We start from the raw sequence: 72,089 nt of genomic DNA, 5'->3' as shown, positions 1-72,089 counted from the left end.
CCAACAATGGATGCTAAAATACACATGCTCATAAATTTTATCCTAAAATTATTATTTACTCTATTTATACATTTTTAACATGTAAACAATAAAAAGTATTCTTTCTAAAAATTCTATATCGTTGGTTGATAATTGATCAACTATTTGTTTCTAACATTTTTAGGACATAGAACAAACATCTTTTTCTACATTTTTCATCTTGCATTGTGATAGTAAATTAGTTTTTCATCCTTTTGAGACACTTGTTTGGTTCCTTTCCAATTGAGTGCTTTAATGCTCTTATATACATATACATTTTTTTTTCTTCTTATTTTATAAATTATTTCATATATTGATAGACATGAGAAATACAAATCACACACCATTCACATACACATCAATTAAAAAAATTATAATCCACATGGATAATTTTAATAGATATCTATTCTTTATAATTTCTATACCTTTTTTCTCAAACTTTCCTCTTTTTATGAATGTCATCATTATAAAATAATTACTAATTAATAAGCCGATAGGCTACTGTTTCGTTAGAAATGTTGTAAGACCTCTTTTCGATTGATTTTTCGATTAGATATTGATAAAAAAAATATTTTCCATAATTTTCAAAAATAAAATTTTATTCTTCTCGATCTTAGTTTTAATGTTTTGACATGTTTCTATTTGATTTCTTATAGATCTTGTAGTTCATAGATTCACATCTACTTTCTATTACATATGTTTGTTCATTCAATTTCATTTATATTTTGAACATGTAAACAACATTGTAAACTACTATTAATTACTTCAATTTGATATTCATGTAATTTATAATAGGCAAGATAAAATATAAACACAATATATTTTTTCTTACAATAGACAATAGTGCACTAATATAATTTTTTTTTGAATTTTAATTAATTAAATTTAAAAAAATATTATTGTTTTTATATTGATACAAATTTAATATAAATATAAAATTATTCACATATTTTTAAAGAATTTTTAAAAAAAATTGTGTAACAAATGTTTTTTATTTTGTAATTATTTTTAATTAGATGATGTTTTTAATATCTATTCCAAGTAATTATGTATAAATCTTAGTATTCATAGTGCTATTATTTGTGACAATTAAAATTTTCTTATTTTTCTAGCTAAATTTTATATACATTCATATTAACAATTATAATTTCAACTTTATAGAAAAAGATCAATTCTATCAACCATACCCATGAAAAAATATTTGTATTATATCAACCTCTTTAAAAATAAATAAATATCAAATTTTATTTTATTATCTACAATTTAAAAAAAAAATATGTATTTACAAAAAGAAATATTCTAATTTTGAAAATTGAAATTATTTTCTTTGCCTTCTTCTATTACAAGAGCTTCATTTATGTATGGATTGTCATTATCAATAGTTAAACTATGTATATATATTTAAGCTATGAGTATGTTATAATTTGATTTTTATTTATTAGGGTTGATAGGTAATTTAAATTATGTTTCCAATGCAGGATTTGCTCATATATTTCTTATTAATAGAATTTGTAAACTATTATATAATCTTTTCATGATTTAACAATTAAAATATTAATGAAAGGCGCTAGCTTGTCTAGTTGAGAGCAAAAACCTAAGGCTGTAGGTTACCCCTATGGTCTTAGGTTCAAACCTCTCTCCACGATTAACCAGTGGGACAACCATATGAGCCTATTGCCCCACCCACAGAGGATTAGTCTTGCCTCAACTTGCCTCTTCTGAGCATTGAGTTGGGCCGCAGGGATACCTCTGTGTTAGAAAAAAAAAAAAAAAAACAATTAAAAATATTTTAAAATATTAATTATTGCTATATAAAATCTAAAAGGTCTTGGTAGAAATCTTCTTCTTTCACATTCATATGAACAAATGACTCCTATCGACTAATGCTGAACGTACATAAACACATAACTGTTAGTTAGAAATAATGATGAGTATAGAAATAGTTAGACTCTAAGATGTAAATGGGACAACAGTCCAAAACATAAACTTAGATGCTTGAATCTGAAAAAAAAAAAACGAAGGGGACATGAATTGGAGCATATTTATTCAATAATAACAAGTATCCATCCATTTCATGTGTATATATTGTAAAAAAAAAATGGTCATATTTCAAGATTGAATCCTTAAATGCTGAGGTGATAGATACACCTCTATTATTTTATTATAAACATTGCTCTGTGTTCTTTAAATAAGACAATTTGAAATAAAATACATTTCATGAATAGAAACATCTTGTTCTTCTCCCACATGGCATTATTTTGTGTGTGCATGGAAACAAGAAGGCAAAGAGGAACAGGTATCTGAATATGTGAAGGTATCCTTTTTCCACATGTCCCAAAGAGTTTGTTATCATTAACACATCAATCTCTCCCATTGTAGCTTTGAATTGGTTTTTGTTGATTATTGTTTGTGAAGAAGGGAGAATGGTAGATATGCGAGTATGGTAGAAATGTGAAGAAGCGAATGGTAGAAATGTGAATGGTAGGATGGAAACTACCACTCCATTATTCAGACCGCCATTTTCGGTAGGATTACGTTGCAGTGTACATGTATTGCTATTTAATTACGAGCTTCTTGTTGCATTGAATTTTAGCGAGTACAATATTTATATTATTTATTTGGGTTTCAGTGATTCATTTGGAATCATATGAATACGTGATTTCTATTAGAAAAGGTGATTAATTGGTTTTTAATAAATAAGTGGTTAAAATGAGGGCTGATTCAAATACAAACAAGATCTCACTCAATAGCATATTAACCAAGGAAAAAAAAAAAACGGTTGTAAATCTACTAAAACACTATTAAGAAACTTGTTTAAATATTAATGTGTTGTCTAGACTTATTTATATTAATTTTTTATAAGAATTGTTGAAAAAATGATAAATAAAATAAGATTTTCCTTTTATTTGAAGTATCAATAAGCATTATTACCTAGTTTCTGGCACTCAAAGATGCACCCCCCAAAAACTAGAGCTTTGCAAGGAGTTGGTAGTATATAGTGTGAGGAAGGAGAGAGAGAGGGAGGGAGTTGTGATAGGAAAGAAGACAAGGCTATGCGCGACTGGGAATATAATATAGAGATTATTGGTTCATAAGGCTTTGGAGAACATATTATATTTAAATCCGAGGCATACATAACTAAAAATGGATTTGAGGATGATTGTATGTATGCATCATAGTGTAATGTCATTTTGGAGAGCTTGTTTATTTTGTATGTCATAAAGGTGACTAAAGGGTAGTAGAAAGATCATTTTGAAGGAGGCATGAACAAAGTGAGATGTGAACAAATAAATCTAGGTTAAGAATGTAGATGTGTGCCTAACATTTTAAAAAGTGATTAGAGAGTAGTAGAACAATTATTTTTGGAGGAACAAGTGAAGAGAGATGTGTGAGAAATTTTTTTGGTGACAAGTGACTAGATAGTAGTAGAAAGATCATTTTTCTAAGCATGGACAAAAAGAGAAGTAATAAACTGAATCTAGGTGAAGAATATACATTCAGTTGAAGAATATACATGTTTGTGCACAAAGGAAACTAGAGAGTAGTAGAAAGATCGTATATGAAGGTTCAAACAAAGAAAAAGTGTACAAATGAGACTAGGTGAATAATACATGTGTACAACGCACAAAAGATGTAAGAAGTAGATGGACAGGGTTAAGTGTATGTTTATCAAAGTTAATCTAGAATGAAATTTTGAAGTAACAGTAGTTGTTATATTATTTTATCTAGTAAACATCCATTTAATTTTATAGATAAGAGATTTATGGAGATATTTTTTAGGAATTATTTTTTATTAAGTCATTCAAGAGCTTTTGATTGTGAGGTATAGGTTTGCATGCTCAGAGACAATAAATAAGATTGGAGAATAAGGAAATAAATTGTTTTTTGTTGATTATGGTGAAGATGTGAAATTGTAACAAGAAGTTCAAATATTGGAGCAATGAGTGCTTTGTATAATAGAGATGTTATTTATTAGGGAAGTTAAGTGTTCCTTAAATACAGTGAAACAAAAAAGGGACAAAAACAAAGAAAACATTCATTTGCCTCTAGACATAAAGAAATTTGATCTAGAAGTCAATGAAGGATGTAAAGAAAAGGATAATTTACATTGTTGAAAGATCCATGAAAAAAGAAGTATTAGGAGATTTTTTTGTAATTTCTTGAAATTTTCAAGTAAGAAGAGTAATTAGTCATGTCATGGTTAATTCTAAAGTAGTACAACCGGTCACAAATGTAATGCCTCACCTGGAGATCCTTGGAACACAAGGATAAAACATGCACTGCATAATTTTTTCTTAAGATAAGTTACTGAATCAACAACATGAAGTAACCAAGTGCAATAATGAAACATTAAAACAAGGTGATAAGAATAGGGAACATGACTAATCTCACATGTTCACCTACACCAGGGGAAGTCTTACAACTACTTCCAAAGATCTCCAAGCTCTAATTAAATTGCAACTCACAATCCAAAGATCACACGAATCATGAGAATATACTAATGGGATGTTCTCTTTCAAACCCAAAGTAAAAATCTCTTAGCATGGTTAGACATACAAGTCCATTTCCAATAATCATATCATAATCAAGAATCACAAGCAAAGACCAACAATGGTCATGCACAAGATGAGAGCTCAAAGTTACAACCACTCATTTACTGTACACCATGGTGAAAGATAAATGATGACTCCTAAAATTTGGCTTAAGTATGAATTTTTGAAGCCCTGAAATTTACTAGAATCTTTATCTTAACGCAGAGAGGTCTAGAACCTTTCTCAGATGAATTGTCACATATATTAAATTGTATCTTAATTATAAGTAATTAAATGATATATTTTAAACCCCATAGAAATTTTTTTTTGAACTAGAAATGTGTGCAACCCAATAGGGTTGTCCAAAATCAACTTCCTAACTTTCCTCGGCCAAGCCAAAAATGCTCACTGTTTATCACACAAGGAAACACTAGTCTATAGTCTCATGTGAGACTTTGTCTAACTACGTACGAGGATATGCATTGTTTCCCATGAGGCTTTGCATTACCATGCATGAGGATTTTCATCACGCCGCACAAGATTTTTCCTTACACCATGCAAGGAAGTATCCACGTAGTGTGAGGAAGTACACATGCCACACAAGGAAGTACATGCTCTGCATGAGACTTCATTTCTCCGCTCGAGGAAGTGCATTCTTGTGCGAGGGAGAATGTATGTCCGCACAAGACACTATATTATCATGCAAGAAATTGCCCTTCCCGTGCGAGGAATGCTAATAGCGCAAATTTGAGGCAAGAAGAAAATGCATAAAAACATGAAACCTCCACAACGGGGAGTACCAGATCCACGTAAATTTAGGAATGATCACTCAAGAGCATAAAAGAGATCAAATAACTCTAAAATATAATCCATCACATCTAATGTAATCACACGACAAGAAACATGGCAATGAACCTACGTGAGCATAAATCAAATATTACGAGAAGGAAACACTAACAATGAAGCCACCAAACTAAAAACAATTATGCTTGTTTCCTCCCATCCATAATAGCATCATGAGACCTCAAGGGCCCTATCCATCCCTTGAGCATGAATCTCAAATTTCCAACAATATAGTTGGAGTTGTATCATGAGATCATTCTTACAAATACTATCAATACCAACATAAGAGAAAAGTACACCCAAGCATGCTAATCTATCAATAGCAACACTATCCAAAGAAATGGTAAGCAATCTCATCTAAACCATAAGATACAACATCACAATAAGGAATACATCAAGTAAAAAAACTATCATCTAGACATGATATCAAATGCATCCAAACTAAAACATAAATCACAAGGAAACATACTCTAGATACACCGAAGTACCTAGTGAATATCTAGCATCAGCTTCAAACTAGAAATAGACAATCTTTGTACATCGGTCCCCAATAGTGGTATAAGTATCTACACCTCCCAACCATGTGGTACCTATAGGCTCACTCCCATCATATTGATAGAGACAATGATCCAATGAAAAATGCACAACACAATCATCTACCCATGGCTAACACTCATGCCAAACTATATAAAGAACTAGAACCAAGATTGAGACAATGCAATACAACAAGTCTTGGTCAAACTCTCTATGGGTCTACTATCTAGGGGCTCTAGTAGACAATAAGTTTCTTGGGATTCCCAATCTCAACATCGTTATGGACCATTCCCCTTAGGAGGCCAATGTGTTATGTCCTCAGATGAACTGTGCGAACAATGTGATATTTTCTTATCATATTTAATTGTACCCATGAATTTATTTAATTATTACTTAATTAGAAACCTTTTCACATACATCTCACTAGGAACATGATTCAGGATTACAAGAGAAGCCCCTCCACATCAACCTACCCTACATACCCATGCTCATCACATGATGAGTTCCCACAGGCAATATATTTTCCCAACCCAACCCCACTGAATATAACTTAAATGACAAGCAACCAAGAGCTTGGGCCTCACATGACTAATAAGTGCATGCTTACATGCTCATGTATGGGTACACCAACTACATGATGATCATAGTAAGAAGGGATGGATGAGAAAAATAAAAAAACAAAAATAAAACAAATTACTCAATCAACCTATATCTGGGAGTACGGATTCTACAAGAATCCTAATGAATAATAGATCAATAAGCATCATGAACTCACTCAACCATCCTAAATCTAGGAGTATGGGCTCTACATGAATTCCAATGATGCAACAAAATATCAAACATCATGAATTCACTCATCCAGCCCAAATTTGAGACTACAGATTCTTCACAAATCCTAGTGTCCATGAAATAATAAGAAGGGTTCGATCAGAAACAATAACACCAAGTACAAAACCACTCAATTGAGCACATAGTTGGGAGTTCAGATTTAGCATGAATCCCAATGCAAGAAGAATAAAAATATGGCTAGATTGGAATCCTCATGGATAATCTAAATCCACAACTGACATCAATGTTGAGAAACACCCAAGAAAACTGGGTGGCAAGCAAATCAAGACAAAAACCAAAAATGACAAAAAAAATCAAAATTAAAACCCATTATGTTATTGGGTGAAAAAGCCACAAATATCAAATAAAATTTGGGTTTAGAGCTTGTATGCAAAAATAACTAGCATAATCGTCTAAAACCCCAAAACCCCAAGTCAAAAAGAAATCAAATGCTCATACCTGCCCAACTGGGTAGAGCCAACATACAAAAATGGAGGGAAACACTAGTTCTCTACCTCCTAGAAAAATGTTATCCAAAACTGACTCTAAAACAAAGCCAAAATATAAAAATGGGAGAGCCCTACATGGTAGCTAAAAGGGGCAAAATAGGAACACACGATAAAATAATCACTCCACACAGGTCACCCAAAATCTCAACAAACCAAAGTCTCCTAGAGCTAGATCAAACGAGACCAACCTTGCCACAATCCCATGCCCATAGCTCTCACAATTAATCAGAAAGTAATTTCTCTTGAAGAGGATTTGAATTTTGCTCTCAAACTTTCTAATCCAAAAGTGAGAAGTGAGGGAATAATTCCCTTTTGGGATATATTCACTTTTTAAAAGTGGAATATCAAAGTAGGAAATTAACTAGCTCACTAGAATAACTCTTTTCAACCCAGACAAAATCGAGAAATTCCAATTAAATGGAATTCAACAAAAATAAAGTTATTGGGAATTAACATAAGTTAAATCAATATAAACTTCCCTTAAGACATTAAATTACAATAATTAGCTAACTTCCACAATCACTGCAGATTCCTAAATTGATAGACACACTCAAAGGTCTAATAACACAATGCATTATGAATTTGGATTTACCAATTACCAAAGGATTAAAATATCAATAAAGATGCATCATCCATATAGGGATGATATTGGCTCAACATGATAGGTCTGATCAATAACTCCATGTGTCACTACCAGGGATATAAGTCCTACACAATCAATGGACATAATCAAGTGTAGATGCACAATAATAATAGCCAAAATGATAATTACACCTAATCAGATAATTAAAGCATCTAATTGATTTTATTTAAATAGCCCATTTTTCATAAATTATCGAACTAAACAAAGTATATATCCATAGCACATAACTAATGAATCCAACATGGACAATTCATTTCTAATTATTTAAGCATTCAATAATGGTTGTTAAGCAACATAAAAATGTACTTAAAACACATAAGTAAACATGGTCAAATACATGACTAATACCTACCTAGTGAAATGCAACTAGATAATAATACACAGTGGAATCTTTGCACACATCTTAGGGTAATCATGGAACAACATCATGATACCACATCAATCTTGGTAACCACTGGCACAAACCTCAACAAAACCATCTAACACATCATAATCTCATAAATCAGCCATAAGAATAATCAAAGCAACTAATACAATAACATAAATCAAATCGCCTCAAGGGTGTAGACTATTGGAAATATGGTTAGTTCGATGTCTTGATGGTTGTCATTTATGGCAACATACATTCAAAATTTCATTTATGCATTTAGAGATAGAAAATTGTCTAAGTGTTGGATAGTTTACAACATTACAAAGTACAGATCTTAAGAGTACAAACAATGCAGAAAGAGTTAGCTTATGTGTAAATAAGGAAAGGTTTGTAACATTGACATGATGATGTGTACTAGTGCACATGTGTGTACGAATAGTATGGCGTAAGTTATACTAAGATTAACAATGAGGGTGTTTAATAGTGCAAAACAGAGTATAGCAGTAAATAGATTTGTATGACTTTACAAATTATTGTGGTTACAAAATGATTAGTAAGCTACGTTGAGCCAAATATGTGGATATTATTCCATAAATTATTTTATATTTTGTCAAGCGTGTCAAGACATGACAGCCAATAGTGCAAAATTTTTAGAATGTGTAAGGTATAAGTAAAGATCTTATCTTGTGCTGATATTGAGGAAGTTGCATGATTGGATGTGACATGTGAATTATTGTGAGAACTATTTGCGAGTCTTACATGATGTGCAATTTGATGTAAGATCAGAGAAAGTGTGAGTTACAATAGTAAAGCAAGTACTATATGTATACCTATCTTGTGAAGGAATTGAATTGTATAATTGCATGTTAGGGAAGTGAGATCTTCTTGCATACATTGTAATTTTTCTATCAACTCCTAATAGGGTTGAGGCTTCTAAAAATGAATTGAGACACTATATTTACTTCATAGAGTCCTAACAGGGTCAATATCCTTAACAAGATCCTATTGTTTAGTGAATCATATAGTGGGTATCATCCCCACTGGGCTTTTCCCTTGGCCAAGGTTTCCCTAGTTAACAAATAATGGTGTTATGAGTTCTCTATGTGCATGGTTATATTTATTGTTCAATATTATTGGTTTACTTTCATATGCAAGTTATAAAGTAATTAACAATATTCATCTGTGGGAAAAAGTTTATAAAATACCGATTCACACTCCCCCCCTCTCAATATTATCTATTTCTAACAATTAGTATAAGAGAACAGTTACTTTGAAGAGGTGTAACAGCTTAAGTAAGATCCTAGTGAATATGGAATAGTTGAAGAAGAATCTTGAAGAAGCCCTTGAATGGATTGACCTTCTTATTGAAGAGAGAGATAACTTGAAAGATAGATACAAAGATGCAAAAGTTTACATTAGCAAACTTAAAGATTAAATTGATGATCTTAAATCTAGAAAAGAAGCTTTTACATAGATTACTATTAATGATGATACAAAAAATATTAGGAAAGAGAATGTGATCTTGAAACATGAGTTGAAAATTGTTGAACTAAAGTTGAGTCTTAAGACTAGTGGCAATAAGAGTGAACCTGATTTGAAATATAAGAATGTAGACCTTAGATCCTAGTTAAGTCAACTAACATCTAAACTAGATTCTATTAAGATAGAGCATGTAGAGTTGGAAAAATACAACATCATTGTGAAAGGAGACTTGACACAAGCAAACTACTAGTTAGAGAAACTTTACACAAGTTTTGAGAAAGATGAACATATATTTCATCAAAGACCTTCTTATGAAAAGATAGGCCTTGGATATCTTCTTGGAGAGAAGTCAATAAAGAAATATCAAATTAGGAAAAAACCAAATCCTATAGTAGAAATCCCTACAGAAAATTTTAAACAGTCTGATGAAGTTGAGAGAATTTAATTGAGTGAGAAATATGTCGAACCTAGATTAATAGAAAAAGTTGAAGAACCTAAGCAAGATGATTCATCGAATGAGGTAAGACATGAATTCATAGATAGATGCTACACATGTAATGAAGTTGGACACATGAGTAGAGATTGCATAGGTAAGTCTTTTAAAACTATTACTAATTTCTATAATTATAATTTTCATGGTTATGGACGTAAGGCAATAGAATATAAGAAAGCTAAGTTTGTTGATAATAATGAGAATAGTAGAATGTTTAGGAATACTAACCTTGTGGGTAATAGAAAAGGTAGATCTCAAAGAAGATCTAATGATAGAAAGAAACATAATGGTGAGAGAGAGTAGTTTGTTTGTTACAAATGTAACAATCCTAAACACATTGCAAGAAATTGTAGAGCACTTGAAAGTCAGAGTGGAAGAAATTAGAGTAGTAACTCACCTGTATGTTAGTTATGCAATAACTTTGGAAACACAGAAAGATTCCTTTAGAATGGATAGAAGGAACTTCAATAGAAATCCTAATCATAGAAGTAACAACAATAGGAAAGATGGAAGGAATGAAAATGAAAGTAACAATGGTCAGAAAGAATCAGTCAAAGAACATGTTGAGGAATTCAAAGAAGCATTTTTGAAGGCTTGTAATCCAGAGAGTTCACACACAGTATTGGAAGAAAAATTCTATGATGCACCTAATGAAAATTTGAAGTCACAGATTCTTTGTGGCTCAACCTTTTTGAATTAAGCTATTACAAAAGTAGTAGAGCATTAGTGGTCACAACCAATGTTATAAAGTGAGTTAGAGATTGCACAGTTAACAAAAGGTAGAAGATAGAGAAAGAAAGCTATGGTTCGGTGTGCAAGTCTTGATATGATCGTAGTAAGTAGGAATTGTAAGAACAAGGTCATTGGTAAACAGAGATAGTATTATGAATTTGTGGTAGATACACATTTATTGCATAGTCCATTTTGAAATGATTTAAGGATCCCAAGCAAGATTTGATGTACCATTGTTCATGTGAAGTGTCTTGAGTGAATTGAAGTGTGATTTGACAACAATTGAAGTGCAAAGTAAAGTCCATGAAGCTGGATGTTGCAGAAGCCTTAAAATCTTGAATTTGAGGTATTTTATAGAGTATTGAATCCATTTTATTGTAGTATTTATAGTTATTGAGAAATTCCTAGTCAAAGAGTGCATGATGTTACTAATAGACCAGGGTATGATTTCAAGAAACACCCATTTGTTTCTTTATTAGATGATCTTGTAGGTGTATTTTTGCAAGTTTTGGAAAACCTGTTACATGTAGAAGATATAAGGAGTTATATACATTGCAAAATTGAGAGCATAGGAGATGAGAAGATTCACAAAGATTTAGGAAAGATGTGCAACAATGACTTATCCCTAAAGTATAAGTATGTGCATGCTGAAGATTTGAATTTGGTGAAGTCTATGTTCTACATGGAATTTGATAATCATGAGTGTACCCAAATTATTTTGAGTAGAATACATGATGATATGTTCTGGTTGGGTGATGTACAAATTGTTATTGACAATTACCTAATCCACAAAGTAATAGGATTAAGCAATGATGGTTGCAATCCTATCAATAAAGAGTGCAATATTTAGATTTGAGTCCCAATTGAATTATTTTTTCTTCTATGTTAAATGAAAGTTTTCAAGATTAATTAATTGGGATAGCAACAAGAATGAAGATAATAACACAATGCCATAGATCCAAGCTTGAGAATGTCAGAGACATTGATATTAATAGAATGATGAAGAAATTTCAATCTAAGATGAAACTGAGATATAGGATACCTCCCTCTATTGTGGAAAAATATAAGGATGATTTGAGCTTCGTGGTGGAAATTGATAACACTTACATGGAAGCAGTGATACCTAGAGTAAAGTTCATTGAGACTATGGGCTATGAGATGAGCACATGATTGATAGAAGGGTATGCACAAATCATACTTGAATTTGAGCAAGACACATAATGACCTAGATGGGGAACATATGATGAAAGACTAAGGATAGTAGAATATAAACTCCATAGAAAAGAGAGCAAGAAGAAAGTAGAAAAAGAGATAGATTCCATCCTTAAGGAATTTGGCATTTGAAGGAAAAAAATCAACAAGCTAAAGGGAATTACATTGGAAATGAAGGCCAATGGGCAGTCTAAATTATTAGTAGCAACACCTATTGTATTGGCAAAACCCTCAAAAGGAGTAATAGTAGCACAACCATGTGGGTAAGCTCCTATTGCACCATATGCAATAGTTGCATAGTTACAACTGGTAAGTGCTAGCTATGAACAATCAAGAAGGCAACTAGAGGTGGAAGCACCAACTATACAGAGGAAGTCAGGAAGACTAGTGAAGCTGAAACTAGAATCTACACCTCAAGCAAAGAAAAGTGTAAAGAAAACCACCAACAGAATAGGAAAGAGAAGAAGAACCATGCAAGTGAGAAGTTCTAAAAGCATAGAAGATGATACTGAAGATAGACTTGTTGAACAAGATGTGCAGGTAGCTAAGACAACTATAGGCAAAAAGACATGGAAACCAAAGGTAGAAAATTTGAACATGCAGATTATAAATGATGACAATTTTGTACAGTTAAATAAGATATATAGCATGTATAGTAGTATTAATAGGAGGAAATTAGAGAATTCTATAATAAGAAATACAATTATGAGGAATAAGAGATTTGATAGCATTTAGAATAAAATTTCTAAAGACCTATACAATAGGTTGATGAATAGGAAGAGAAGAGTAGTGGAAGAAGATTTGGATATGGGGATTACATCCATAAACAAGTCATGTGATGTTGGATCAAAAGAAGAATCTAAAAAAATTTTGAAAGGTATTGAGCCCTTGCTGAGGAACAAAAGAAGAACAATTTTTTTGATGGGAGGCAATTATGAAGAGGTTAGAAAAGAAATAGAGGAGGCAATGATAAAGTACATGTCCTCAGTACCTAAGAAGAGTGAGCAAGCTAAAGATGATAGTCCACTATATGTGGAAGTCCATACACCTTCTAGGGAAGAGGAAGAAGCAGAGGAAACACAACAAGCACTATCACCACCTCATATTTTTATGGGTACTAAATCCATGTAAGTGGACAATACACACATAACTATGGACGCCAAGGAGAACCCATTTGTAGGATATGGAACAAATATTATTGGCAATATCATCAATATCATTGATTATTCTAGTTATAATGATGAGGAAGAAGAGACAAAGAAGAAGGAAGAATAGGAAAAGAGGGAACATGAAGCAGAAGAAAAGAAAAGGAAAGAAGAGGAAAGAAGAAAAAGAGAAGAAGAAAGAAGAAGAGGTAAAGAAGAGAAAAGAAGAAGAGGAAAAGAGGAAGATGTTAGGATTAACCTCAGACACAAATAATAGTTACATGCAAATATAACCACTACTAGAAAAAAGTAGTTTGCATAAAAGAGAACACAAGACACTAATATTTAATGTGATTCACCCAATCCTTCGGCTACATCCACCAACAAAAAGTCCAATATTATTATTATCCAATGATTATAATCCAATTACAATCCATAATCCCTTACTGCTCAATACTGCCACAAGAAGCTACAATATCACCATTACATTATGAAACTACTAACCCTAAGCCTTTTTATACAAGCTTTTTCCACTTACAAAATTAGGGCTAGAATAATAGAAAAATAGTAGCCGACACCTTTTACAATATAAGGACATTTTTGGCTTCAGGGGTAGTGCACCTAGGGCATTGCCCTAGGACCCCATAGGGGCGCTGGCCCTTGACCTCATCTTGGGGGTGTTTCCCCCAAACCCCCATGGAAATAATCTGGAGGGAAATCATGCTAAATAAGCCTCTGAGTTTGATTAAGCTCCATATCACAACAATCTCCCACTTGAAGACTAATCAAAGTCGACATCAATAACCTCCTATTTGGAGATTGATCATAGCACTATTAAACCTATAGCTCCCACTAGAATATCAAACCACCCTAGACTTTTTGTTCTTTTATTATGTTTAGTTGAGAAGATCAATCAAAGTTGAAGAGGAATTCAACTTCTCCCTTGTCACTACCTTTGTAAACATATATTTTGGATTGTCATTTGTATGTATCTTCTCCAACATTAACTATGAATCATCCAAAACCGATCAAATAAAATGGTACCACAACTGTATGTGTTTTTTCTTTGAATACTCAGCTGAATTCTTTGCAAGATGAGTGACACTTTGATTGTCTATAAAAAAATAATTATCCTTCTAAGGGTGTCCCAATTCTTCCAAGAAGAAATGAAGCCATATAATCTCCTTAGTTGCCTCTGTAGTAGCAACATACTCTATCTCTGTAGTGGATAAAGTATTAACCTTCTGTAACCTAGAAACCTAGTTCACAGATGCCCCACCAATAGTAAATACATAACTTGTAGTACTCCACCTAGTATCAATATCCCCTACAAAATCTAAGTCAACATAGCCCTATAAATCAATAATAAAGCCCCCAAAGTGTAAACACTTACTAGATGTTCCTCTCAAATATCTGAGAATCCATTTAACTACATTCCAATGCTCAAGCCCTGGATGACTCATATACCTACTAACAACTCCCACTACATGTTCAATATCTAGCCTAGTACATACCATAAAATACATCAAGCTTCCTACAACTGAAGCATAAGGTACCTTAGACATCTTGTCCTCCTCTTCTTGTGTCATGGACACATCTCCTTAGTCAACTTCAAATGACCAAGTAAAGGTGTGCTAATAGCTTTAGCATTCTCCATATAGAAATGTTGCAACACCTTCTCAATATAATGAGCCTAAGATAAAGTCAATTTTTGGTTCTTCCTATCTCTACAAATCTTCATACCTGTTGGGCGTTCATTTTGCATGAGGTCAATGGCAGGAATCCATAGTGTAATTCCTCTCTTGAAAAGAAAATCTTTTTAAGGATCCACTCCAAGGTTCAGTGTTTGTCTTGCGACATACCAAAATCTGCTCAGTAGAAGATAAATGTGAATGTTCACGAGGAGGCCTTTGCTGGTTCCAAAAACTCTTTTACCTTAGAATCAAGTAAAATATGTTCATTGTCTCAAAATATCACACCACAAGAACAATATTTTTTGTTTTTCAATGAATGCAACTCTAACAATGCAGCTACTATGAGGTCCTATTCTAACAGGGGGGTTAGCAAAGAAAATAACATGAAATCAAATAACTTGAAATTGAAATTCCTAAATGAACATAAGCTACAGAACACAACACGCTGCGAGTTAAACCTTTGAAGAAATCGGTAGTAAACAAGTAAAAAAAGGAGCAGCGCTTCCTAGAATCCACTAATGCAATCGTCGATGAGAATCTGTAACAAATTGAATGATGTTTCACTCTTCATCAAATTGCAAGGCCATGAAAAGTGTGCTCATGTGAGACAAAAAGCTATGTAGACACAATCAGGTGATTTCTTCTCAAGCTCGTTACGTCAATAGAATTCATATATCTGTAGCAAACACCAGAGCTAAAAGATCACACAACCAGAAACAACACAATAAACCTTTGGATCAATCACAATCTCATGAATAAAATCCAAAAAAAAATGACACATTCAGGCAAGAATAACTACACTCCAAATGCTAGCACCAAAAGCATAATTTTATTGCATAATAATGGAGGCCCTTTTTACATTTTACAATGGGGTATTTATAAGAAATCATCTCGTCAATTTGTGTTGAGAGTGAGAGATATTTTAATGCAATAAAATGATTTTAAAAAAATAAAAAAAACTAAATGTATAGAAATTGGTAATCCAACTGGTGCTTAGAGGGACTCCATCCATATTTTATTCATTAATTGGATGCATGAGCCCTTTACATGTCAAAAATAATGAAATCATAAGAGAGAAAGTAGGAGGAAGCCATCAGTCAAAGTAGAAGTGCATGGAGACACCAAAAATAGAAGCTAGCCCTTCACTTGATGTGTGTCAGAGTTAACTTGCCATCAAAATGCATTTCCAATGCATGGAAAGTGCTATTTTTTGGAACTGGCAGTCAACTATCAATGCACCTTTGAATTGCGGAGCTGCAGAGCTATGGAGCTGTGGACCTGTGAAGCTATGGACCTCGACTGAGTCAAAAATCTCAAAAAATTTCTAAGTGTCAAAATTGAAATTCTGTCATCTAGGTTTTGCTCATCTTCATCCTAAAGATATATTTGGATGTTTTCCCTTGAATTTTTCTATAATCTCAGTAATCTTAGGGGCATCGAAAAGATCCAAAGCCTCATACTTATCTTTGACTTTCTGCCTGTAGTTGTCCACCTCAATTTGAGTTTCTAAAAAATCCCCAAGTTCGATATCCAACTCTAACAATGCTTCTTCTGTCCTAAAGGCTTGTCTGATGTCTTCATCACTAGATGCTTCCTCTAAAGTCTTTCTAAAGTTTTCTACAACTACCTCAATTGGTAAAAGCTTCTCTCGTTCTTCATCTTCAAAAATATCCAAGCATGCATCACTATATAACTTTTCTACTTCCAAAATTTGCTCTCAAGCTTGGTCCTTGAGCCTATGTATCTCATCATGCAATGTTTCCATCACTTTATTTCCCTCTGCAATCTTTTCTATCTAATCATCTATCATGTCTAGCTCTTCTCTGGTATATACATCAATCAGAATGTGGTACCTTTGTCCTTTTATGGCCTGTATAATTTCCAAATCCTTGCTCCAAACCCGTACCTCATCCGTAATGCTGAAGTCCTGCCTCAAAATTGCCACGATCTTATCAACATTGTCTTGTGTAGCATGTAATAATTTTAGACTTCCTGTAATTATAGTGACACCCCTATCCTCAAGGTTGTCTCACCAATCCTGACAAGCTCTCAAGAATGGATTTAGATGTACACCTTCCCCTTCTTTAACAATGGTAGTCAAAGTCTCCTCAGGGTGTTCAGAATCAAGAGGACCAATAACTTTAGCTAGATATCCTTTCAAGATCTCAACTAGCCTTCGAAGTGCTTTGATTTCAATCTCATCACGTTCCATATGGTTAAGAACCTCTTTGACTCCCATAGTCATCATTTGTCGAGAAGTATCCTGTGTAGGTTTCCCTAACATGATATCCTTTACTTCATAGTCCTGAAGGCTGATAGCTTCTTCATCTGTACCTTTCAGGGGATGAGCCACTTGTGCAAATAAGTCTTGATTCCAAGTAGTGGTAATGAATGAAAATGGTCTTGCATCCTATAATGGAGAGTTAGGCTTGTTCAAAATCTCTGCAATGTCACAAATATCATCCTCTGAAGCAAGGAATTGATGCTTAGCACTTCTCATTATTTCCTTCTAGAACCATTTTGAGATATGTCCTTCTATAACCTTGGCTCTAGATGATGAAGGGATGTGTTCAACTACCTCCTTCCCTCTATCACTTTTGCTTGGAGTTTCCTGTTGTGAGGGTTCTTCTTCTGTATTCTCAATTTTTGTAGATCCTGTAGTTTGATCCTCAACTTCTTGGGAAGGTTGTCATATACATTCCATTACCTGTGCCTCTTTTGATGGCTCATTAGTAGTCCTTGCTTCTGGTTCTCCTTGTAATGATGATTCTTTCTAAACATGTTCCTCTGAACTCGGAGGTGGAGGTGTCATTGAAACCTTATCTACCATCATAGCTTGACGTGAAGATGGGGGCATTGGATGAGGACCTTGTGTCTTGGGTGGCATCTGCATCCAATCTTGCTATTGAAATTCACCTATAGGAGTATCTCTAATCTTATCTCCAACCAATTCTGTACCCATTGGCATGAAATCAAAATTTGGAATGGGAAGAATATCATCACCTAGGTCTCTTTGCTCATTCACCCATCATTGTACTTCATCTTCTGAAGAAGAGAGCTCTACCATTTCAGCTTGGGTGGGTGGTGGGGTATTTGTGACATTCTTCTTTTTTTCCAATTCTGTGGCTTTGGCAAGTCGAGTTCTCCCTTGTAAAGGCACTTGTTCTTCCTCCCTATCTGACTCTGTCTCATCCTCATTTGATTCTTCCTTGGGAATGGTTTCAGGAACAAATGGATTAGGTACTAATCTTTTATGAACTCTCTGCCTCTTGTTTATTCTAACCTTAACCCTCCTTTGCTTCTGTGGAACCATAGGAGAGGTGGGTTCTTCATGCATCAGATGAATGGATGTCTCTAGAATCTCTCCTTCTTCTTGTTGGCTTGACAAAATAGGAAGCAATGGAAAATCAACCTGGATATGAGAAATTCTAGGGTCTCGGGGGTCTTGGGAAGTAGATTCATGTTGTTGCAAAGGGGCCTATTCTCCAACATGCTCTATCTGGATCCTCTAAGGAGAGGCTCTCTTCCTCTTTTCTTTCCTTTTCTCTAAAGGATGGTAGTATCCCACTAGACGATCAAGCTGGTAGACTGTTTTTGGCCTCATAGGAGACTAGAGCGCAAAGATAGGAACTGTGACCTTCCTCCCCTTTACCCTTTCTGGGTGAGCATGTGCATGGAATATCACTGTGTCCGAAATTGGATCAAGTGGAAAGGGTTTCTTGATCCAACTCTTTGTCATTCTAATGACATGTCTTGCTCGATGATTAATATCATCTCCTTCCTCCCTATCAAATTTTGCATTTAGAATGGGCCTCTCACCAACCTTATCTGTATTGAATAAGGGATCCAGTAGCTCTTGCGAATCTTGTAGCCTTATCTCATCCAGGATGGTCAAATGGAGAGCCTTCTCTGCTAAATACAAAGTCATTCTACAATAGTCCCTGATACGGACATCATAGTCATTTGTGGCATTCATCTAGTGATCTTCAATGGCGTCCTCATGGTAGAACTCTTTTCCTGCCAAATTTTCCACTTTACCAACATTGTTGAAGAATGGCCTGGGAGAGTTATATTCTTCGAGAGGATAGTTCTCCCATTTCCACGCGAAAGTCGGGATATCCTACTTTCTCTTTACCTGGTATGCTCCTATTACAAATGGCCAATCCCAACAAGGCCTTTGTTGTTTCTTGATCCTCTCATAAGCTGACTCAATCTGTCGAGAAATTTCCATTAGAACCAACTTATAACTTGGGTATCTTGGGAGCTTCTTTGGATGGATAGATGCACCACCAACCCGAATGTATGTGAATGTTCAAAATTGGATAAAATATGCACTGAGAGCTGTGATCTATGCCTTGGCCTCATCAGACAATCTCTTTCCATAATTTCCTTTGATGAATCAAATGATGGTAAAGATAAAGGCATCATTCACAATCCTATACTCTTTGATTTGCAGCGAGAGCTTCTTCTTAGCTAGCTGAGGATAAACTATATACGGCCATGCATTAGGGTCCTGCATACTACCCTTTTTGTACAACCCAGGATAGTCAGTGGCTCTTATTGCAAGTAGATATACCAAATAAGAAGTCATATAAAACTTCTTGTCCTTTACTGTCCGCAACTGATCACACACATTCTCACTAAGTGTAGTGGCCCAATCCAGTGGCATCTTTGCATGTCTGATGGTTTCAATGAAGTTAACCATGAATGGAGCAAGATGACCTGATGCAGGCAATCCCATAACTCTACTCAAGAGAATGATTGAATATCCAATGTCATCCTTCATGTATCCTCGAGGCATATCTACTTTATTGATTGTCTTTCCCCGAGATGGCTTCTCAATGTAGTATGAGGAATATATGATGTCGATGGCCTCCTAATGATGATCCTTATGCCATCTCTCAACTGCTTCATATGAAAGCCTGATAAACTAATCAGCTCTAGGTAAGTGAAAAACTCTCTCAATATTATTAGGTCATAGATCTAAAACCACTTCCCTAGTGACGCTCTTTACCACCCTTTCCTCAGGAACAAAATGTTGAGATAAGGTCATAATCAATTCAGCTGACTGAACGGTCCTAGGATGTGATGCTGCATTTACTAATCCAAACTGGATTAAGGCAGATCTTAAAGAAGATCTTTCAGTTGGGTTGTTACAAACCCTCAAAAATTCTCCCAAGTTCGTGTGTCCAAGTTCTGTGTCTTTGATCTCAAAGTGTTCATTGTGCAATCGTGACTTCGGGGTTACGCCTTGGAACTTGTACACAACTGGCTTTGCTGTTGATCCGAATGTGGATGCCATTTGATTATATTACCTATATGTCACAAAGAAAAAGAACGATTAATTATCGGATACATATAAATTATTAAAATGATACTCTAGAACTTATTTTATTTGTTGTGATTTTTAAAAAAAAAAATTAAAATTTTTAAATATATATATATATTTTTAACTAAATTTATTAAAAAAAAACAAAAAAAATAATTTTAAAAAAAAAATGCGGTTTGAAACGCGATAGCGTGCGTGTCTGAGAGGGGTGCGGCAGCAGTTGCACGCATGCATCCCAAAGGGGCACAGTGGCCGCCATCATGCGCGCGCCCAAAAGGGTGTGGTGGCCGCATGCTACCCAGAAGGCGTGTGCAACGACGCATTGCCGCACATCTAGAAGGGTGTGGTGGCAGCGACCATGCGCAGCCTAGAAGGGCACTGTGCGCTTCCTCTTCTGGTCGCATGCGCGCAAGTGCTGGGTCTGCGTGGAAAGTGGAGGGGGGAAGGTTTCCATACCTTTCCCTCCTCAGCTCTACTTCTTCTATATCAAAAAACAAAAAAAAAAAGTTGCGGGGGGGGGGGGGGGGGGGGGTGGGGGGGTTTATAACTTCCCTTCCTCCTTTCTTTGCATGCACGTGTGTCTTGATATGCGTGCACGAGATTTTTTTTTGATTTTCAATTTTTTTGATTTTTTGGTGGTTTTTGGACTCAACTAAAATTTCTTCTCCTAACTCGAATTGCGAGTCCGAGAGTCAAAAAAAGTAGGGGGTCCCCATTCCTCACTAGGAATGGGGCGAGTGTTGTGGAGACCACAACAATACCAAGGATTTGTTTTGCTACCTCCAAATCCTTCATAGAAAATGCATGTGCTAACTAGCATTTTAGCCCCTTAATATGATCCATGTTAGACCCATCTACAAGAATATCATCAACATATAAACATAAAATGATGTAGCTTTCATCATCCAACCTCTTAAAATAGATATAATGATCTGAATGACACCTACTATATGCACGCTCATGCATAAAACTATCAAATTTCAGATATCATTGCCGAGGTGTTTGCTTTAAGCCATATAAACTTTTCTTCAATCTGCACACTAAGTTCTCCTTACATTTGACCTCAAATCCTTGTGGATGAGCCATATATATCTCTTCACCCAAATCACTTTGAAGGAAGGCTATTTTAACATCAAGCCACTCCAAATACAAATCTTCAATAGCCACAATACTTAAAATAGTGCAAATAGAAGTCATTTTAACAATAGGAGAAAATATCTCATCAAAATCAATGACTTTTTTATTCCAAATCCTTTTATAACTAACCTGGCTTTAAATATTTTTTACCTCCATACTCTTCTTTCAACATGTAAACCCACTTATTCTGTAAAGCCTTTTTACCTATAGGAAACTTACATAAATCTCATGTCTTATTTTTCAGCAAAGAGTCCATTTCGTCTTTCATTGTAGACTCTTACTGAGTCTTTGTAACTACCTACACAACTTCATCATAACATTTAGGTTCACCAGCATCAGTAAGTAAAATAGAATACAAAGAAGGAGAAAATATTTCTAGAAGTCTACTTATCCTTGTTGACCATCTAATATTCACTAGCTTGTGTGGTATTTGTTGTAGATCATGAGGAATTTCTAGAACATCAGCTTTTGGAGTATTATCTAGCACTACATAATCATTTTCTTTCTTCTCTGTTGCAGCAACAGATCTTTGTACAACACTTTCTCATTGAATATGACATCCCTGCTTCTTACAATTTTACAATTTTCAAAATCCCAAAGCCTATAAACAAATTCATTCATACCATATCCACCAAATACACATTTCTTTAACTTAGCTTCCAGCTTGGTTCTATTTTTAGAATCTATATGAGCAAATGCTTCACAACCAAAGGTTCTACGAAAGAATATCTCACCTTCTTACTAGTCCATGCTTCCTCTGGAATACCACAACCCAAAGGAGTAGAGGGACCTCTATTAATGAAATATACAATAGTATTAATAGCCTTCACTCACATGTTTAAGGGCAACCCAACACGCAACCTCATGCTTCTTGCATGCTCCATTATAGTCCTATTCATGCATTCAGCCACTCCATTTTCTTGTGAAGTCCTTGGAATAGTTTTTTGTCTACAAATACCATTAGTGGAGCAATAATATTTAAATTTATGACTACAATACTCACCACCATTATCAGATTTGAGACATTTTAATTTCTTTCTAGTCTCATTTTCAACCAAGCATTTCCATTTCTTAAAAGTTTGAAATACATCAGATTTTTGTCTAAGAAAATAAACCCATACTTTTCTAGTTGCATTATCAATAAATGTAACATAATAATGAGAACCACCAACCAAAGATACCTAAGCTGGTCCCCATACATCTGTATGAACAAGTTCTAATTTCTCACTTTTATTTTCCTTCCTAGTCTTCACAAAACTCAATCTCTTTTGTTTTCCATACACACAACTTTCACAAAAATCAATATTAACACATTTTAGACCTAATAAAACTTTCTTTGAATGAAGTACTTTCATACTTTTCTCACTCATGTGCCTAAGTTTGTTGTGCCATAGTGTTGTATCAGAATCTATAGTAGTTATTTGTTCTCCCTGCTCAACTGCAACAACTATTCCTGAACATTCATTTTTCTTTGAAACAATCAAAGTAGAAGGAAAAATATTACCTATACAAAGATATAAGGTGTCTACTTTCACACATTTTTCTACTACAAGGGAACCTTTTGAAACCTTCCAATTTTTATCATTAAAAGTAACTACACAACCCTCACTACTGAGTTGTCCTACTGAAATTAAATTCCTATTAGCCTTGGACATGTCTTACCTCATGTAGTAGCCAATGATTCCCATTCTATTAATTACTCTTAACTTTTCCCTTTCCAACAATCTAAAATAACTCATTATCCCTCAAATAAACAAGCCCAAAATCACCTTGGACATAATCAATGAAATAACCTCTATAAGGTGTAGCATGAAATGAAGCACTCGAATCTAAAACCCATAAATCATCAACACTTTCTAAAGACAAAAGCAAAGCATCCTCTTCATATTTGTTACTTACCACATTTTCCTCCTTGTTCCCTTCTAGTTTATCTACTTCATTGTTCTTTCGAGTCCAACAATCTTTCTTCTTATGCCTTGATTTCCCATAGTACCAGCAAACTCTTGGTCCTCTAGATTGAGACCTCTTTCCCTTTGACTTTCCTCTTGATTTTTCACTATTTCCAGAATTATTTCCTCTCTCAGTCATTTTGCCTTTGCTTTGTGCATTCAAAGCACTTCCTGATGTAGATCCACCTTAAGTTTTTCTATGAGTTTCCTCACTCAAAATAACACCAATCACATCATCATATTTTAGGGTACTAGATCCAAAAACATAATTACTGATAGCCATTACTAAGCCATTCTAGCTTTCAGGCAAAGAACACAAAATTAAAAGAACCCTAATTTCTTCATCAAAATTGATACCCACAAAAGATAATTGACTAGTAATAATATTAAACTCATTTAAATTATCTGCAAAAAATTCAATTTCTATAATTTTCATATTAAATAAATGCTTCATGAGAAATACCTTATTTGAAGTGGAGGGCTTTTCATATAGTTTCACTAGGGTTTGCATCAACTCTTCTGTCATCTTCTATTTTGTAATATTAAATGGCATCGATGGTGCTAGGTCTAATTGAATACTTCCAAGTACCTTTCTATCCAAAAGATCTCAGTCGTCATTTGTCATAGATCCCTAATTCTTGGTTTTTCCTTCCAACGGCTTCCATAAATCCTTCTCATAAAAATAGTCCTTCATTTACATTTTCCATAATTAAAAGTTCTACCCATTAAACTTGTCAACCCTTACTTACCCTAATCTTTCATTGCTTCCACTCAACTGTGAGACTCCCACTCAATTGTGAGACCTTCCTATAGAGGATTGCTATAAAAAAAAGATGACAGTTTAGCTAAAAAAAGAAAAATGGCAACGGTCTAGCTAAAAAAATTAAAAAATGATGACTATGTGGATCTGATACCACTTGTTAGGATTAACCTCAGACATAAATAATAGATACATGCAAATATAACCAATATAAAAAAAAAAAATTAGATCGCTTGAAAAGAGAACACAAGATACCAAGATTTAACATGGTTCACCCAATCCCTAGGCTACGTCCACCAACAAGAAGTCCAATATTATTATTAACCAATGATTAGAAATTGATTACAATATGTAATCCCTTATAGCTCAGTACTATCACAAGAAGCTACAATATCACCACTACATTATGAAATCCCTAACCTTAAGCCTTTTTATACAAACTTTTTCCACTTACAAAATTAGGGCTAGAATAATAGAAAAATAGTAGTCAATGCCTTTTGCAATATAAGGGCATTTTTGGCTTTGGGGCCAGCACACCTGGAGTGCTACCCCTTGACCCCATCTTGGGGGCCCCTATAGGAATAATCTGGAGGGAAATCATGCCAAATGAACATTTGAGTCTGATTAGGCTCCATATCACAATAGAAGAAAGAAAAAGAGGAGAAAAAGAAGAAATAATAAGAGGAACATAAGAGGAGAGAAGAAGAAGAAAAGAAGAGAAAAGAAGAAGAAGATGTGAAGAAAGAGGTTGAGGATAAGAAGAAAGTAGAGGAACAAAAGATAAAGGATACTATACTTTTAGTAGTATCAGTAGCTAGAACATCAACAAAAACATCTATTCCATCTAATGATGAAGATTAGAAAGAATTAATGGGCACCTTGAGAAAATTATTTGAGAAGAATAAAACTATTAAATCTTTGGAGAAGACTATTGCTAAAGTCTTAGAGTGCATGCAAAAGATAGTTTCCACAAGTATAGAAAATCCAAACTTGCAGATCAAGGAAAAAGAGTTGATGAAGACCTTTGATGGGGAACTCATAACTTTGGCTCTAGTAGTAGCAATGCAAGCATAGACAAATCATGAAGCAACCCTATTTAATATAGTGTGCACAAATGCACACAATGATTTGAAGGCACTTGATGGAAACATCAAGGAATTATGAAAATGTATTGCTGAAGGTAAGAAGTTATATGGATACTACACAATGTCTTATACATACTTAATCCAATTTTGATGCAAAGATCAAAGGCCATATGAGTGTGCTTCATACACTCACTACAAGATTTCAGCAACCTAAGATCAGAATCAAAGATTTTGAAAATAAGATTGAGAAGATCCACAATGTTATTAGAAGCATTGAATTTTATAAGGAAAAGGTAATAAGAAGATTCTCTATTCTCAAAGAATAGTTGGCACCTAAAATTGTAATTTTGTAGAGGCAATTGGAGGAATGCCTTTCAACAATGAATTTCTATGACAAATTTTCCTATACTAACGTGAGCGTAGTTGAAGTGGTGTCTTATGCACTTTGCACACTCATCAGTATATTAGATATAGTCAAAGGCAACTAGAAGAAGGACTTTGATAGACTAAAGACTAATTTTTCAGATTGAATAACTAGAATGATGCGCTGATCAACACCATGCTACTAGTTTTTGTGATACATTTTTGGCACCTGTTCCATTGATGTCAAAGGGGGAGTATTATGTAGAGGAAAATTTTTATATATGTAAATGTACATATGTAAGGGGGAGCTTATGTATGTATCAATGTAAAGGAGTGATAAAGAATGTAAATATCCATTAAAACATGAATAAAATTGTTATGTTTTGAAGACAATTTTTGTGCAGTAACTTTTTATTTATTTATTTATGTATGGCATCATTTTGGGACTAAGCCAATTTTCCAAATGTTTCTATCAATGAAAAGGGGGAGATTTTTAGAAATATGGTTAGTTAGATGTCTTGATGGTTTTCATTTATGGCAATATACATTCATCATTTCATTTATGCATTTAGAGATAGAAAATTATCTAGGGGTTAGACAATTTACAACAACACAGACTATAGATCTTAAGAATACGAACATTGCACAGAGAGTTAGCTTATGCATAGATGTGAAAATGTTTGTAACATTATCATGATGATGTGTACTAGTGTGCATGTTTGTATGGACAATATGGTGCAAGTTATACTAAGATTAATAGTGCAAAATAGAGCATAGCAATAAATAGAATTGTATGACTTTAGGAATTATTTTGGTTACAAAATAATTACTAAGTTATATTGAGCTAGTTATGTAGATATTATTCCATAAATTATTTTATATTATATCAAGTGTGTGAAGACATGAAGGCTAATAGTACAGAATTTTGAGACTGTACAAGGTATAAGTAAAGATCTTATCTTGCACAGATATTGGGGAAGTTGTGTGATTAGATGTGACATGCAAACTATTTTGAGAACTATCTGTGAGCCTTATGTGATGTGAAATCTTATGTAAGATTAGGGAAAGTGGGAGTTACAGTAGCAAAGAAAGTATTGTATGTATACCTATCTTGTGAAAGAATTGAATTGTATAATTGCATGTTAGCGAAGTGGGCTCTGCTTGCATACATTGTAATTCTTCTACCAAATCCTAACAGGTTTGTAGCAACTCCTAACATGGTTAAGGTTTCTAACAAAGCCTAGTTTTTTAACAAGGACTCGATACACTATATGTACTTTATAGACTCCTAATAGGGTCAAAATCCTTAACAAGATCCTATTGTTTAGTGAATCATCTAGTGGGTATCATCCCCTCTAGGGTTTTCCCTTGACTAGGGTTTCCCTAGTTAACAAATAATGGTGTTATGAGTTCTCTATGTGCATGGTTATTTTAACTATTCAACATTATTGGTTTACTTTCATATGAAAGTTATAAAGTAATTAACAATATTCAGTTGTGGGAAAAAGTTTGTAAAATATTGGTTCACCCTCACACCCCATCTCACCACCCCCCCCCCTAGTATTATCTATTTCTAACATAGACCACTCATGGTCCAAATCATGTTCACTCACAAAGAAAGACCATTAAGGTTGCATCCATCAGAATGACTTAAAGAAATAAAATGGGAGAGATAGTACAACAAAGATAAGGGAATTTAAGTATTTGTAAGAAGTTTCAAAGGTATTTTTTCTATTATCACAAATCTACCAAGTGGTCAACACTCAATAATTATTTTTTAATTAATAGATTATGATGTGATTAAAGATGTTTATAGTAAGAGACTGATTACTACATCATCTTAGTGACATTATTTCAACTAGATAAGGAAATAAAAGATAATGATTTTTTTTCATCTATAAAAGTGGACTAAATAAAAAATAACCATGCCTTTTGTTGCCCTACATTTTGTCAACACAAAATGTAGGTAACAGTATGTAGCTTTTTAAATTTAGTTTTGTATTTCTCTAATGTTAGTTCATTATTTATTTGGTTAACATTGATCAATCAATTGATCCCAAATGATATAATGAATCCTTTTATTGCAGGCTTTTGTAAAGTCTTTTTAGTTTTCTGTTTCTTGAGCCTATACTTGATTTTTGAAGCCTTCAATTATTTTTTCATTTTTGAGTGTGTGTAAGATATCTTTTGATCTTTTGGTATTTCTCAAATCATTTCCTTCAAGTTTCCCTTCGATTTGGTCTATACTAGAGCTCAATCGGACTTGGCAGTCAAAAGATATGATTGTTTTAGTGCCCAAAAGTGGACTCTCTAGGTGCAATTGCATGATTTAAAAAATTATATTATATTGTAAAGTTGACATTCACTTTTTAGAAAATATAACTTAAATCCACTTTATGCTATTTTTTTAAAGTTACTTTATCACTTAATTGACTATTATATTTTCATGTTGAGTTGCTTTTTAAATTTTTCACTTAAGTGACTATATTAACTTATATGGTTTGATTTAATTTTTGAGTTTTAATTCAAAGCATCTTAGTAAATATTACTTTTTGAATGATATTTTCACATTATATATTGAGATATGTAGTGTAAATATTATTTATGACCCAATTAAGTGACATTTATTCAAAAATTAGTTAAACATGTGCTTAATTGATCACTTAAATTGTGGAAATATGTCTTTTAACTCATTTGCATGTAAAATATGCAAATGCTCTCAGAGAATGCATTTTTGAACTAAAGGCATGTAAATGTTTTTAACTTAAAATATGCAATGAGCCTTCTAGAGTGAGCAATGCATATTCAAGTTTTTAAAATGTGTAATCACCCTTCTATAGTACATTTTTTAGTAAATGACTTTTCAATGTCAGATTTTTAAAATATGCAATGCTCCTCCAAGAGTGTGTTTTTCACCTTGAGGACACACCACATATTTTAAAAATCTATAATGGCACTCTAAGAGTGCATTTTACATGGGCAAGTCATATGACATATTTTTAAAATGTGTAATAACACTCCAAGAGTGTGTTTTTGACCAAATACATATTTTAAAATATGTAAACCCTCCTCAAGAGTGCATTTGACATGAAAAAGGAAAAATAAATGTATTTTAAAATATATTATATCTCTTAGAGAATGTATTTCTCATGTATTTCATGCATTTGCAAAAGGTAAACTCAAATTTGAAGATTCAAGGTCAAAAAACTTCATGCTTTCTTTCTTCGAGAACACATTTTTATCAAAAGTGCTTAGATATGCCCATATAATGGCTTGAAATCCATCAAAAGGGGGAATTTTTGAGTTTTAATGCATACACATGCATTTGGGGGGGCATGATTTTGCATATCCAAGACAAAAATGACTCATATATTTTTCTATTTATGAGCCATGTTTTGGTGAAAAATGCCCAAATTTGGGCCAGTTTTGATCATGTTTTGGCTTAGATAGAAGTCATTTTGAGGTTTTGATCCATATAATTTCCATTTAAGAACACATTTATGCCTTTAGATGTCAAAAATACTTCATTTCATGCCTTCTATGAATCATGTTTTTGTTATTAAAAAAAAAAGCCCAAAGTTTTGGGTTTTAATTCACTTTTTCGCATTTTTAAGTCATGATTTGCATTTGGGTCCATGTATATGCACTTGGGGAAGCATTTTTTGCATTCCAAAATAAAAAAAAGGACTCAAATACATGCATTTTTTGGTCCATTTTTGCTAAACACGACCCATAATTTTGCATGAAAAGGGCACAATTTTGCTAAAAGCACCCAGGAAATGGTATTTTCAGCCCATATGTTAGGATCAATAGAGGTCATTTTTATGTTTAGACCATTTTTTTTGAATTATCATGTCAAATTCAACCATTAGATGCTCATTAATCATTCATTATTTGCAAGTGTGTAGGAAATCAAATAGTTGTTTGTAAATCTAGATTTGAGGGAGAATTGGTCTTCAAGTCTATAAAACTTGCTATTTTGTCTCTTTGATCTCCAAGTAAGTGGTCATTTTCAATATTTCTTTCTAATTCATTCTTATCTTTCTAGTTTGATGTATATTTTAGCTTGATGTTCCACATATATATGTCAAGAAAAGTGCATTTTGCCTTTAAATATGATGAAAACTCTCATTTTCACACTTTTGGATTTTCTCCAAATTCCAAATTCAAATTCTCACATGAAAACAACTTACTTGTTGACAAGGTTGAGTTTAAAACCAAAGGTATGTGTTTACTTTGTGCTTGTTTTCTCATTTTTCTTCTTTTGGAAGTTGCAAGTTCTTTCCCAAGAACTTGAGCATGTTTCACTTCATTTCACCTTCCACCATTTCATGCAAGTACATCATTTCATTCCATATCCATCATTACATTCCAAAGCACATTATATATCATTCACCACATGTGATTAGAAGTAATCTCATCTTCCATTTGTATTTAAATGTAATTCCATCCTTGATATGTATTTATATATAAATCTATTTTCCAAACCCACTTACATGTAATCTCATCCTTTGAACCTAATTACATGATTACATTAAGTCATGATTGCATGTAAATCACTTTTCATGAGATTGTATCTAAAAAACCCAATTTTGGTAAAAGGTCACTTTTAAACATCGAAGTCATCATTTTCACACATCCATATGTATCCCAAATTGCATCCTTGGCCATACCCATGAAAGCCCATCATTTCTCACATGCGATCCATCTTTCCAAGTCTGACTTTGGCCCTTTCTATATAAATACATATGTTTTCTAGTTAATTTCCAACCATCATGTGTGTTTCATAAGTATATAGTCCATACTTATAGCACTCTAACTCAAATCCCAAAGTTTTCATAGATCTAGTTTCATTGGAAGATGTTTTCATCTTTATGTTGCACCACACTTTTCAAGATATGTTAGAATTTCTTCAAAGAATAGTAACATCCTGTAAGGAAGAAAAACTTTAATTATCAAGAAATAAGTATTCATGTGGTCTCCACATTCCCAATGGCAGCTTTGGAACCCAAGTTTGTTTGGGAATGCGCCAAGCACTTTGCTTCAAAAAAAAGGGATGCAAATGTAGGTGAGAAAGTTGTTCTAGATTTACATTTGCCACTAGTAAATTTTGACCCAATTTTCGATGAAATTTGGTCAAAATTTTGAATCATGTTGGTCAAATTATGACCAAGTAGTGTGTAATAATTTTTGTCACCAAAATTTTGACCAAACCTCCAATTGGTCAAAATTTAGACCAAATCTTTGGTTGAAAAGAGTGCATTTCAGATGAGCATAAATAGTCACCATTGGTCAAAATTTTGACCAAATCTTGGTGGAAAACCTTCAAGAATTGGTCAAAATTTCAACCAATGTGGTTCTATCCCATGACCAAGATGCCATAGTCACAATCAAAGAGTTGGTCAAAACTTTGACCAATTCTTAATGAAAAACATAATTTTTTTACCAATTTTGGTCTATCCCATGGCTAGGATGCCATGGTGATGACCAAAGTGTTGCTCAAAATTTCACCCAATTCTTGATGGAAAACCTCCAAGCATTGGTCAAAATTTTGACCAATTCTAGTCTATCCCACAACCAGGTTGCTATGGTCATGACCAAAGAGTTGGTCAAAATTTTGACCAATTTTGGGTTGAAAACCTTCAAGAATTGGTCAAAATTTTAACCAATCTGATTTGTTTTAAAAAAATATATATTAGGTTGTAGTGGATACTGATTACCATCATAATATGTATGAGTTGCATTAGTGAGTGAATCCAAAATAAGTTATTGTTGGATGGTGGTTCTCTATAGGAAAGGAACTGACCTGTAGAGGGAGGGGCAACTGCAACAACCACATCCAACAACAGACCAAAGGCCTAGTTAGATAGAGAAGAGCTAATGGCACCATCAACAACCATAGATGAATCTTTAAGAGTGGAGTCTTTAAAGATAGAGTAATGCTGAACTAAAGCCCCAAACTACCAAGAAGGTCCTTTCTTTGATTTCCTCAATTTTGTAGAACAACACGTAGCAATACGTTTAGTCTTGGAGTAGACCATATAACAGAAAGGAATTCCTTCATAGTATAGAGTTTGAATGCAAGAACCATTAGGGGTGTCAAGTTTGATCTTCTTAGGGAGGACCTTCAAAGAATCAACCACCACGTGCTAGGATTAAACCATAGATAGAAATAACAATTACATGAAAATATAACCAATAAAAAAAAAAAAAAAAAGATCACACAGAAGAGAACACAAGGCACCAAGATTTAACATGGTTCACCCAAACCCTCAACTATGTCCACCAAACAAAAATTCTAATATTATTGCAATCCAGTGATTACAACCTAATTACAATCCATAATCCCTTACAACTCAATATTACTGCAAGAAGCAATTCTACATCACACCTTATTCCATTTTCCCTAAACCTAAGCCCTTTTATACAAGTATTTTTGCCACTTTAGGGTTAAAATTAGTCACAACATGTCAACCATAAATTGGAAAATAATGAAGTATGTATAGCACTTCCTTGATCAGTCACCACTAACAAACAATCTCCCACTTAGGGACTAATCAGAATCCACACTAGACAACACCATGAGGATGTGAGCATAAGTGGTATGTAAAATATTAGATGATTTAGAATCCACCATTTGGAAGTTAGCAATGGCATCACCCACAACTTCTAGAACTGAATCCTGCCACAGGTAAAGGTAAATATTCAGGAGCTTGACCCAAAGAGGAATATGAGAAAAAGATTCAAATGTAGGGTAAATCTAGATAGAATCATAAATCAATGGGTCCCAATCATTTATGTTAATATTAAAATGTATTAGAGAACAAAAACCCTTGACCACCAAGAAGGTATTTTCTTTGATTTACTCAATTTTGTAAGATATCATGCAATAATATGTCCAGTCCCAGTGCATACCCTACAACCAAAAGGAATTCCCTCATAGTCTAGAGTTAGAATCCAAGAACCATTATGGGCATCAAGTTTGATCTTCTTAAGGATGCCCTTCAAAGAATAAACCACCATGAGGATGTGAGCATAAGTGGTATGCAAAAAATTAGATGATTTAGAATCCACCATTTGGAAGTCAATAATGGCATTTCCCACATCTTCCAAAGCTAAATTCAGCCACACATGAAGAGGAAGATTCAAGAGCCTGGCTCAAAGAGGCATATGAGAAAAAGATTCATAAATCAATGGGTCTTAATCATTAATGTTAATATTAGAATGTATCAAAGAATAAAAGCCCCAAACCACCAAGAAGGTCTTTTCTTTGATTTCCTCAATTCTGAAGGACAATGTGCAACAATATGTCCAGACCTAGAGCAGACCCTACAATGTAAAGGAATTCCTTCATAGTCTATAGTCTAAATACAAGAATCATTAGGGGCATCAAGTTTTATCTTCTTAGGGAGACCCTTCAAAGAATCAACCACCATGAGGATGCAACCATAAGTGTTATGCAAACTATTAGATGACTTAGAATCCACCATTTGGAAGTCACCAATGGCATCTCCCATAGATTCCAAAATCAAATCTCGCCATAGGTGAAGGGGAAGATTTAGGAGCCTGACCCAAAGAGGCATATGAGAAAAAGACTTAGATGTAGGGTAAATCTGGACAAATTCATAAATCAACAGGTCCTAGTCATTAATGTTAATATATTAGGAGCTAGAAAATCCTCCTAATCATTAATATTGAATGAATCTATGTTGATTGTAAATGAGACTTACTCAAAATTTATATCAAAGTCTTAAAAAACATTAGGTTCATCAAAGAAAACTCTACAGTTGGGATTTGCTTCTCTAGAGCCTATTTTTCATGAAGAAGAATGGAGATGTTCTATAAATTTTGTAGTAGGATTGGGTAAGATGGTTGTGGCAGTTCCTTTTTACTTTAGTTTTTACCTAATCTGTAAATGTAATTTAATGAATTTTAGAGGTTGTACATAGAATTTGGGAAGAGTTTTCTTGTAATAAAGAAGGGATTTCCTTTTGCCTTTCATTACATAATTTAGTATTTTATCAGATCCTTTCACATGCCTTCCCAAGGTCTCCAGATGGACTTTGGGTAATCTACACCTATGTTTGTAGTATTATTATTACATATACAGGTTTACAAGATCCCATCAATTGCCCCTAGTTTCATGTTTCTACATTTCACATGCATGCAAGACAGGTGGAGAAACCTATGTTTAGTTTAGAGAAGATTGTGACTATATTCTTTGATGGGGCTAAAGCTTAGATAGGTAATGGAGTCAAACTAGTTTTTGGTAGTCCCACTTTGCATGCAAAGGAACAACTACTTTTTCATCTAGTAACAACTAACTCAAATCTCATGTTGATCTCCCCTTAACTTGATATTTCACCATTTACAATCCACAACTATGACTCATTTATCTTAGCAACAACAAGTTATTAGGGGAGATACCTATTATTTTAGAGGGATGTCAGAAGTTGGAGCTACTTGACTTAGCACACAATAATCTAAAGGGGATGATATCTCCTAAAGTCATTTTTAGCCTTGCAAACTTGCAACTCTACCTCAATATTTCCTAAAATTCCTTTCAACGGTCATTGCCATGGGAGGTGAGAAAAATTATAATGTCTCAAGATATTGATAAATCAAATGTGTTTCTTTCTATCTTAATGCATACATCTATAACAAGAGTATAGAGAGGGAGATTTACATAGCTACAAAGTATTTGAACTGTAGCCCTAATGAAAAAAATGCATTTTGAGTTAGCAATGTTGTGGATATGGACATAAATGTAATATTGAAAGGAAATTTTTTATAAAGAGTGACTAGAATTTTGTAATGTTATGTGTGTTTCATGATCATGTTTAGTCATTTCTTCTAATGTCAAACACATTTCAATTTTTTTCCATATTAGGGCACTACCAAACCATCATATTGACTATTTGGGGAAATTTAACACATCAAGTAAACTTACCCACAAGTTATTCCGATTACAATGTCCACCATCTGATCATGGAAGTAGGATCTTAGAACATAGTCACATTGCATCAATCATAAAAAATAAATGTAAGTTTGTTGATTAGATAGAAAAAATTATACAAATCCAAGCTTTAAAATCAAATGAAAGTAGATATATGAGGATATATAGATAATAATTTTTATTTCTTACCCATGCCCAAAAGAAGAAAGCTAATTGAAATGCTCTTTGCAAAATGAATATCCAATGATTAGAATTTGTCAAGAAGTGAAAGGTAAAACAAATGAATCTTAAGAAGAAAAAAAAAACTTGTCTAACTTGAAATAGGGTAAAATGAATTAGATAGAGAAACAACTTGGGTCAACCAAACAAAAATAATATATCATTGGGCTTCATCACTAGAGTTCCTTGCACAACAAGATTTCTATCTTGAATATATAATGCCATTCTAATTATTATAACTTGTAGCAATGTTCCCACTATCAAAAGAATTTGTAGAAAAAAAGTATTTTTAGTCTTTCTAAATTACTACTTAGAAATTAAACAATTGATACTTTCACATTGCATGGTGTTAAAAATGGATGTGATATCTTTTATAATGAGGCATTCTTAAATAGTTTGGATGTTCTTATGAGATAACAAGATAATGCTATAGATATCTTGACTTAATACCATCAAGCTAGTTGTTTTGTATGACTAAAGATCTCAAAACTCTTCTACGACATTGACTATATGGTCCATACATGGAGATTTCTAGTGGCATTCCTCTCACTAATGCAAAACACAACACTTTACTCCCCAATGCACACATTCATAAAGTACTATCTATCATGGCCCCTAGCATGGCACCCAAATCATCTTCTAGATTTGTGATTTTCCAAATAACCCATTCTTGATATTCACAAAGTCCCACAATGCTCCAAGCATGGAGGCATAGAATGGAAGGCCAAGTTTGAATGCAACACTAAGAAAAAATTAGTCATGGCATGTAATCTCCCTCCAAGAAGTGAAATTATAGTATCCCTCATATCACTAGCTTTCTATAAATGTTGCCTCAACATGCATTTCAAATCAAGTGATCAACTTGCACTTCTTCCATTGATAATCCTTGGGAAGGTGTAGGTTAATTGTTACCAACAAAAGTCATCCACTATGTCCATGTCATATTGATTTTGTGTACTATGTTACTTAAAAGTTCTGATCCTTAAAGAAAAACCTTCTTAAATTTAGTGATATATAGGGAACAAAGGAAGAACACATAACCAATTGCTCATGGCAAGGGCCTCCAATATGTTATATGTGGCATAGGTTAGTTGGGATGTCTAGAATATTAGCGTGGGCCATACCATCTATATTTAGTTCAACAAAAGTGGTCAAAGCAAAGAAATCCATCCTTCCCAATTCAATGATAAACATTGCATGTTTCATTATCAAGTACCTTATGCTTTGAGTTATTGCTTGAGATGTGTATTCAATGGTTATAGTGCTTAAACATTAACATGATCTTTTATTTCTAAGGGTTTCTACTGACAAACCCTTTGGTAACTTTTGAAGGTAGGGGTTATCTTTATATAGTCCTTAGGAATCTTCATGATCATTTTATTCCTTGTAGTTTATTCTAGAATGAGCACAAATTGAATTCAGTTGTAATATGATTTTTGTAAAGAGATGAGAATGTTCTTAAATTCAAAATTGGGCAAAGAAGTAAATTTTATTTCATTGTTATTGTTGCAATCTAGACCTAATGCAAGTTGCAAGAACTTGAGTTACTTTAGATAAATAGACAATAGATACTTTACTCAATTCTTCTTGGGACCAAAAAATTGAACTCTATCAAATGTAGAAAATGAGATCTTCATAGATTACTTATTCTCATTATGTACAAAGGAATACAACATTGTGCATTATGATCACTGCCTGATGATCGTGTTCAACAACTTAATGGTGATTATTTCAGATGCTTATTATTTAGTGCTATATCTGATAAATTAAATACATGATGTAATAATCAATATGATGGCACACACTAGATACAAGAGTAAAATATGTCTTTATTCTATCATGAAATGATTATAGAGAAGACCAAAGATGGTTGCTCAAGGAGTACAATTCATCCCACTACACCATGCTACCTTCCTTGATGATACACGATATATTAAAAGATTTGTAGTTTCCAAGAAGAACCCAACCTCCAACCAGTTGACACTTATAACTACCTAGTAGTGACAAACAACTTAACACACATAATTATTTTTTAATATAATAATAAACAATGTATGCTGACTAGACTTGTCTTTTGAATCTTAGTAGTGTATTTATGGTATTTTCTGATGTACCTGAGATGAAGCCGTAGCTATAATATTTTTATGCTATCTTATGAATGCTATCAATATAATTAAGTTTGAGCCTACAACTACAATAATTTAAGCCTATATTATGGTTAATATAACTCCCCTAATTTAAGTCTATCTAGCTCCTCACACTATCCTTGTTGTTGACCAATATTGTTAGCAATTGAAAGCATCACTTCAAACCAAGGAGGTCTAACAATTCTATAAATTTATGTGGTTTTTGTTGATTTTATTTGGTTAATTCCAATTTTTTCTTGGCAAAAATATTTAACTAGAATTAAGAAAGAAAAGCATATGTCAACAATGGTTCTATTATACAAGATTTTTAACAATAATCTTATTTTTCATTGTAGATTTATTAGAGGAATTATTGGTTAACATTAACAAGTTTAGGCAAGACATGAAGCTTCTTGTTTTGAATAAAAATGAAAATGTCACTTGTTTGGCAGAGCAATTAGTAGATTAGTTCAAAGGCCAAGTATGTAGTAATTCTACAGGAGAAGATACTTTTCCTAGCACAGAACCTCAATTTTCAAACTATCCACAATTTTTGGAAAATTGCCACTTGAATATATCTGGTACTAAAGATGAAGTAGTTATTCTAGATTGTGTTCCTCGTTTAGATCCAAAGATAGTATTTTAGAATTATACATATTCACAATATCTTCAGTGTGTGAATGACACAACATTTGTGTCAATTAGGGTTGCTTCTAAAATAATTGGTTTGTGTTGGTTCTAACTACCAATACAAGTGGTGGCAATTTCCAAACTTATAGTAGAGGCATGATATATTATGTTAATAAGTTTCTATCCTTACTACCAATCTTGGGGGCTTACTTCTAGTAGCTTGAAACTCCAATTGGTTGATTTCAATTATTTAAAACCCATTTAGTTTTATATGGTCTAAACATCACATTCTATGTCTTAAGAACAATCTCAATGTCCAAATCCATTGAGCCTAAAGCACACATTTTAGTTTCTTTGGGCATTGTGGTATGTTCCACTTGTCCCAAATTTTATTGGGGTGACATCATTCACATAAAACTAACTCATGTTTGGTTTCCAAAAAGCTTTGCTATCAAGTTATGTTGTCTAACTTTATCATTCTAGAAGTTGAGTTTTATTTTCTTTCTAATTTACTAATTTAATTGTGTCCTTGAGCAACAAAATTTTCAAATTCAATTTGAAATTTCTATTTTTAGTATACCCTAGTTTTTGCCTTAAAAAAAATGATATCTACATTACAAGACATTAACAATATTTACTGGTTTTTAAGGTAAATTAGAAGATAAGAAAACCACCAAAATATAATTTAGGAAATTGGGTATCTAATAATTTATTTTTAAACATTGATTCTTACAAACTTATTTTTCATTGTATGAAAAAAAAATTAAGCTTACAAAATAAGTGAGATATATTATATGGGCATTTATCTTAGAAACAAGTTATAAGGGGAGACAGCTATTTGTTTGGAGGGATGTCAAAAGTTGGAGCTCCTTGACTTAGCTCACAATAATCTAGAGGGGATGATACCTCCTGAAATCATTATTAGCCTTGGAAACTTGCAACTCTACCCCAATATTTCCTAGAATTCCTTACAAGGGTCATTGCAATGGGAGATGAGTAAAATTGTAATGTCTCAAGCCATTGATAAATCAAATGTGTTTCTTTCTATCTTAATGCATAACTGTGTAACAAGAGGATTGAGAGGGAGAGTTACATAGCTACAAAGTATTTGAACTACAACCCTAATGAAAAAAAAATGTATTTTGAGTTAGCAATATTGTGGATATGGATATAAATGTACTATTGAAAGGAAAATATTTATAAAGAGTGACTAGAATTTTGTAATGTTGTGTGTGTTTCATGATCATTTTTGGTCATTTACTCTAATGCCAAACATTGCAATTATTTCCATATTAGGGCACTACCAAACCATCATATTGACTATTTGGGGAAAATTAACATATCAAGTAAACTTACCCACAAGTTATTCTGATTACAATGTCCACCATCCGATCATGGAAGTAAGATTTTAGACCATATTCATACTACATCAATCATAACAAATAAATGTATGTTTGTTTATCATATAGGAAAAAATATACAAATCCAAGCTTTAAAATCAACTAAAAGTAGATATACAAGGATATTTTGATAATGATTTTTTTCATACCCATGCCCAAAAGAAGAAAGCTTACTATAAAGCACTCTACAAAATGAATATTCAATGATTACAATTTGTCAAGAATTGAAAGATAGTAATACTAAATTTACTAAATTCAATAGCAATGAACCTAGGAACACTCAAATTCTACACAACAAAGAGAACATTTAACTACATATATGCAATATATAACATATTTTATGCCTAACAAACATTTCTAAAAATAAAAGGGTATTTGAGATTGAAAACAAACTATATGTGGCCATAAAAGTATAAAAAGAGGAACAAAGATAGTCCAAAATATTTGTGTGCATATGATGGTAGATCATAGAACATGATTGCTATAGGAGTAGTTGGAGAACCTAGATAGGCTAGTTTGGGCTTGGGATTTCTTTATTTCATTTTGGCTTGTAGTGATGCTAGCCACATCACTAGGTGAATAATAGGACCTATTAGGTCCTTGGATGAGGATAGATAGGTTGTCAAGTTAAATCTTGCTCCTAAGAAGGGTTAACCAAGGGTCAAAACCATTTTGGAATGTCTCAATAAACCTATTCATTCCCCTAACCAAGTTTGGTGAGCACATCTTATTAGAATTACAAGATTTTACAAAAATTGCTAAAAAGTTGAAAAAGATGCAATATTGGCAATTTTTGTAACTTTTCTTTCTCAATGAGAAAATTTTGTATGAGAGTTAGTTAATAGGTTGTGAACAAACAAAAAATACTAGTAACACCTATATAAGTCCATTCTTGATCAGTTTCAAGGCTTGGAAGATTTTTGGTTGTACAATGTATAGATTTGGCATTCAAATGCAACTCTAGCGAGTTAGAAATAGAGCAATTTCACTATGTAAATGGATTGATTTGGAGTTTTTCTTGATTGGAATAGTTAGTTAGATTTATTTCAGTTCTTCCTAGGTGTTCAAGTTATCAATTTTGAGTTTTATTACCATTGTACATTGATTTTTGGTTCTTTACTAGTTTTCTTGTTCATAATAGCTAGTTTTGTAAAAAGAAGCTAGCCTTGACTTGTGGTTTTTTTATTGGTAAACATTATCAAGAAGGGGTTTGAGTGATAATTTTCCTCAAAACAATGATGGAAAGTGTTAGGTAATGGTCTAATCTTTATCCTTGTGTAATTTTAAGTGTTGGAGTGACCTTGGAAATAATTTATGCTTGTTTTATTCCAAATTGGGCTAAATTGCATGGAAACCCTCATGAAATTGGGCCTAATTGATGGGCTGTGTGAAGGGTTTGAAATCGTGAAACCACTAAATCCTTATTGCATTGGTATAGAGTATCCATATCTAATTTTGGTTCATGGGATTCTTAATATTTTTATTGTGAAAATTTTCAAAATTCTCTTTTGTAACCCTCATTTTTTTTGGTATGATAGCAACATTATTCACCTTGGTTGATTTTTCTTACAAGATCAATTCACGATGGTTGGTACCTAGGTTGGAAACTGTCAACTTACATCTTATAAATCTATGTAAAGTCTTCAAAGACCAAGGAATATCTTGGAAAGAAATATGATCCTATTCTATCCCTTTTTGAGAAGGAATAATAGCAACAATATGTAAGATTGGCCATAAAATTAGAAGAAAGTTTGTGCAAGGTTTATGTTATGGTCCAAACATGTTTATGTGGTCCTAATGATGCAGTTGGAAGCCTCAAAATCCTCAAAAAAATCCTCGGATTTGTTATTTTTTGGTGAATCAAGAGCTAGTGAACAACTCCATAATGGGAAGTGCGCATATCAGCAGCAAATTTTTGTATTTTTCTTGATCCTATTGGTGTAGCAAGGTGAAAGAAAAGGATCTTGGATTGATCCTAAGTTGGTGAGCCAAGAATCATCATCAAGGTCATAGAAAAGATCTAGTAAGAACCTAGAAAGAATTAGAAAGTAACGAAGCAAGCATTGTTGTTATATCAATGATGCAAAATTTTCATACTTAAATTGTTCACACAGTTAAGTCCACAAAGTTATTGACATATATTATCAGATGTCAAGGATGTTAGTATGTGTAGTCTAAGTAATATGAATTTGATGGGGAGATTTTATAGTAGTTAGCCTTTGTTAAACTGACACTTTCTATAAGTTTTGGGCGTGACTGTATATGTCAATTGTGGGCCTCGAATTATCACACACACTTCAACATGGTCATTACTTGAGAGATCATCTCAAAATGAAAATTTAATTGTTCATCTGAGTAATCCAACAAAAAAACTTGTTTCATTCTAACTAGAAGGATTTTTCCTTTTCTCTCAGATTGAGAAGCGGGCAACCAGACCTTTTAGTACAAAGTATTTATGTAGTTGTATGATAGTACAATTAATCTAAATGACAATGCAATTTAATCTAATAATAGATAAAAGAAAATTAAGTTATATGAGTGCATTTTAATCTATATAATATTAATACTAAGAAAAGAAAGCTATGAAAATATCAAGTGAGTAAGTATTTTGACAGTAATTCGATGCAATTCAATTCCCATCCTTAATGAGGAATTAGAAGCCTCTTAAATAGAATTCCCATATTATCAATCAAGGGTTGAGATCAACTTGAATGAATGGTCAAGATTGAAGTTGAGATCCAATCAGGATGGAATATTCCCAGCATAGGCGAGGTTAACTAACTTAGATCCTAAGTATAATGAAGAGTTAATTGAAATTCACCTGAGTGTGAGAATAAGTTGATTAAGTCAATTCCAATTCTAGAGATAGATTACTTAGAATTCTCATTCCTGAACTGAAGAGAAGGATTTGGAAGTTTACTTTAATTTAATAAAATGATATATGACCTCATAAATGCATATTTTAATTAATTGAGTAATTAAACCCAATAATTAAGATAAGGACATTATTAAATTAAATAAATTTAATTCCTTTGCACATTAGCTTTAATAGACAATTTAATTTAACCAAAGTATGAACACTTTAAATTAAATTAAATCTAATCAATAGGTTTAATGTAGCTAATTGATTCAATTTAGGAATTAAATAGAGAATGTGATTAATTCATATTAGGGTTTTCTACATCTGACCATTAAGTCAAATAGCAATAATCAGAATAAGAATTGCCTAGTAAAATAAGACTTAGGGTTGATCAAAATAGACCAGAATTGGTTAATATGGCAATGTGCCAATTTTGGGGTATTACATTTGCCCCTATTTGAATGTTGGCACATTTGATTCAAAGAAAATTAGAGGTATGATGCATAGATCAAGAAATGAGATTGGTTCTACAATTGATGATATGGAGACGAATTAATAAACTTTTAAAGGTTATCTCTAGAATGGAGCTTAACCTCAGGGAATCTAGATAGAACACCTAAATACCTAGATTGATAAGCTTTTAAAGATTATCTCTAGAATGGAGCTTAACCTTAAGGGATCTAGATAAAACACGTAGATACCTAGATTGATAAGCTTTTAAAGATTATCTCTAGAATGAAACTTAACCTTAAGGGATCCAGATAGAACACCTAGATACCTAGATCGATAAGCTATTAAAGATTATTTCTAGAATGGTGCTTAACCTTAAGGGATATAGATAGAACACCTAGATACCTAGATAGACAAGCTTTTAAAGATTATCTCCAGAACAGAGCTTAACCTTAAGGAATCTAGATAGAACACCTATATAACTAGATCGATAAACTTTTAAAGATTATCTCCAGAATGAAGTTTAACCTTAAGGGATCTAGATAGAACACCTAGATACCCAAATCAATAAGCTTTTAAAGATTATCTATAAAATGGAGTTTAACCTTAAGGGATCTAGATAGAGAACCTAGATACCTAGATCGATAAGCTTTTAAAGATTATCTCCAGAATAGAGCTTAACCTTAATGGATCCAGATGGAACACCTAGATACCTAGCCATAAAAGATAACAAGATCCCATCATGAGTCATAGAATCATCCCCAGAATGAGGCTTGACCCTCAGGAGTCTGGGTTGAGACTGTCCTGATATCCATCCATAAAACCCTGATAAGGATTACTATAAGATGTAATTAGCTAATAAAAATATGACATAGATGACATAGATGTCAGATAAAAAGGGGACAAGGTGCCCTAAGTGATGCAGACATAAGATTCAAATTGAGTTGAAATTAAGAGTCAATGATGTAATCAACCTACCCCCTTGGGAGCAAAATGGAAAGATGACACACCAAAAATATGATGTAGAGTAGTATATCAAGAAATATAGAAGAAATTGCAGATTTTGAAGAATATAGAAAAGATCAAAATTATCAAAAGAAAATTTGGAATCAATTTGGAGTGATTTTGAGGTCAAGAAGGCTAAGTTTGACAAATGTTGACAAGAGTTGATTTGAGTTGACTTTTTCTACAAATTTTGGTAGATTTGAAGAAATTGTGTTTTGAACATATTCCAAGATGCACAAAGTTTTAGAAAGATGGACTGCAAAAGCATTCAATTGCATTAGTCCCAAAATTTTAAAATGCATTTTTTATATATTTAAGTGTGTCAGATTTTGATTTTGATCTCAAAAATGAATTTAGAGTAGCTAGGGGGTGATTTTTACACTAATCAGAGCAGTTGGAAAAACAATTAGAGCAGTTGGAAAAATTAAGTCAAAACCTATATAAGGGCCCACAAGGTCATTTTCAAATCATTTGCACTTTTGTCTTTTGTGAAGAAGAGAGCTCTGAGGAAAAAATGGTGGTCCTCTTGTCTGAACATTGATTCAAGCACTCTTGATGACACAAGCAGCCAATGAACTATGGGTATTCGATGAGTAGTCAATAATCTTGCTTTTCCTTTATTTTTTCACACTTTTCAAGGTAGTTTAGGTCATTTTTAGATGTTTTTAATTTTTCCTTGTTCGTTCTTGTGTGATGATGTCTCTCCTTGCACAAATCTAGTCTCTTCTCATGCAAAGAAGTACTAGGCATGTACTTCTTTGCCTAGTTTAGTGGGTTTTCTCACATGGGAGATACCCACATGTCACTTGAAAAACCCTAGATTGGTTCAATATTTGCTAAGTACTTGATTGCATCTTGCACAAGAAAGTGTATCCTTGCACAAAGATGTAAAATCTCACACAAGGACATGAGATTTCATGTGAAATCTTGGTGTAAAATGCAAGCTTAAAAGTTGTAATTTTGATTTTTTTGTTGCAAGTTTTGCACTTTCTATTGTCAGGTTATTTAGCAGAGACTAGTCATTTTCCTATTATGTTTTGTGTGTGTAGGTTACCTTTTAGGATATCAAATTTTGATCCCATTATTCACCATACAGAGCTTTGTTATGAAGATTCGATGATGTCGATATGGATCATATAGATAGGTTGGGTTTGTCTTGTCTTTTCCAGATTCCACCAGTATTGGTGAACCATAGCCTATTAATAGCATGAGTGGAGCATTTCCATTCAGAGACAAGAAATTTCCACTTACCACAGGGAGAGTTGACAGTGACACTGGAGGATATCTATAGGATTATCTGCATACCATTCCATGAACCACAAGTGATTTATGACATAGTTCCCCAAGTAGGTATAGAAGCACTAAGGGCCATCATCCAGCAAGATTTGATTATGGGTAGAGTGACCATGTGGGATGAGCTTGTACATACCTATGGTCCCACTCATAGGTTGGCATTAGTTTTAAGGATATTTATCATTTTTTTCTTGATGTTGGATAGAGGCCAACATGAAATACATGCTCACACACATGTATCATGAGATGCATGAGATAGTGTATCATGAGAGGAAGAGCATAGTCGCTAAGGTCTATGTTCTCCAGACCTGGGCATGGGAGCACTTGCTAGTCACAAGGTCCATTTTTTTGGATGAGAGGAAACTTATGGAGCCATGTATTTGCAGATATAGAGGCTATCTTACACAAATAGCTCTAGGGAAGATTGATCAATGGAGATCTCATCTTGATGAATTAGTAGTAGTAATATGGAGACCATGGAGGGAGGTAGAGGACTGGGATGATGTACCAGTAGAGTTGAATCATATGTTCATCTCTCGACCACTGATAGGTCAATCTGTATAGATGGTGGAGAGATTTCCTTTGACACATGTGTGGCAGCAGTATGGGAGACTATAGTATATTTCATAGGAGTACTAATCCTATGCATTGTTAGTGATAGATGTGGAACTCAGATGATCCTCAAGATTGGATCCTGGGAGATTGATGATAGATGTGCATAACTTGGTTGTGACACAATGGGACTACCTGCTAGTAGTAGTAGATGGAGGGATGACTCCCACATATTAGACCTATTTTCCAAGTTGTCCTTTTCCATGGTTTATAGATCCAATGGGGATGGCAGCTCCCAAACAGCTAGTGCAGGCACCCCTGACACCACCATATTAGCTAGAGTAGCCACAATAGGTGAGACATAGGACTAGACAAGTCCAAATTCCTCTGAGATAGATGAGATTAGATTTGGATGTTGGTGGGAGTGAGATGGGTCAAAGGAAATGTTGAGGCAAGATGTGAGGCCTAGGAGCCATTAGCAGAGATGCACAGAGGTAGTGAGTTGAGTAGGAGCAGCTAGTTGAGTAGCCTGAGGCCACAATTGTTGATTAGGAGATGTAGGACCAACATGTTGTAGGAGCCCAAGGTGGAGACATCCTAGTGTAGACCTAGCAGGCCCTTAGGAGGTTGAGGGATTGAGTGTAGACCACATAGTGGCAGTTAGTAAAGTTGCATATTCAGGTGGTAGTTAGAGATACCCAGATTGTAGAGAAGGGTCAAGAGATCTATGATTTATGGGAAAAACTAAAGTTAGCATGGAAAAGATCTAAGTAGTAGCAGGATGAGGTCTGACTACAATTAGCTAAGGCAGCCTATTATTTTGTAGCATACGCAATAGTTGTACTAGATGAGGTTGAGTAGGTGCCTCAATTCTCATAGTATGCACAAGCGTTAGGGGGAGCACAACCTCTAGCGAGACTAGAGATGCCTCCTCCTCCTCCTTTGCCACTAGTGGGAGGTGAGGGGGAAGGGGAGATTTAGATTCTTTGTGACTCTAATTTTGATCTAGCTCTGTATCCATTGTTGTACCTACACCATTTTGCATGATTTTTTATTGACAGTGCTTGAGTAGCATATAGTTTTGTAGAGATGTACACTTTTGATATATATATATATATTGTTCAATGTTTTTGTTGATAGTGATAGGCATCCCTTGAGGAGCGAGAGGATGAACCAAAGAACTAAATTCTTGTGCAACCATGAAGAAACATGATACTTTGAGTAAGCCAACAATCCCTCACCACAAAGGATGTAAGTGAATTATTCATCAAACCATGTACTTATGCAATGCAAATTGATACCATATGCAATTCCTAGACTAGATGCAACCCTAGGTCTGGTTACCAAACCTCGATAATTATCACCACTAAGCTTGTAGAAAAATCTCACATGTCATACAATTCCTATTGACATTTCAATCATAGAAATATAAATATGACACATATTCTAGTTTTGTTAGGATTAAATCTAAGCATTTGAGGTAGAAGAAGCCAAAATGACCAAAACATTTGTTCCTTTTAATGTAGCAAGTTAACATAAGCATTAGAGCATAAATGCTAGGATGACCAAAATGTTTTTTGTGTGCAGACACACCAGACACATGAGAGATCCTTCTTATGCTAAGTAATTAGTAAGTGTTCTATTCACAATGACCCTTGCATTTGTAACTTGAGATAGAAGTGTACTAAGTATACTTGCAGTGACTCGTACATTCACTTATCAGGATGAGTATTAGTATTTACTATAAAATAAATAATTCACTCCAACAAGCAAGGAGAAGAACCAACCTCACTAATTTATCCATATAAAAGGAGTCGAGGTACACACAACCATCTAATATGAGATGGAGGCTCCTATAGTGGACACCCCTTTTTTTATGAATGCTTCAGATAATTGGAACTAAATCAAAAATAGAAAGCAAAGAAAAGATCATGCCCCCATTTGCCACTTGTCTAGTCAAAAGTGACATCACTGAGTCACTCAAAGAGACATGATAAAGTGAAAGCAACACAAACAGAGAAAAGCTTAGTGTATCCAAACAAGTTCATCATTTTGAGTTTTGATTTTGTGTTATAGGATTGATGTCAATTGTCAATGTTAAGAAATGTGTGTGAAGAAATATCTTTAGTAGGGTGATGATAGTAGATAGACACAGTTAGAATAACTAGTGACTGAAGTCAAAGCAGAATCTTTAATATGAACAACCTTAGTAGGAAACTAAGTGATAGTAGATAGGCACAGTTAGAACAATTGGTGACTGATGTGAGAGAGATCTTCCATGAGAGCGATCTCAAAAAGTGACATTGGCGATAGTAGGAAGATGAAGTTAGAACAACTAGTGACTATTGCAAGAATTTTTTCATGAAAGGAATCTCAAAAAGTGACACTAGCGATAGTAGGTAGATGCATTTAGAACAACTAGAGACTATCACAAAAGATGTTCCATGAGAAGAATATCAAAAAGTGACACTAGTGACAATAGGTAGAAAAAATTAGAACAACTGGTGATTATTGTGAAAGAGACTCCTATGACACTATAGGGTGTTGCCCCCGAGCTATGACAAGATTCAATCCATGGATATATGAGAACAAGTAGCAAACTAAAGTAGGAAAGCAATTGTACAAGGGCTAGAAGATGCACTATAAGATATAGAGTTTGGAAAGAAGAGGCGCCTATTTACTAGGTTTTCACCTTCTTGGCAGAGATTCTACTTTTGCTACCATGATGCCTATTTGCTAGGTTTTCATCAATGGCACATTTTTTCTTTTTTTAATTTTTTTTTGTATTTTTCTCTTTTTTTGATTTTTTTTTGTATTGGTTTTCACCAAGATAATGATTTTTTTCAAGGCTTTTGCAATTTTTTAAATTATTTTTTCATGAAATCTAAGTATATATAGAGAGCTTTGGAAAACATATCAGTTGTAAAAGTGATTCAGATGGAGGGCATTGATAGGCTCCTTGAGCACCTCTCCCTCGACTATAGAAAGTTGGTAAGCACCAGATCCAAGCAGTATAGTAATTATGTAGGGACCAAGCTAGTTGGGTTTGAACTTCCCTTTTTGTACCCATTGTTGCTAATTCTTAGGATTTTCTCTAAGAACAAGATCACCCAGTTGGAAGCCATGTGGCTTAACTTTGTTATTGTAACTTTTGGACATATGCTGCTAATAAGCTCAAAGATGATCATGTGCTACTTTCTAACATTCATCTAATAATACCAGCTCTTGAAGCTAAGATATTTTGTAGTCATTTTTATTAATGAGGCCCTTCATGGAGATTCTCAGAGTAGGAATCTCAACCTCAATTAGAAGAATAGTGTTTGCTCCATAGACTAAAGAAAAAGACATTGTACTTGTTGGAGTTTTTTTACTTGTTCTCTAAGCCCATAAAGGAAAATTAATATGGAAGTTCTAGACCCTTCCAAATTTGCTAATTGTGTGATGAAGGATCTTAAGGATCACCTTGTTGGATGCCTTTACTTGACCATTACCTTGGGGCTAATAGAATGTTGTGCGATTTTGAATTTTTTGCATAACTCCTTAAGATATTTATTTTTGAATTGTCCTCCATTGTTAGTAGTAATTGAGAAAGGTACACCATACCTACATATGATGTAATTCATAATGAATAGAGCTCTAATTAGAGAGAGGGATTTCCTCCACCCACTTAGTGAAGTAGTCTATAGCTATAATAATGAACTTATGAAGTAGTCTATAGCTATAATAATGAGCTTATGTCCATTTAAAGAAGATGGGTGAATCTGACCCACAAGATCGAAGGCCCATTGTTGGAATGGCCATAGTATGAAAGATGGAATTAGTTCCCTAGCTAGAGCATGAATCAAATTCCCATGGAGCTAGCATTGTTTATGGGACTTGACATATTTAATTGCCTCTTGCTCTATATTTAGCCAATAGTAACCAGCTTTAATAAGTTTATGAGCTAGTGTCAAGCCATTTGAGTGAGATCTATAAATGCCCTCATGGATGTCAACTTGGACTCATCAGGTTCTAGACACCTAAGGAGTGTTTTGTTAAGACCTCTCCTAAACAATTCATCAACAATAATGACATACTGTGAAGAATTGTGGATAAGGTGACATTTTTCATTCTAGGTTAGACTGTCTAGAATGGTTTGGTCATGCAAATAGGAGTATATGTGGTGGTATTAGGATTAATCATGTCCTATAATAGAATAGATCATTTGATATTTAGGGGTATCATAGACAAGGTAGAGTAATGTTTCCATTAGGAACTCATGTCGTAGATCATTCTCTTGCATCTATAACAAGGGAGCAAGAGTATTCATGGCATCAACCACTTTGTTTTTTTCTCAAGGAACCTGTTGAAAAATAATACGAGCAAAGTATTTCTTCAAATCATCCACCATTCATTTATAAGGGATGAATTTCTCATATTTTGTCTAATATACATCATTGACATGATTGATTATGAGTTGTGAATCACCAAAGATGTTCAACTGATCTACTCTCCATTTAACTACAATCTTCATGTCATTAATGAGAGCTTTATATTCTACAATACTATTTTTACAAGGAAACAAAATCTTGTATGCCTTAGGAAGTGAATACCTCTATGGTGTTATGAATAGTAGTCCAACACTGGATCCCTGTTGTGTGAAGGAACCATTGAAGAACATCACCCAAGTTTGATGTGTGTGTCAAAATTTATTCATTAGGGAAGTCAACATTTAGTGGATTAAGAATCTGCATGGATGCCTCTTCTAACTGATTAGTAATTTCTTTTCCTTTGATAGCCTGCCATTCAACATATTGAATATCAAACTCACTTAGTATCATGACCCACTTAGCCAATCTCCCTGTTAGAGCTACCTTATTGAGTAAGTACTTTAATGGGTCAATTTTAGCAATCAATCATGTAGTATGGGCAAGAGTGTAGTGTCTCAACTTTTGGGAAGCAAAAATGACTACCAAGTAGGCCTTCTTGATGATACTATAATTCTTTTCATAGGAGATCAGCATGTAAATGGCTCTTTCCTTGTTATCATTGTCCTCTTGAGCTAGGAAGATGAACTTGATTTATGTCTTTGTCTATAGTTGCTTCTGAGAGAGTCAAATTCATACTCTCGAGAATTTGTACTACATGGAGACAGACTGTAGAATTCCCCAATAGGGATAGGAAAAAATTCTCTTTCATCATCTAAATTTTTACAAAGGTAATCAATGTGTAGAGCATGACTAGACTCTCCTTGTTCTTGATGGGTATGATGTGAACCAATAGTATCCTTAAAAGAATTACTATACCATCCATGACACTAACATGTGGTACAAAGTCAATTGGTTCTGCAAAGAATTTAGCTAGATCATTAGGAATTGGTTAAGAATAAGGATCCTTATCATCAGAATTATCTTCATCATCATCAAACTTAGGTTGGGACTCATGTTCAGATGAACTCTCAGGTTTTGGTATGAATTTTTTACTCCCTAGATGTAAGAGAATCTTCTTGAAGCCCAAACTAGATGTATCTTGATTCCTTTGAGCTATTTCTTTCATAGGATCAATTAGAACATTTTTGTTGCATCCAATAGGACTAGTTCCCTTGTAGCCAAAGTGTTTCATAAGCCTATGATCGGGACCGCACTTCTCAAGAGTAATTTCATGAGACTATTCTATGAGGTCAACTAGAGTTTCCTCTTTGTAGATCAATGCAAAAATAGCTCTATTTTTAGCTTCCTCCTTGAGCGGAATAGTAGCTTTGAAAAAACTACCATCATACTTAGTTTCAAGTGTCAACACAAAAGGTTTCTTTGCTTCAGATGGTCTCCCATAATAACAGGGAGACTCAAGAAGAGATGTTAGAGACATAATTGGTTCTATGTGATATTCACCCATTCCAATTTCTTTTAGCTTGAGTGACTGCTCAATTTTCTTTATCTTTTTATCATGATAGTCCATAGATTCCCTATTAGTAGGCACAATTTTTTTAGTAGATTTCAGCATTTTACAAGTATGGCTAGTACTTGTAGGTATGGTGACTTCAGGGCCATGAAATGGGAATTTTATGCATTGATGGTAAGTGGATGGAACCATGTGCATCTCATGTATCCATGGTCTTCCTAATAGAATATTGTAAGCCAAGGGAATTTCAAGGACCTGACAAGTGGCATCCCTTTCAATAGGACCAATGCAATGAGGCAACACCACCAGACCTAAAGATTTTTGTTTGACTTTGTCATATGCTTTGATAGTTATCTTGTGATGGGGATCAATGGACTCTTTAGAATAGTCCAATTTTCTGAGGAGAGTAGTACAGACAATATTTAAACCAGCTCCATTATCAATGAGCACACAATGGACATGCTTTTGGTGTATCATGACCTCAATGTGTACAGGTTGATTATATGGATGACTCAGTGAATTGTCATGCTCCGTAGAGAAATTAATATTGTAAGGTGAGGTCAGATGATGTACCATAGATAGGAACCTCTCAAGATCAAGATCTTGAAATATGGTTGCCTTAGCAAGGGCTTTATCGAGAATCTACCTATGAGCAAAGAGATTTTGAGCAGCTCAAAGATTGTGATTTGAGCAATAGTTCATTATAACTGATCAAGGATACTGTAGCTAGTAGTCGCAAAAGTTATTGCAAGTTTTTTCCTTTACCAAAAGGACCAGTAAGAGGTTTTTCTTTATGTTGTTTGAGATTAGGAGCAGAAGGTGCAGGGCCTTTAGGTACCAACTTGGTACAAGAACATGTAATAGTGTTGGCACAAGATTGCAATTTCTTGTTGCCAGATGTTTTAGAAAAAGGGCCCCTTAAGAAAAATGGTGTCTTAGGTTTAGTTTTGTCTTGTTTACCCTTGATGGTGATGACATCATAGTACTCAACATCCATGATTTCAACCATGTTGATTATCTCATCATTGTCATTAGAGTATGTATAGTGGATCTTGTTATGAGATTTCTATTTTTTTGTAAGATAGGAATGGCTCCTTGAAAGCCTTGTGATCTGCATTCTTGTTATGTCCATCCACAACAATGTCACCATCATCGATTAGGTCTTAGACTTTGTGACATAAATTGATGTAGTTACTAGTTTTGTGACCTTTGTTTTGGTGATAATCACAAAATATGGTTTCATTCCACCATGATGGTCATGGTTGTAGATCATAAGGATGAGAGTTATCCAATGGAGAAATGAGCTTGTTTTGTAGCAAGGTCTTATAGACCACATCCAAAGTTTCACCAAGAGGTGTATACTCTCATTTTGGGTGTGAGACCTAAGAGATGTTTTTTGGTTTGTTTCCAGATGTCTTATTGTCAAAATGAGGTTTCTCAACATTCTTGGATGCTTTGAGACTATTTGTAAGATTGAAGGCTTCCTTAGTGGGTTTAGGAGAAATGTTGTTGACAACTCCATCATGTACAACCTCTCAATTTTTATTCACATACTTGGACTTGTCCTTGTTAGAGGCAGATCCTTTTTTAGTGTCCTTTTGAAGGGTTAGTTTACCCTTTTTGAACATGACTTCCTCTATAAGGATAGCTTGTGTGACCTTGTCTTCGAAGGTGTTTGGACCTTGAAGTTGAACTCTATATGCAAAATTAGGTAGGAGGTTATCAGTAAAGATATCAAGCTTCTCTATTTTAGGAATCTTTCATGAATATTTAGTGTAAATTTGTCTCCATCTCTGAAGCATTGTGAGGAAAGGTTCCCCAACTTTCTATTTAAGGTTATGCAAGTCTCAAATGTTAACTGGGTGTTGGATGTTGTGAGAATACTATTGGACAAACAAGTTAGCAATCTCATTGAACATTTTGATACTAGTAGGCAAGTGTGACAACCACTCTAGACTAACCACCCAGACTTCTTCAGAATATATACTTGAGATATGTCTGATTATGCATAAATTCCATAGAAAAGGCCTCAAACTCTCACAAATGATCTTGGGGATTGGTAGTTCCAAAGTACTTATCATACTTAGGTAACTCAACTCCTCTTGGAAAAGGAGGCATGTCTATACTCTTGTCAAATGGGAATGGAAAAAGAGCATCTAAGGTGTATGTTTTTGCAGGCTTGTCTTTATCACGCATCATTTGGGCTAGTTGGTCTTGCATGATCTTCAACTATTTTTGCAATTTGGATGTTTTAGTTTCCTCTTCAAGTGTAATGATAGTTTCAATGTTAAAGTGATGAGGTAGCTTAGCTCCTTCTTGGGCAAGTTTTAGAAAGTATTTCTCTTTTCCTTTGTTAAGCTATATTTTTGTAACTTTCTGCAAGTTTTTGTCCTTATTACACTTTTCGATGTGTTTAGGGAGTATTTTAACCTCTTCCTCATTCTCATTAGTGAGAAGAGGTTCCTTATGTTTTTCATTTCTATTTTGATCTTGGTCTCTACTATGTTCTCCCTATTTAGGTCCTTGATCAACCATTCTGAGAATGTGAATGATTTAAGTTTGTTTTGATTGGAAAGGTCCTCTAAATTAGAATTTTGTTGTGTTGTTTGGAGATGTATGACCTTTTCTAGTCGGGATCCTCTTGATACAAGGGGTTCTTGGTTTTTTGTAAGTTGATAAAGAATGTTCTCTGAACATGTGGTGATTTGATAGGCGAAGGAGATCGTGAAGACTCCTCACTAGATGAATTGGACATAGACCATGTATGAACTAGAAAGTTACCCCTACCATGATTATGAAATCTAGCTCTACCTCCTATAAGTCTAAGAGGATAAAAAATGTTTTTGCTTCTTATTGCCACAGTCATAGACAAGGACAAGAAGTAAAAACTTAGACAAGCACTACACTAGAATGTAGTCTCAAAGAAATAAGATAAGAGTGTTGTATACTAAGGCACAAGTCATATAAGTAATGGCTAGAACAACCAAAGATTATGACTATTGTGACATTGAGTATGACAAGCACTAAAGGAGAAGAACAAGATAATTGAGAAAGTTAGACTAGGTTGAGTGTAGGTCACAAGTTGTTAGCTAAGAAAGATGCTACTATTTAAAACTATTTGTAGACAAAAAAGTGTTAAATTATTATAGGTAATAGACCAAACTTAGAGCGCAGATTTCTTTGATAAAATAATTTGACAATTTTGAGACAAGATCTTGCATGAAGATTCTTAGAAAATCATGCGATAAAGTGCAATAAAATAGGTGAAGACTCAGAATAGTAATTTTGGACCAGTTTTCTTGCATGAAGACTTATATAAGGCTGAGCGAAGATGTGCTAGACTAACAAAAAATAGGATTCTGACAAAAGGACAAAGCTTGCAAGATCTCACACAGAGATTTGCATAGGAGTATGCAAAAATTTGGACAGGGCCACATGAAGAAATGCTAGCCAGAAAGGTACTCGCCCGAAATTTTTCCAAATTGAGAACAAAAACAAAGACCAAACTGACAACTGAGACTAAATTTAGAAGAGATTTACAAGGTTCAGACAATTTTGGACAAATTTTTGGTTTTTTTGATAGATTTCAAAATAGATAACAAGATGGTTTTCAATTTTTTAAACATAATTTTGGTTTTGAACAAGACAGTTGTTTTTCAGAAAGACACTGGAAGCAAGTAGTAGTCGCAAACAATCCAACTGAGGATGAAGCAACTTAGTGGGATTGGGGAGTCTTGACTTTTAGTTTGTTTTGACAAGTTTGGACAAGTTTAAGACTTAATAGCAAGCATTCTTTTATCCCTAAAAAAAAAACTGGTAGAGGAAGAAAAACCTTTGTCCCACAACTTATGTGCATGCATTCACCTCAATAGCCATGTCACCCCACTAGAGGGTGCCCATATTTTTGGTGTACTCCAAGGGATCAATAACATATACACTGAATGAATGCCCTTGTGGTAGGGATCAAGTGTGTATACCACCTTCCAATGCCCTAGTACATGCCTATGGTGAGTTCTATAGGAGAGATTCTTCCCCCTCCTTGCACAAATATTATGCCCCCTTTTAGAGATGAACCATGTAGAAACTAAGAAAAGTTTTTACTTAGCTTTCATTCATATTAATTCCTGATGGCTTTGCAAGTGAAGTTAATATCAACAACCCACACCAGCATCTAAAAGTGTACACACTTGACTAGCAAGACTGGGGCTGGCACTTGCTAGTGCAATAGACAGAACCTCCTCTTGATATGCAATATCAAGAATTCAGAGGAAGAAATTAACATGGCTTTGGAGTCTTTCACTCTACAAAGCTTCTTTATTATAGAGAGTTGGAATCTCTAGCGCAAGGAGTGTGCTCACTTGGGTCATTCTTAGAGGTTGGATCACTCTGGTAGGCTCTCTAATGGTTGATTCAAATTGGTGGTTTGGATCTAAGGGTTAGAGTTTCTAATTTCCCTCAAGGGGAAAGAGCATACTCCTCTATCTCATCACCTCATCCAAACACAAGACATATTAATCAATGAGTTAGATTAATCAATCCAAACTTGTCCTTTCTCAAGATTTTGATTCCCTAAAAGGAAATCATCATCCCTTCATAGAAGATGACTCGTACTAGAGAACCACTAACTTGCTTGCCTCATCTAGATGTTTCCTTCTAGAGGCTTCTAGGTTTTTGATTTACCCTTGGTCATGACTTAAAAGTGGTAAAGATCATACTCCCCTATTCCCCTATCTTGCACCCTATGAAGTTCACAAGCCCTAATTATACTATGTGTGGAAACAAAATAGAAGACATGGCATTTAAAGTGGGTTTGAAATTTGGTCTTTGACATGAGTTTCTTTGGCAATCATCTTGCAATCACACAGTCAGTAAATGTTTCAAGTTGTTTTGATAAAGGTGTCTTTGTGAAGCATCCTGCAAACCACTGTTATGTTGTAGAAAACTAGAAGTCTAAAAGAAAATGCTTTAGAAAAAACTCATTAGTCAAACTTAATGATAAACTGAATTCTAGAAAACTATATTTTGCATGTTGTTGCAAAATTTCACATGAAATCTTGCACATGCCAATGCAAGAGAATGTTGTGCACCATGTGAGACACTGCACATTTATGCACTTTTTCATATGAGGAAGTGCAATGAAAGGGGAAAAATCTTTAAATCTTCACGCAAAAATGAGATTTCTTCGACAAAAATCTAGAAATCTATACGGATGAATGCAATGGAACCATTAAAAGAATAGAAAACAGAGTAGATGAGGCCAAAAAAATTTATTTCTCAACCCCATGGTGGGCGCTAGAAATGTATATGTGAATTGTGGGCCTCGGATTCTCACACACACTTCAACACAGTCTTTACTTGAGAGATCATTCCAAAATGAATATTGAATTGTTCATCCAAGTAATCCAACAGAATGACCTGTTGCCTTCTATCTAGAAGGATTTTTTCTTTTCTCTCAGATTGAGAAGTAGGCAACTAGACCTTCTAGTATGAAGGATTTATGTAGTTGTATGATAGTGCAATTAATCTAAATGTGAATGCAATTTAATCTAATAACAAATAAAAGCAATTTAAGCTATATGAGTGCATTTTAATGTATATGATATTAATACCAAGTGAAGAAAGCTATGAAAATATTAAGTGAGTAAGTAAGTATTTCAACAGTAATTTGATGCAATTCAATTCCCATTCTTAATGAGGAATTAGAAGCCTCTTAAATAGAATTCTTGAAATCAATCAAAGGTTGAGATCAACTCGAATGAATGGTCTGGATTGAAGCTAAGATCCAGTCAAGATGGAAGATTCCTAGTGTAGGTGAGGTTAACTAACTCAAATCTTGAGTATAATGAAGAGTTAATTGAAATTCACATGATTGTGAGAATAAACTTATTAAGTCAATTCCAATTCTAGATATAGATCACTTAGAATTCCCATTCTTGAATTGAAGAGAAGGATTTGGAAGGTTATTTTCATTTAATAAAATGAGATATGACCTCATAAATGCATATTTTAATTAATTGAGTAATTAAACCCAATAATTAAGTTAAGGAAACTATTAAATTAAATAAATTTAATTCCTTTGCACATTAGCTTTAAGAGATAATTTAATTTAACCAAAGTATGAACACTTTAAATTAAATTAAAATAATCAATAGGTTTAATGTAGTTGATCTATGTTGATATTGAGGAATTAAATAGAGAATGTGATTAATGCAAATTAGGGTTTTCTACTAATGACCACTAAGTCAAATAGCGATAATTAGAGTAAGAATTGCCTAGTAAAATAGGACAGGGTTGATCAAAATAGACTAGAATTGGTTAATATGGCAATGTGCCAATTTTGGGTTATTACAATGATCACTTATTCTAAACTAGCTAATGTTTATAGCTTGTGCATGGAGTGTGACATTTTGAATCAAGTTATAGCAACATTACCTTATTTTCCCTACTAGTGACTTAGAACCATCAGCTGTGTCGCACTTTATATCTGACGAGTAGATTTGTATTTTAGGTGGTGAATTCAATGCTATAATAAATCCTAGAGAAAAAAAGTGAAGAATCACCAAAGAATCACAATAATAATTGATTTTGATATACTGTCACGACCCATATTCTCCCTCATTCTATTTCAAACCACTTTGTAGTTCATTTGAATATCATTGAGGATTCACTCCCAAAATAATGTCCTTTCAAGTTTGAAAAAATGTGGGTGGGGGATGAAAACCTAATGAATACAACAGAACATTAGTTGAAGGAAGCAGAGGTATCAAGATCAAAATATATTATATTACTTGGTAACTAAGCTAAAGAGGATCAAGAATAAATTGCTACTTTGGTAATAGTTTTGAAGAAAAAGAAAGAGTATATTAGGAAATTGAGGGGCCTAAAAGGGTTGTGACTGATAAAGGAATGGACATAGAACTCTATCTCAAAGAAACAAAACTATTAGTTGGTTAGGAAGAAATCCTTGGTATGTTAGTTTGAGCTTCACTTGGTCTCAAGAATACTTTAATATTCTCTACTTAACAAGGCCAACCACATGAAGGTGGAAGCTCATATGGCCTCACTCCTTTCCCCCTAACATTAATCTAAATTACTCGTTATCATCTAATTACATACTTCATTCATTCATTCATTCATTTATGAACTATAACATTAATTAATATACAATACTAATCAAGACTTCATTAACATGAAATAAAAATCAATATTAATATGAAACATTCATAGATAATTACTTAAAACAACATTCTATCATTATCCAACAAAGTTTATCAAACAAGGTTTATCAAAGAGCATTTTTGAAAAATCATTTATTCTTTTTGTTTTTGTTATCTCTTTTAAGGCAAAGGCTGATAGGAGCATCAATGTCTACCTCATTCGCCTCCTCTTTTAGCATACATAATGTCAAATAATGATGCCTCATCCTATTTTTAGGAGCAGGAGGTTACTGCACTAAAGGGGGCTCTATTGCAAGAACAAGTAAATGGGTTAAATTGGCATACTCGTTTTCTTTTTTAAACTTTTACAATTATTTAATTGACTAGTACAAAATAACATGCATTTTTCTTACCTGACAATGCCACATCATGTACATTAACATTTTGATCTACCACCATGTCAACATGCTAAACACATGGAACATGCTCCACTCCTTTACCATAAAGTTCAACATGATTTAAAATATTCAAGAAAAAGGTTACATGTCAAATTGCAATTGAAGATATTAATTGTATTCATAACTATGTAATTAATTTCCAATAAAAAATTAATACCTCCACCACTATAATTCACATTATGGCCTTCATCAAGTGTAGGCTTTGTGATATGATATGAAGGCTGCAGTGAAATGTTATGCACATTTTTATGTAGTCAATTTATGTTCAAAACTAACCAAAAAGAAATTTCTCAACTATTCAATTTGATTTACTTTTCATCTAACCAATTTACCTGTGTCTCATTTGGTGCACCAAATTCATGGGTATAGATTTCAAATTCTTGGCATAGGCGTGCAGTTAGGACTTTATAGCCTTTCTTCAATGTAATTTTTTTATCTTCATCTGTGAGCTCTACATTGAATTTTGTGCCCTATATTTTTCACTTAATATCGTTAGTTTTGCATGTATGTTTTGATTAAACAATTTTTTTTGCAACATTATATTAAAAAATTATATGAAATTCCATTGCTACTACTTACAAGTTGAGACTGAAGATTCATATAGCCACCAAAGCCAAGTTTGTGTTGGCCAACCTTTTCTAGTCTCACTTTGGAGCCACTAGTGTGTCCTCCTGTCTATGAATAGTTTGAAACATGTTAGATTATATATTTACAAATATCACTAAGTAATGCATGATTACATTCTACTTAATACTATTATGGCATACCTTCTTTTTCCCTATTCTGGTAAATTTTCTTTATTATCACATAGCCTTTTCTCTTTTGCATCTTCTATTATTTCATTCCACTCCATCAGTGGAATCATAGGAGGATAGGTGTACTTTGGGTTCTCCTTTAGACCTCTTCTATATTAGTCCCTCATAGTCTTTATATGTTTTGATGCTCTTTTGAGAAGTAGGGCAATGTCAAAAATGTTTTTTCCAAAAAGTCCTCAAAAGATGTAATATGCTGATTTTTTAATTGAGGACCTTGGTCATTCAACCTTTAAAAATAAAAATAAAAATAAATTAGATCAATAAATTTATTATAATACAATAAATGGAAGAAAAGAAAAATATTTTAGCAATGATATGAAACTATGTACCTTTTACATATGGTGGGTCCAAATAGCCTCAATGTCATATCAAAAAGATGATCAAAGAAAACATTATTTCCTACAAAAATATCATGGGATTATTAGTCCAACATGAGTTATGTATAAGTAAACTACAATTACATTGTAAATAATAACCAATTTATAGCACCTAGAAGCTTTTCTAATTTTAATGATACCAAAGTTTTCTTGTTCAACAACAGTGTCCCTACAAGTAAACTATTACTAGTCACACAGACTAGGAAATGGATCAGCTTAAGTAATACTACTCTCTATTAATCAAAAAAAGACTATACTATCTCCTAGGAGGAACAATATAATCCATCCTCTATTAATTGAAAATAGACATACATTAATATGGTTGATATAATTATGAATATACATAGAAAGTAAATAATATACCTTATAATTTTTAATTAAATTTTTACTTGTTGCTCATTACTATCTCCCTCCCCAAAAAGAAGGTCAACAAATGATGACACATCAATATCATCACTAGCACCACCATGAGTAGTGTACACATCATCATTAAAATCACTACCCTCAACATCATGGTCATCCTATGCTGCATCGCAATCACTCTGGAGGCCTCTTCATATACCTCCACAACTAGTAAAAATATGTCGAGGTGGATGAATATCCATCTCCTACATCCATTGGTCTACTAAATTTCCTAAAAGGGCACTCAATAAAGTAAGAGAAAATGATACTGCTTGGTGATGGAGAGGGGATGGCATAATTGGTGGAGGAAGAGGAATAAGAGGTTGAGGATGTCGACGATTCCTTGTATTATCACTGAGTACCCAATTCAAATTCTGTCCATAATTTCCTAATAAAATACATGGGCACCTTATGATTATCTTGTGGTGGATGGTCAAATACCATCCACCACCACTCCCAAAAGTGTTGTGATATACGATAATGTCTGTACCATCTAATAGATATAAGAGGCTTCTTCTTGCTTATCTCAAGACCTATCTTTAGGTTTACAAAATATCTTTTAAAATTTCCTTTGGTTAATTTCATTTGATGGACCTCTTTATAAGATAGGCTATTAGAATAGAAGGTATGCATGTTTTTCCTCCATGCTCTAAAGCTATCTATGTCATTGTCTTAGTTCTTAATAGATTGAACAATGCCTTTCATGTTATCTGCAAGAAAAAGTAGGTGAGGGGGGATTGGTCTCATGTCTAATAGTCTCTATGTCTTGCATGAGGTCACAAAGGTTCCATCTCACTCTCTTGCATATATCCTGTAGGATAGGTGGTGGAGGAGGACTAGGTAGTCATGTGGGTGGGGGTGGGGGTGGGGGCAAGGGTGAGGGATGAAGTGGGGAAAGGAGTGGATCCATCAAATATAATCTTCGTATATGTATGCAACATAAAAATTCATAAAATTACTGTTCAATTAAAGTAAATCTAAAATATCAATATAAATACATCTTTAAAACCATATATTTACATCTAATACATATTTAACTACTTGAATATAAAAAAAAGAAGAGAGAATATTCATGGTAATAATTTAATATATTAGGATTAAAGAAAAATTGTCCATCATAAACATACATAATTGTAAAGTATAGTTTAGGGTTAGGGTATGGATTACGATTCAAGTTATATTTAGATTATGGTCAAGATTAGGCTAAGGATTAGAAGTGTTTTATTGTGCACAGACTTTACAAAAGTGCTCTAAAGTGTTTTGATTCAGTAAAAGCAGGTTTTAAAGGACCCAAAACCTATACAATAGTAGAGTTCTGGAAACAAGCAAGAGAAAAGAACTACAGAGAAAAGAAACCAAGACCAAGCAGGAAATAGATAGTGCTGGAAAAAATAGCAAAAGTCCAGCAAAGGAATAGCAACTGACCAGCTAAGGAGTATTGATCAAATTCATAGCCTAGTCCACCAGATAATGCATGGTTTTAGCAGTAGCTTTGACCTCGTCTTTCCTACTAGTATCCTCAATCTTCTTTGAATGGGCCTGGGTATGCATACTTGGTCCTTGAGAATCAGCCCCCAAGGGAGAATCCTAGTCTTTACCTGCCTCATTCTTCTTCAAGAAGGTAGAAACATTTTCCACCATTTGCTTAAGTTGTTTGTCCATATTGCCTAGTTTGGATTCAAGTTTTGATACCTTCCCCTGGACACTACTAATATCCTTGTCCATAACCCTTTGTTTAGCTTCCAACATAGGATTCTTATGCATCAAATTTTTAACTTCTTCAGCATTTCCTATGACCTCTAAGAGCTTATCAATATGCTTTAAGATGCCAATGTCCTTCCAAATAGAGCCCAGGTTACCAAGCATACCTTTAGAAAACCCTAACCCACTATCACCCCCTTCAGATTTAGATCCATGCTCATCAATATTAGCATCAGAATCATATTTAACTATCCTAGCATTTTTATTGACCTGACACCACACAGGCTTCCTTTTCCTCTCTAGGTGTTGAGCCAAAGGCTCATCATCATAATGCATAGACACTCTCTCATCTAGAAAACCCTTACCTTTACCTTTATTACCTCCCCTATTTTTGATGTGCTCATAAACAATTTCTTCAACAAAATCACTTTCCCTCTCCTAATTAGAATCCTCCTTCTCAGTATTCTTCTTCTTTTTCTTATTGCTACCACTAGAACCAATTTTAGGGCTAGCCAAACCTCCTTCAACCTCATCTTGTGTATTAGAGTCATAGCCTTTTTCTTTAATACTCCCTTTAGTATCTTGATCTTCCACTTTAAAATTCCTTGGTTTCTATATTTTTTTAGATTTGAGCATATTCATGATCAAAACCATAAGCCCTTCATGGCATACATGTTCCCTAGTTGGGTCATGTTGAATGGCTTGAGTAGAAATGGCAATAGATTGTAACAGGTAGGAAGGAAAATTCACCCTAATGTTATGTAAAAAATGGTTTGCAAGCACAAAGTATAACCATACAATTTGGTATATCTACCATCCAAAGTTAAATATTCCATAATGACAAAGAAAATAAATCACCATAGATGAGACATAGAAGCTGGGTTAAAGTAAGAAGTACCTATCTTAATCAGATGGTTTCTTTCCTATTCATTCTCAAAAAAATCATCAATTGCCTTCTCTAATATCTTCCTTTCCCTGTAGAAATTTATCCCATCCAAAACCAACCCAATAGCCTCTGCAATGGTCTCAACCATAACCTCCATCCTCTGATTCCTAACCAAAATCAAGCCATCCTTCCAAGATTTTACAATCTGGTGCATGATAGCAGGATTATTTCCTTTAAGTCTCTCCATGTAGCTAGTAAAATTGCCATGCCTAAGGATATCCCATACCTCTAGTTTATTCTTTCATTCTGCACAACTAGGAAGTTCCACCCATTTCTGCTTTCCCCCCATAATCTCTACAACAAACACCCTAATTTTCTTTGACTAAGAAACCCCAAACTCTTTGCAAGATGAGCCCCTAGTTTCCTCGCACTGAAGAACCCCAATCACCCTGCAATCACCACAACCTAAACACTAATAGAAAAAAGTAACCCATAATCCATGTGAGCTGCTCACATTTCCAAAAATAATTGCCCACTTCACTACAAAGAGGTCAAAATCACAATTCCTTGACAGTGTCATTATTAAAAGATGTTTTTTGGGATTTCCATTTGTCATGCTTGAAAAACTCGTATCCATCAGTTGGTAAAGTGACATATGAATCCCATACAATTTTTTGATCATTATAACATGCCACATTGGAAGCCCAATCGGCTAAGCCATTTGCTTCCCTATAATTATGGGAAATAATGCAATTTTGAAAAGAATTAATAATATCCCCAGCCTTACATATAATGTTACTAATGTTCCATGATGGTGGGTATATATTCTTTAAGCAATTTATAATGTTGAGGGAATCACCTTCAATCCAAATATTTACTAGATTCAAGTCTTTGGCATACATAAGACCATAAAGAGCAGTTGAGGCTTTCGCAATGTGATTGGTTTGACACCCCAAAGGGATAGCAATACCACCAAAAAAATCACCACTAGAATTCCTAATCACCAGTCCACAGCCAGCAGTGCCTAGGTTCCATTTCGAAGCCCCATCAAAGTTCAAATTAAACCAATTAGTCAGAGGACAATCCCATCTAGCACTTTCCCTTGCATTAGGGTCCTTTGTATCTAGAATTAGGCTCCTTATATTCCAATTATTCATCACCCCCACATCCCAATCATTAGAAAGTTGCTGTCCCTTACCACAAATTTTGATATTTTCATGTAGAAGGACCTTGATTTTATGGAAAACCTTAATAGAGTTGGATTTCAATCCTCTGAAGATCCTATCATTATGTCCTTTCCAGACCCCCTAGCAAAGATAAGGAAGTATAAAATCCCACAATTTAATAATCAAAGGGTTCTTAGAAGGAGCTTTCCAAGACAAAAAGAACAACTAGGTAGCCAGTCCATATTCATTAAGTCCCAAACTTTATCCCAAACCCCAATAGTAAAGGGGCAATGGAGCATTAAATGATCCACTGATTCCTCATGATTCTTACAAAGAACACAATGATTAACAATGAATAATCCTCTCTTCTTGAGATTATCAAGGGTTAAAATTTTGTTTTGCAAAAGGATCCAAAAAAGATATTAATTTTAGGAGTCATACCTTTTACCCAAGCCATTGCCTAAGCAAGGAACCTCATAATCTTCAAAAGAATTAGCAAAAGCTGACGAAGTAGAGTACACACCACTAGGATCCTTTTTCCAAATTAGAACATCATCTTCATGGTTAAGACAATAAGCATTCAAGCATTTAGCGAGCTTAGCAAGATTCAAATCCACACTAAGAAGATTTACCCATGAGTCATTCTTCTAGTAATCACTAACTAGAGTACCAAACTAAGTCTTGCACTGCTCCATAAACCCATTCCATATTGGATCCTCATAGAGGGGGTAATCTAAAATCCAAATATCTTCCCAAAAAAGTATCTTCAAACCATTTCCATCCTTCCATTTGACTCCTTTCCTTAAAATGAGTTTAAATTTTTGAGCATTCTTCCAAATCTAAGATCCCCCTTGATAAGAATTAGAAAGAAGGAATTGCTAAAAATCAAAGTTATTCCAATTATATTTATAATCCCAAATATTCCTCTATTCCCCCTCTTCCTTATGCCATCTCCAAAGAATTTTAGCCAATAAAAGTTCATTCATAAGAGAAATCCTCCAAAGCCCAAGCCCTCCCTTCCCCTTGGGAATGCAAACATTCTCCCAGGTAATAAGAGGAAGTCTCTTTTTAGTCTCCATACCTGTCCACAAGAAAGTTTTCTGCATTTTCTCAATAGCAAGTGCAAACTTTCTTGAGATTTTAAAGACACTCAAAGTATAGAGCAACACACTTTGGAGGATAGATTTCAAAAGAATGAACTTCCTAGCCTGACTAAGGATGGATCCCTTCTAGCCAAAAAGTTTCAAGTGAATCTTATCAATCAGAGAGTTCCAAAAATTATCAGGGGGAGATAAACCCAAAGGTAGCCCCAAATAAGTTCCAAGCAAGGATTCACTTTCACACCCAATAATCCTTTTAATCTTTAATTATCTAGCCTCACTGAAACTAATAAAATAAATCACACTTTTATTCTAGTTAATGGTTTGGCTAGAAGCATCCCCATAGTCAGTTAAAGCCTTCTTAATATTCCTAGCATTTCTCACTGAGGCCTCCCCATGACAATAGAATCATCCACAAATTGCTGATGCAAGCACACTAGAGCAAAGGAGAAAGGGCTAAGACCAACAAAGTCTCCTTTAACAACCATATTATTAATAAATCTTCCTAAGCATTCAGCCATGATAATAAAAAGAATAGGAGAGATTGGGTCTCCCTGTCTAAGTCCCCTAGAAGCCTTAAAAAAGGAGGAAGGGGAACCATTAACTAGAATAGAAAAGGAACCCGAAGAGATAAGCATAAAGATAATATCCCTGAATCTCTTATTAAAGCCAAATGCTTCCAAACACCTAAGGAAAAAGTTCCAATCAACTCTATCACACGCTTTAGAGAGATCAAGCTTAAGTAGAAACCCTTCCTTCTTAGATGCCACAAGAGAATGAATGTTTTCATGAACTGTAATTATGGAATCCAAGATCTGCTTGCTAGGAACAAAGGCATTTTGCTGACTAGAAATAATAGGTAGAAGAATGGAGAGAATTCTGAGAGTCAAAAATTTGGAAATAATCTTATAAAAAGAATTGCATAAACTGATCCAAACTATTAGAACCCAATTTCTTAGGAGTAAGCGCAATGAAGGTCCCATTTAACTCTCTAAGGATGTTTCTTGAACCAAAAAATTCCTTAAAACCATTACAAACATTAGGACCAATGATATGCCAAAATTTATGAAAGAACAAGAGGGGAAAACTATTAGGACCAGGGACCTTATCACCCTCAAAAGAAAAAAATAGCCTTACAAATCTCATCCGAAGAGGGAATAGAAGTCAAGATTGAGTTTTGAGCTTCAAAAATGTAGGAAGGAATATTGTCCAAGAACATTTGCTGCTTCTCCATATTCAGGTTTGGGTTACACTACAACAAGCTATCAAAGAACACTATGGCCTCCCTTTCATAACATCTTCATTATTAGTCATACCATCAGCCATCATCAGTTTGGATATTCTATTAGCCATCCTATGCTTCAAGGTAGTCATATGAAAGAACTTGGTGTTTTTGTCACCTTCTTTAAGAAAAAAAATTCGGGAATGCTATCTCCAAAAGGTCTCCTCCTTAGAAATGAGATCATGAAGTTCAACTAGTTTATTGCTCTCCTCTTCCCTAGAGACCATGTCATAACCATCAGCTTGAATCTTATTTTGAATGTCTTTAAGATCCTCCAATATCTTGGTTTTGTTCTCAAAAATATTACCAAAAGTAGTTTTATTCTAGATTTTAATGTGTTTATTGACATTTTTTAGTTTGGCTACCACTCTAAACATAGTTGTACCCTCAACATTAATATTCCACCACTCCTGAATTAGGTTCTCCAAATTGGGACGAAGGGTCCTCATTTTTTAAAATCTGAAAGGGAAATTCTTTTTAAAACTAAAAGAGTCAGTAGAAAAGAAAATTGGAAAGTGATCAAAGCCCACCCAAACCTGAGCATTAAGAGAGCATTTAAATTTCAAAATCCATTCATTGCTGATAAGGGCCTGATCTAGTCTAACTTGAATAAGATCCTTATCATCTCTTCTATTCGTCCATGTGTACTCAACCCCATGTAAATCAAGATCATGAAGCATATGGGAGTTAATAAAGTGCATAAGATCTAATCTATTGTCCAAAATGGACTAATTACCTCCCCTTTTTCAGATTCCTTTAGCGGGGTATTAAAATCCCCTATCACCAACCACTTATCCTCAACACAAATCTTTCTTTGATTAGAAATTTCTTCCCACGGAGCTTTCCTTCCCCATTTAGTATTAGGGGCATAAAAATTAGTGAGAACCCAACTAAAATTATCCTTAGAATTAAAAAAAAACACATTCATCATATTTCTACTTTGATAAATGAGTTCCCCTTGAATCCATTTGTTAATCTAGAACACTGCCAAGCCACCTGAAGCACCATCAGAGTCACTTCCAAAAATCTTTCCTCCCTTAAAGATAGAAAGGCATTCCACCTTATCTTTGAGCATCTTAGTTTCCTGGATAATAGAAATATTAGGTCTATTATCCCTAATCATATTTTTTAAAATATCATGTTTGTGAGGATTATTTAACCCTCAAATATTCCACGATATGATCTTCATAGTTTAACAAAATATTTTGAATTGAGGATAGTTCTCTGAAAACCATTAGCTATGGTCTTAATAGCCTCAGATATTCTTTTATGTTGATTAGAAGGTCTAGCAACAGAAGATGGTAAAGACCCAACATCACCATTCTTGATGGTGACACTACCATTCTTAGATAGACCAAACTTACTCTTAGAAGGCTTGGAATCAACTTTGGCTCCCTTCTTGTTTTTATTCACTGGGGTAAAGTTCTCTCCATCTTTAGTCCTTCTACCTCTAGATTTCTTCCCTCCTACTGTCCCACAGGTCCCAAAACTATCCTTTTTCATAGCTACTTCCTCAACATGGGATATAGTGAGAATGTCCTCAACCACTCCACTAATAAAGAAATTATCCTTCACAAAAGGGCCTAGGGTAAAGTCTCCTTGTGGGAACCATCAGAAACCTTAATCCTGTCCTCTGTAAAAGGAATCTCCAAATCTGGAACCTCCAAAGGATCCAGGGAAGGAGTAGCCAAATCAGCCACCATTATCAAAGCTAAGGTAGAACTAAGATCCTTTGAGGGACCTAACAAAATAATATCCTCCCCATCTTGATTCTCAAGTCATATATTTCCCCATTCTCCTTTAAAATATCATGCAATACTGGGGTATCTTAGTGGGAAAAAACATCCACACCAGCCACATCCACTACAACCTCTGGATTGATAGAAATTTCCTTATGAGCTTGGTTCTTAGTAGGAGAAGGCACCTTAGCAGTTGCCACAACAACCTCTATAGATAGAACATTCTTTTACCCTACTAAAGTGCTTCTTCTATCCAAATTAGCAAGGTCCTTTGAAGGAACAAGCCCCACAACTTCGTTATGACCTTCCTTGAAGATTTACAAATGAGCTTGGTTCTTAGTAGGAGAAAGCACATCAATTGTCACCACAATAGACTCTTTAGATATATCTTTCTTTTCCCCCACTGAAGAACTGCTACTATCCAAATGGGCAAGGTCCTTAGGAGGAACAAGCCCCTCGACTTCCATCATTGTCTCTTTAGGTTGGGCTTTTTTGACCCAGATTTTCTTACTCTTCTTAGCATTCCTTTTAGCTTTTCCTTTCAATAAAGGACATTTCTTATTGTAGTGACCCACTTTCCTGTAATGGAAGCATGCAAAAGGGATAGATTCATATTCAATCCTCTAGTCTCAAACCCCAAGTTTAGATTTTAGGGCAATAGATTCCAGAAGGTCTATCCCACAGAATACTCCAACACAAAACCTAGCAAAGTTCAATCTCCTCCTAGAAACCATCACTGGATCTAAAGAGAGAAGTTCCTCAAAGGTGTTGGCTATGCCTTTGAAAAAATCTTCCATCTAGAACTCTAGAGGGAGACCATGAAGTTTCACCCATACAGGAGCTTGAATAGCTGAATCATCCAAGGAGTAAAGATTGGGGGCCCATTTCTATAAAAGCATGGTATGCTTCCCCATAACCCAAGGACTACTAAACAAAATATCTCTCTTATCCTCATCACAAGAGAAACAAAAAGAAAGACAGCCTTTAACCATAACAGAAATATCCACTTTACCCTTCAAACACCATTTTCTCCGCACAAAAGCCTAGACATCTTCAATATTAGGTCATGCACCAATGAAATGCCCAACCAAAGTAGACTCCATACAAGAGATGTTTCTATCAGTAATCTGATCAGGAATCTCAATAGAAAACTTACCATTCTCCTTCGCTGAAATGTCTTTAATCGGTGGAAAAGTAGATTTTCTTGTGGGTCGAATCCCAAACAAGCTAGACGATTTTTTATTCTAAAGTGTTAACATTTACAAAATTAGGTTTTACTAGATTGAGCATTAATATATGTTGGTTAAGATTTAGGATTTAACATTTTTTATTAAAAAATTCTATTTAGAATTAAGGTTACAATTTAGCATTTTGGATTTAAGGGTTAGGCTTAAATCTTTAATTTTTTCGCTAATTATAATTTTGTTCAGAATAAAGTTTGAAACAAGCTTATAATATCTAGAACTACATGCATATAACATTTACAATTTGTTTTGGGATTAGGTTAAGGGTTTGGGATTATGCATTAGTTAGGGTTTAGTTAGAGTGTACATATTACAATTAGGGTTATTCTGGCTCTAGTTCTGTGATTTGATTATGGTTAGAGTTAAAGAAACATTGAATCACAAACATATATAACTGTAAAGTGTAGGTTTAAGTAAATTCTAAACCTTAATTTTGGTTAGTGTTTAATATGTACAACATAAAATTAACTTATGTGTAACGCCCCGCCAAGGGATCCAAAAGAATTAACCTAAAGTTTCACTAAGTTTGCTAAACATTTTTTTTTTAAAGTAAGATTGTATAACATACACATCAAACACATAGTAGCGAAAGCAATAACATGTAATCATCGACAAACATACATCACAAGTTACATAACAAACACTTTAGTCCTCTCAAGCGACCAAAAAGCAATCCAAGTATAACTGATCGAGACTCGAAAATGGTTAAGTCAGGTATCTCAAATACATACATCTCAGCTTCACACAAGGAAACTGGAAAGCAATAACAAATAGTAAATACATCCATCATAGAGCATACAATCACATTACCTTGGTTGGTTTGAAAAGATCGAGAACAAATCATCATAACATCACATTCACAACCCCGAGCCTCTCGTAACAACCTAAACTGGTCAATACTAGAACAACCCCAAAACATAGAGAGCACATAGAAAACATCAAAGTCTCAGAGATTGGATTTGAAACTCTATTATTGAGTTAAGGTAAGGTTTATGTTTCAGTTTAACGTCGAATTCGAGTAACTAGGTTTTCACAACTACCTCTTACAATTAACCCATTTCTATAATAACTTTCATTAAATCAACAATCCAAATCTATAATTTAATCAAATAATATTCCTTATTAATTAACTTTAATTAAACTAATTTTAATTAAATTAATCAATAATTGCTTATTCTAATTATTTATTTTAATCTATTCATTAATTGTTAATTTATTAATATTTAACCCAAAATTATTAATAAATTAATATTTAAAAACTATGTTAAGTGTATTATTATTTAATTATTAAATATTAATAAAGATTAAAATATTTATTAATTAATATATATAAAAAATTAATTAATTAATTTTTTTTAAAAATAATAATAAAATTTTGTTTTTATAAATAATAAAAATTATATATATAAAAAAATGAAATAAACAAACCTTTCAACAAACGTTTAAAGCTCGTCGGCTCTGCCGCAGGCCTGTGGTTGCAGGGCCTGCGGCGGTAGGTACTCTGTACCTACCATCGTAGTACCTGCGAGGCAGGTACTGTCAGCTTGCCGATAGTGGGGGTGGGTACAAGGTGATTCCCTCCCCCCCACTAAATACATTTTTTGTTTTATATATTATTTTAAAAAAAAATAAAAACAACAATTTTTTTTTTTTTAACAATTTCTTTTTTTTTTAAATTGAAATTTAATTTCGTTTAAATATATATATATATATATATATATATATATATATATATATATATATATATATATATATATATATATATATATATATATATATAAATTTATAAATATACTAACTCAATTCCTCTTTAATATATAAACATATAAATATATTAAAGAATTGCCTCTTTTTTTTAATTTTTTATATTGGTATAGAAATATAGTCAACCATCCAAACTTCTAATCTAGAATTTCGGTATTAGATTCAACCCTTCCCATTTAAATCTCATGTATACAGAAGTTTATACACAAGCATCTGATAAATTCCAATATCGTAATGTTTAAACATTCCTCACAGAGAATTTCAGATTTACAAATCCCAGACACGAAGAAGACAGGAAAGGATAATTGCATAATAAATCGATAATCAAAAACACAAGACCCTACCTGATCCTGATGCTATTATGCAATCTCCAGGAACTATAAGAGAATTTGCTTCCCTCAATAACCTTCCTCTGGAAAACTTTCTTTGTCTCAGCCTTCTGAAATTTGCTTCCAAAAGTAGTCTCCCAAAAATTCCCGTCCAAATACGTGTCCCCCTAGAATGAACTCCCAAAGTTGTGATAAGCAATTTTCTCCTCAAATCGGGGCACTAATTGTGTGTTCACCCAAGAAGACTCTTTGCACAATTGAGTTGACTCCAAATTAACCTTTCTTATCTTTTCTTTTTAATTTGCATTCATCTTTTATGCACATTAAGTTGATTTATTAAATAACTTTATTTAATATTCTACTTGACTTCTATTTTAAATTAATTTATTACTTTAATCTCATGTGTACTTCATGAAATTAAAATAACATTATTAATTTCTAATATTTAATCTTTTAATTTAATTCTCATATTTAAACTCATGCTTAGATCATGCGATCTAGAATTCTTAATAATTTTATATCTTTCAACTTTTAATTTATTTTAGAACTTAATTGATAACATAATTAATTAATTTAAATAAAAATAATATTTAGCATTTATTTAAAAATGAACTCCAAATATATTATTATTAAATTAAAT

General features: G+C 33.8%; 1 pseudogene; it reads left to right on the top strand.

Moving 5' to 3' along the window:
• The first annotated feature begins 20,592 nt into the window (after positions 1-20,592).
• LOC149568147 (putative GPI-anchored protein At3g06035 pseudogene) lies at positions 20,593-37,805 on the top strand (annotated as a pseudogene).
• The last annotated feature ends 34,284 nt before the right edge of the window (positions 37,806-72,089 follow it).

The sequence above is a fragment of the Cupressus sempervirens genome, chromosome 3 (genome assembly GCF_028749045.1).
Source record: "Cupressus sempervirens isolate cs-2001-9-10 chromosome 3, ASM2874904v1, whole genome shotgun sequence".
In the NCBI taxonomy this organism is placed as follows: domain Eukaryota; kingdom Viridiplantae; phylum Streptophyta; class Pinopsida; order Cupressales; family Cupressaceae; genus Cupressus; species Cupressus sempervirens.
This window is presented reverse-complemented; position numbering and strand designations above follow the sequence as displayed.